A 72,089-nucleotide genomic window follows, 5' to 3' on the forward strand; every position below is an offset into this window, starting at 1 on the left:
GACAACTTTGAGCTGATTATTGGTTGCTTGACTGGCTGAGGAAAATCTCAACATTTGCACTAGCAAACAGCTCAAGAAGTTTGACTCTGCCCTGGGTTATCCTTGATCCAGAGTATAAGGACAACCAAGAATATTATAAGACTAACTTAGGGCTTCCAAGTTCCAAGCCAGGATTCCTCAGCCTAATTGTGCCATGACCTCAAGGATCCGATGGTCGCCAAATCTCTGATATCATAAGGCAATCTCACTTGCCCTAGTCACTTTTCAAACCCATGTAAGAGAATGCTCTATAAATTTAAAATAAAATATCATATAGAATAACTGAAATCCCTAACTCAAGTTAAATTTGGCCACAGTGCTAATGTGGATGCTGTTCCTGATTTCCACCTTTGAAATGTGTTTTGGTTGTTAGACCCTCTTTTCAAATGTTACTTTTGTTATGTTAACTTTTACCCCACAGTCTTGTAGCAAATACATTCATTCCATAGCACCCCCCAAAAACAGCAGAAGAGGAAAAGACATAGAGGTAAATTTGCCTTCCCAAAAGGCAGAAAGTGTTCATCCTGCCTAGGTATAAGAAGTTTGCCCAACAATCTTTCTGGTAAGATCACAGAGAGGAGAAAAAAATTCAAGAATCCAGAATAAGAAAGTCCTTGAAAGAAAGCTATTCCAGGTACTGCTTCTACTCTAACTTCAAAGGCAAAGATTTTCATTTCCACTAGAGTACTATTATGTGGAATAGGAGAGCAAATGAGCAAATATGTACTTAAAATAAGAAGCAAGCACATAATAATTTCACATTCATTTGGTGAAGGGCAATGTCCTGATAACATCTCTGTTTTATCACATTGACCCCAGCTTGGTTTTGTCCATAGCAGAATTCCTCGACCTTGGCACTGGTGACATTTTGGGCCAGATAATCACTGGTCTTATACATTCCAGAACGTTTAGCGGCATCCCTGGTCTCTTCCTGTTATATGCCAGCAGCAGGGCTATCCACTCCACAGCTCAAGACAATGAAAAATGTCCCCAGACATCGCCAGTTGCTTCCTTGGGGGAGCAAAATCACCCTGGTTGAGAACCACTGTCCTGAATCACACTGCCTAGAATAACGTTTGGCACAGTCTCTTCACACAGCTTCTGTATATACTGTTTCCCCTTCCTGGCTTGATCTTCTTCACACGCACACACACACACACACACACACACACACAAACACGCACATTTCCCTTTCAGATTTTTTAAAAATGATTTTTTAAGGGAAATGTTAAAACTTAAAGGCTATATTTCTTTATTTGAATTCAACCAATATTTACTAAGCACCTACTACATGCAGAGCAGTGTGCTATGCATTAAATACGTTCTAAAAATGAATAAGGAAATTTCTCTTCCAAATAGAGTCTGCAAACTATAAAGAGGGATTCAAATTACTGGAACACATTTCAGAGTAAAATAAGCACCTAAGGGGGGAAAGAGGGGCGCCTGGGTGGCTCAGTCGGTTAAGCATCCGACTCTTGATTTCAGCTCAAGTCATGATCTTGTGGTTTGTGGGATCGAGCGCCATGTCGGGCTCTGTGCTGACAGTGCAGAGCCTGCTGGGGATTCTCTCTGTCTCTCTGTCTCCCTCTCTCTCTCTCCCCTTTCTCCACTCACACGTGCTCACACTCTCTCTCTCAAAATAAATACACAAACATGAAAAACTAAGAGGGGAAAGATGGTAAGAAATTAAAAGAAGATATGACACCTAAGCATATTGATTAAATAACCTCCTCAGAGCCGTTTGCAGAGTGCTGTGCCCCAGCCTTGCCCTGCTTCTTGAGGACAGATTGAAAAGATTCTGAATATAAATCTATCTCCCCAAACCACCTTCTCATTTTGGGGAATGTTAGGAGACATAGAAGGGCCATGAATTTCCCTCAAGCAATATTCAATTTCAAGGCACCTAATCAGAGGTGCCCGGTTAATTGTCACTATTCAGTGTTAATACTCTTATTACATCACGTTCCCTGCAGATGACTATTTGCTTTTCACAGAACTTTGGTAATTAACTGAGAGAATTACTAACGTCATTTTGTAGGGAAGAACTAAAGGCCCAGAAAAATTCACTGATTTTTTTTAAGACTGCTGTGAGAATTAACTTTACATTCTTATTTAAAAACTTAGTATTGCCAGCTTACATGTGGATTAAAAGTTACATTCTAATGGGCTTAAGTTAAAACTGACAGTAGCTTGAATCAGAACCTGGTTTGTCTCTGAGCTAAAAAGTCAGCTAACCTTATTATTAAGAGAGCCAGGAGAGAACGGTTTCATGCATAAACCTTGCCTATAAAAATCTGTAGTGATCCAAGCTTTAGTTTCAAAAGAGAGGCTGTGTATCAGAAAATTGATGACTAGGAAAAGATCTTAATTTTTTCTTTCATTTTTCTAATAATTAGAGCAAAGAAGTTAGGTAAGCAAACAAGAAATCTGCTCCTGATCTCTTGTTTTTTCTTAAATTAAGTTTTTTATTTCAATTCCAGCATAGCTAACATACAGTATTATATTAGTTTCAGATATACAGTACAGTGTTTCAACAATCTTATACATCATTATCCAATGCTCATCATGAGAAGTGTACTATTAGCCCTCTTCACCTATTTCACTCATGGCCCTGCCCACCTCCTCTCTGATATGCTTTATTTTAAATAAGTAAACCAGAGGGGCCCGTGGGTGGCTTAGTCGGTTAAGCATCCGACTTTGGCTCAGGTCATGATCTCACAGGTTGTGGGTCCACGCCCTATGTTGGGCTCTGTGCTGACACCTCAGAGCCTGAAGTCTGCTTCGGATTCTGTCTCCCTCTCTCTCTGTCCCTCCCCCTCTCATGCGTGCCTGTGTGTGCTCTCGCGCGCTCTCTCTCTCAAACATAAATAAAAATTAAAAGAAATTTTCTTAACAAGTAAACCAGGAAGGTCAAAAAGGTAAACCACATCATTTCTTTAGCTAACAGACTAAGCAAGATGAACAGAAAAGCAAACAAAAAGTCCTGTTTTGTGGGAATGCCGCAAAAAACTTCCAGAACACGATAATGATCCACGATGGCTTATTATACTGTACTGCAGAGTTGCAAACATAGTAGATTCCAGAAGAGTAATATCCAAGATAGCCACTCAGGCCTAGAGAGAGACAATGCTAAGACTAAGCAATTGTGAATAACAGAAGGATGGCTGATGTTTACATAAACCTCTTAATCTTGTAGCCTGTCTAAATGAATGCTGGCATTAATATTTATTATTAGAAGTTTTAATTAATACTAAAAATTATCAATATTGTAGTTTATTTTATTCTCAATGTTCACCATGTCTATGGGTCACCTGTTGGTTTAGACTGCAAGGCCGTAACTCTCTTGCCACTGTATAGGAAAATTTAATGGTGGGGCAAGCTTACAGGAGAAATGCAGTAACTCCCAAAATATTGACCTTATACCAGGTCACAAAGTGGCAGTGAGTAGAATACTGTGATAGGAAAATCATCAGAAGAGACACAGACTTCATCCATGTAACAACCATGGAAAATGAGATCTGGGGCAGTCAGTTAACCATAGGCTGCTTTGGTATTTTGATACCATCAAAGAAGGTATTTAAAAGATTTTTTTAATTTTTCAAATAATTTTCACTTACAGAAAAGTTGCAAAAATACTACAGAGAGTCCTCACTTCACCTAGTTTGCCTTAATGTTAACATTTCATATAATTATGAATAATTATATGGATAATTAATATTGATACCATGCTATTAAACTACAGACATTATTTGTATCTCATTTGCTTTCTCTCTATTGTTCTTCTTCTGGACCAGGATCCTACATTGCACTTAATTGTCATTCCTTCTTAAAAAGTATTTGTCTTTTTTTTTTTTAATTTTTTTTTAACGTTTTTATTTATTTTTGAGACAGAGAGAGACAAAGCATGAATGGGGAGGGGCAGGGAGAGAGGGAGACACAGAATCGGAAGCAGGCTCCAGGCTCTGAGCCGTCAGCCCAGAGCCCGACGCGGGGCTCAAACTCACGGACCATGAGATCGTGACCTGAGCCGAAGTCGGACGCTTAACCGACTGAGCCACCCAGGCGCCCCAAAAAGTATTTGTCTTAATTAGAGTTTACGTCCTTCGAAAAATAATTTGACCTAACACTCTGGAACATGAAGCTCTAATTTCATAGACTATAGTAGGGTGGAAACTACAGATTTGGGGTCTGAAAATATCAGCATTACATTTGCTTTTAATTCCAGGTCTAGTCACCCCAAGATCAGCAGAGCCATACTATCTCTTTAAAGAGAAAACAATCACTGAGTGGTCTTGTCCCTCTTGTCAATAATCCATTCACCATAAATGTGAGAGTTTATTTCTGGACTTGTAACTCTGTTCCACTGATCTTCAGGTCCACCCTTATGCTAGAGCCACACTGTTTTGATTACTGTAGCTTTATAAAAAGTTTTGAAATGAAGAAGTGTGCCTCTTCCAACTTTGCTCTTCTTTCCCAAGACCACTCAATGCGGGGGAAGGATCACGTTTTCAGCAAATGGTGCTGGGAAATTTAGAGCCTTCTCCCACACTGTCCACTAAAATCTACTCAAAGTGAATTATAAACCTAAATATAAGAGCTTCTCCTTACCTACAGCTGCCTGTGAGGTGACCGGGATGAGAATGTCAAAGTTTGGGGGCAGTGGCCAAAGAGGTACAAGCAGGAACTTCAGTGATTCTGCAGAAATCACTGGATGGGAGAGAAAAACGAAGTAGAGACATGGTGAGAAGCCTAGCTCTGAAAGCAGCAACCTTTCACTGTTTGGACCCCAAGGGTCATCTGCAGACTGGGAAATTCAGACCTAATAAGGGACCTTATTATGTTATAAGGGAATTTGCTTTTTAATGTAAAATAACTACTTATTTCTAATTAATTAATTAAGTAATAAATAAATAAATAAATAAATAAATAAATAAAACAAGAAAAAAGAGAGACAGAGAGAAAAGAATCAGGAAAAACTGTTCAGCTAGATTGTGTATATGAGTAAGTGGAGAGTACATAAAGTAAAACCTGGATTTCATAGTAACCAAGGCATTTTAGAAAACCATAAAAGGTTATCTAACTAAATCCTTTTACTTGAATTTAACTAAATAAAATCTTCCATGTACATTTATTTTTTCTACAACCAAATATATGTGTTTGCATGCATGCATGTGCCTATGTGTGTAGATATTCAGAGTGGAGTAAATATGGAGTTAATATTTTAATTTCATTAAAACTATAGGTATTCCACAAGTATTCTCTGTTGTTGATGGGGAACACAATGCTGATAACAATGAAAAAATATTCATATTATTCTTTTTTTTCCTGGGCCACTCCAAGCATTCTATAGTATCAATTTTATTTTCTCTGGGTTAATTTTTCTGAAAGATTATTTTTTTCCTTAAGCTTTTTTTTTAAAAAAATTAATGTTTATTTATTATTGAGAGACAGAGAGACACAGAGAGTGAGCAGGGGAGGGGCAGAGAGAGGGGGAGACACAGAATCTGAAGCAGGCTCCAGGCTCTGAGCTGTCAGCACAGAGCCCGACGTTGGGCTCGAACTCACAAACTGCAAGATCATGACCTGAGCCGAAGTCGGTCGCCCAACCAACGGAGCCACCCAGGTGCCCCTCCTTAAGCTTTATTGAGATAATTGATATATAATCTTGTGTGAGTGTAACATGTACAATTTGTTTGCACTTTGTGTTTGTACAATGTGTTTGTAATTTGATATATGTGTATATATTGCAAAATGATGATCAGAATAAGGTTAGTTAACACATCCACCCCCTTACATAGTTATCATTTGTATGTGTGTGGTGTGTTTGTGTGGTGAGAATATTTGCCTACTCCCTTAGCAACTCTCAAGTATACAACATAGTATTATTAACTATAGTCACCAAGCTGTACATTACATCCCTCAGACATATTCATCTTATAAGTGAAATTTTGCACCATTTGATGAATGAACATCTCCCTATTTCCCCCATCCCCCAGGCCATGGCAATCACCAGTCTACTCTCTCTTTCTATAAACAGGCAGTGGCTTCTTAAGATTCCACATATAAGTGACACCAGGTAGTATTTATCATTCTGTGACTGATTAATTTCACTTAGGATACTGCCCTCTAGGTTTATCCATGTTATCACAAATAGCAGGATTTCCTAATTTAATTTGTTATGGCTTAAAAATACTCCAATGCATATGCATATCATATATATACACATACTACATTTTCTTTATTCATTTATCATCAACATTTAGGTTGTTTCCATGTCTTGGCGATAATGCTACAATGAACATGAGGGTCCAGATATCTCTTCAGATTTCATTTCCTTTGGATATATACCCAGAAGTGGGGTTGTTGAATCATAAGGAAGTCCTATTTTTAATTTCTTGAGAAACCTTCATACTGTTTTCCATAGTTGCTAAACCAATGTATACTCCCATCAACAGTGCATAAGGGTTCCCTTTTCTCTATCACAATACTCCTAAACATTCATATATTTTTGTACCTTTTCTTGGATATTACATTAAAAAGTCATATGCTTCCATGGTTAAAGGAGTATTGTTTTCAGTTTGACTGGACACATTCCTTCCAGATCTCACTTTTGCTCTTCTCCTTTATTGGGGCATAAAACTAAACCTAATTTTTTTTTTTCTTGACTCTTTCTGATTTAAAAAACCATTACTCTTCTAAGTTTAACAATTTTAAATTGTTATTAGTTGTTTAGATTTTTGAAAGTACTACCAAGCAGTTACCTCATTTTGGTAAGATAAATTAAATGTCAGTAATATTGTTTAAATTTAGAAAAGTCTAAAGGATATCTTTGGCTATGGAACTAAATGCAGTTTCTTTACATTGACTTGATTTGTTTCAATTTATTTTCTTACAAAAAAATCTTCAGTGCTTGGGGCGCCTGGGTGGCTCAGCTGGTGAAGCATCCGACGCTTGATTTCAGCTCAGTTCATGATCTTAACAGTTGGTGAGATTGAGCCCTGTGTTGGGCTCTGCACTGACAGCACAGAGCCTACATGGGATTCTCTCTCTCTTTTTCTCTCTCTGTGCCTTTACCATGCCCCCCCAAATAAATAAATTAAAACAAAACTTAAAAAACTTTTTATGCAAAAGAGAAGCTAAAATAAGACCAGATGATAAAGATCATGATTCAGATAAATCGTACAAGTCCTACTTCATTTAGAAATATTATCAAATCAAAACACATTCTTATTTCTCCTTGGTTCCTAAGACACAATTGGAAAACCAAGGATTGTCTTATTAATTTTATAGAATTCAAACAAATATGCTTGCTTACTAAAAAATATACTTTGCTTCTTAGAACACAATGTAAGAAAGATTTTATTTGTAAGCGTTATATTACCATATATAAAAATAATCATAAAAATTGATACCAGTTTCTATCATCATTTATGGAAAAACCATTTTTGAGTGGATATTATATACAAGACACTGTGTGATAGTGATAAACATAACCAATATGTAAAAATAAACAATAGAATACTGAGAAGCTAGCTGGAAGTGTTATTAAGCTTTTGGCTAGATTTTGCTTGGGGCAACACAGGCCAAGAATGGGAATAATAAACTGTGCTAAGGTATCCCAGCATGTCAGACTAAAGCCTGATGAATGAGATGGAAACACAAGGCATTAGTGAGCAGGTTTTGCTTTCACTGATTTCAGCGTAAGAGATGAAACTTGGAAAAGTAAAACTTTCCCTTAGGCAGGGAAAGAGATGCATGAGTGCTTCTCCAGGGGATGGGCAGCTGCCAGTCTAGAAAACAAGCTAACTAGTGTACCACTCACAGCCAAGAAAGCCAGGAAGCTTTGCCAGGCAGGCAAGGATGATTAATATCCAACCATTTATCCACCCACTGGGACACATTCACACTTCAGACAGCAAAAGCTGAACACAAAAAACATTTTTTCCCTTTGCAGTTTTTTGTGATGGCTTGATTGTTAACTAGCTTGCTTAGTGGTCACAGTGATCAAATTACCCACAGTGTTAACATTTTATTTATCCTCTCACATTCTGGAAATACACAGTTAAATTATTGGTGATTCACTTCCTGCTAAATATTCTGTATTACATACTGAAATTTTTAGAAACTTGTAGTGCCTTTACATGTTTCTTGTTCTAAATCACCTTAGAAAGTTAACAGGAAGCACAGCTCTTTGAGAAACTCAGGGACACCTGTGTATTTCCCAACTCTAATGATAAAACTGGTACCCAAAAAGACAGCAACAAATTCAGGAGGTCAAACAAAGGTGACTGGGGACCTTCATTTATTTGTTATGCTACCCTTCCTGTGTCTTATTTGCTTAATGTTGCTCTATCATTATTAGATCCCCTGCAGTTAGGTAAAAATAAATCATAATTAGCATTAATAAGTTACCTTTTGGGTAATAGGATTCCTGGGTGAGTCTGGCACAGATTAAACCTTCCTTGAGAGTCTAATTTGGGTGTTACTTATCCTTTGGCTACAACTTGCCAATTATTTAACATAATCTTTGATCACTAGTTTTTTTCAACATCTAAAAATATTAAGGTATAGTTAAGAGAGGTCTTTTTGAGATTAGCTCTTATACTTTCTGGACACAGCTAGGGGAGGATAATTAGAAAAAGCCAAGATTATCTTGCTTGGATGATTTAGAACACAAAATGTCTACCTCTATTTCTGTAACATAATTCTTTCACTTAAGTCCATGATATCATAAAGCTTATAAGACTTTGGAAATTATATCTAGACAACTTTATGAATATCTGTATATTAAAACTTCTGCATCCTTTGTAATATCTGGAAATTTTTGGAACAGCATAGTAAGCTTTCAGAATTCCTTGAATCCACTAGTTAATAAATCGCACAAAATATAATGAGATCCACTAAAAAATATACCAGTAGCAGTTAAAAAAGGAACAGTTACAATTTTATGCCTTAAATTGTAAAATATAATAGTCACAACAAGAAACGGAAGGTTCTGGGTTTGCAATAGTGCTCAGCTCCTTCTACTGTTCCCATCTCTGCCAAAATAGAATGAAAAAAGAGGTAAGTGAATAATACATCATTAATATCTTCCAATATTCTGAATTTGGAGGAAAGATAGTTAATAATGAAAAAGGTCAAGGGGCACAATTTTATGAATAGAAGCTCTGACATATCACTTTGTGAACTACAGCAGAGATAAGAGGGCTATCCAGGGCTTCCTATTCCCCAGGACATTGCACTACCAGGGAAGGAGATGAGGGAGGTTATAAAGGGGCCAATGAACAATACCTATATTTTTTCTTAATCAGATTCTGAATCTGTCAAAAAAACAAGGCAAAAGAACCATGGTATGGAGATAAAAAAAATTGTCCCTGCTATTGATAAAACTGCATAGGAGAATGTGGCATGTAGTTGCAAGGTAGTGGGCTTCCTAATACCAACACATTGATTTAGACTCACTTCCCCATGAAGTAACAACCAGAACTGGAAATCTGAAGACCTCCTCCTGTGAAGTCTCACTGTTATAAAAGTTAATAGAGTTCAAGAGCAGATCAGAGCTCATGCTTCTTAGAAGTACTTTGGTTCCCATAAAGAAAGAGTGGCTTAACCATGCATGTCTACTTTCATGGCCCAACCACTAAGCAAAACTCCTTCCAGCTACTCTTATTTCTAAAGGTAGTGGATAAGGTGGTAATCTGGTCTATTTGGGGAAAATGTCCTCTTGGTAAAAGCTAGAAAAGTGAAGACTAAGCTCCCTTTCCAACTAAAGTTATACTTCAGTCTGTACAGAGTGGGTTCTACTAACAAAAAAGTATTCAGGTCTTACAAGAAAGTCCAAAGTCTTAGATGAACCCAGCCTCATACCAGCTCTCCTTCTGGATCCCAGAAATGCCAGGGCTCAGGAAAATGAACAGAAAGAACTGGTAACTGGGGTAGGGAAAGGCAAATTAGTCTCAAATAAGATGGGTATCAAAGGGATATCTCCCATATTTCATCAGAAAAAAACAGTTTGGATAAATATACCCATATCAGAGAAATAAATGAAAAGTAATGGCATGGCAATATTTCAAACATACTATACACACATTTGAAGGAATGAATGAACAAAGAAAAAGAACAAATGAGATGTGCAGAAGAGAGACAAAGAATTCAGCATGGGAGAAAATATCATCAAAGAAATAAAAGCACTACCTAAGCACTACCTAAGAGCTACAGAAACTTAAAAAATTAACATAAAAAGCTCAAAATTATATTATTAAAAAATCAGAATGAGAGAAAACATACTGTAAACTTATGGAAACAAATATAGAAATAAATAATCCCATTACAAATATACTAAGTTAAAAAATAATAAAGAAGAGAATAGACATAGACGAATATGAAAAGATTTGACATAATCATAATGGGTTAAAAAAAAGGCAAGAATAAAGAAATAACCAGTGAGGAGGTGGAATTATTTAAAGTAGACAAAAATGATCCAACATAAAGATAATATCTCTAAGATAATGAATATAAGGAAAAAGGATCTGAAATGTAGGAAGACGTGACTAGGCAGATTAAAAGACATAATACCTCATGGAAAAAACTGATAAAAAACAAGCACATCAAGATAAATTATGGCTAACTATTGAACTGTAAAGATAAAGGAAGGTGGAGGCAATTCAAGACGGGAGCATAGGAAGACCCTGAATTCACCTCCTTCTATGGATACACTAAATTTACAGCTACATATAGAACAATTTTCTCTAAAAAAGACCCGTCAGCTAGATGAAAACCTCCTCTGCAACAAAGGATAAAAAGGCCACATCAAGATAGGTAGGAGAGGCAGAGACACAGTCTTGCCAAAACCCCACCCCCCAGCGCAACACCCCACAAGTGAGAGGGATCTCACAAATGTAGAGCGTATCTTTGAGGGGTTAAGGTTCAAGCACCACATCAGACACTCCAAACCATGGAAACTGCACAGAGAGATAAGCCCCAAAATATCTGGCTTTCAAAACCAATGGGGCTTACATCTAGGAGACATAAAGGGCTATAAAAATCTGAGACTCTGTTCTTAATGGGCTTGCACACAGACTTACTTATCCTGGGACCTAGTACAAAAACAGTAGGCTGAAAAGTACTTAGACCCCATGTGAAGGAGATTATTGGCTAATCTCAAAGCATCTACTAGAGGGGCAGGGGTTTGTTGGAACTCTCTCCAGGGATGGAGGCACTGGTAGGTGTCATTTTTTGCAGTCTCCCTCTGCTTTGTTAGCACTGCATGCCCCAATCTGGGACTCTGCTGAGGCTCCACCCTGCTAAGCCTGGCAGGTGGCAGCACCCTGGCCATGTGTTCCACCATGGCCCTTCCCTGCTAAATCCAGTGGGTAGGTATACCCTGGCCTGGCATTCACCTGTGGTCCCATCAAAGCTGGTAGCTTCATACAGTTTACACAGTGGATATCCTTTGATTGCCTGGTTCTGATGGCCAGAGAAACACATTTCTGGGCCCTATGGGACTAAGACAATCTGAGACACAATTCTTGGCAGGCTACCACCCCAAGGCACTACACAAACAGCAGACTGAATCATACTTCAGTTTTCCTGTAACCACTCCTTCAAGACTGGGGGAGATAGCTGCTTCACCTAATAAATAAAAAATATAGAAAGCCAAGTAAAATGAAGAAACAGAGGAAAGTGTTCCAAATGAAAGAACAAGATAAAACCACAGGAAAAAAACCTTAATGAAATGGAGTAAGTAATATACCTGACAAAGAGCTCAAAGTAATGATCATAAAAATGCTCATCCATCTCAGGAGAAGAATAGATGAACCCAGGGAGAGCTTCAACAAATAAATAAAAAACATAGTAAAGTACCAAATAGAAGTCAAAGATATGAAGACTACAATAGCTGAAATGAAAAATACACTAGAGGGGTTCAACAGGAGACTAGATGAAGCAGAGGAAAGGATCACTAACCTGGAAGACAGGGCAGTGGAACTCACTCAAACAGAGCAGTAAAAAGTAAAAATAATTTTTTAAAAATGAAGGTATCTTAAGGGATCCACAGGACAATGTTAAGCGGAGCAACATTTACATTATAGAGGTCCCAGAAGGAGAAGAGAGAGAAATAAACAGAAAACTTATTTGAAGAAATAATGGCTGAAAACTTGCCTAACCTGGGGAAGGAAACAAACCTCCAGATCCAGGAAGCCCAGAGAGTTCCAAAAAGATGAACCCAATGAGATCTACATTAAGACAAATCATAATTAAAATGCCAAAAGTTGAAGATAAAGAGAGATCTTAAAAGCAGCAAGAAAAAAAAAAAAACAACTTACTATATACAAGGAAACCATCATAAGAATATAAGCACATTTTCTAGCAGAAACTTTGCTGGCTAGAAGGCAATGGTGTGATATATTCAAAGTGCTGAAAGCAAAAAACTTCCAACCAAGAATACTCTACCCAGCAAGTTTTCATTCATAATTGAAGGACAGATAAAGAATTTTCCAGACAAGCAAAAACTAAAAGAGTTCACCACCATCAAATCAGCCTTACAATAAGTGTTAAAGGGATTTTGTTAAGTTGAAAAGAGAGGGCACTAATTACTAACATGAAAACATAAGAAAGTAAAAATCTTACTGGTAAAGGTAAATATATAGTAAAGGCACTGGACTAATAATCATTTAGAGCTAACATGAAAGTTAAAAGACAGAAGTAGTAAAAATAACAATAACTATGACAATTCATTAATGAACATACAAACTAAAGAGATGTAAAATGTGACATCAGAAACATAATAGAGGGTGAATAAAAATATGGAGTTTTATAATGTGTTCAAACTTAACTTGTGATCAACTCAAGATAAATTGGTATATATGTAGGCTGATATACAATGGCCTTGTGGTAATCACAAAGCAAATGACAGTGGTAGATAAATAAAAGATAATGAGAATGAAATCTCAAAAAAGGCATCAAACCACAAGGGAAGAGAACAAGAAAGGATCAGAGAGGAAGTATAAAACAGTCAGAAAACAGTGAACAAAATGGTGATAAGTACATACTTACCTATCATGTAAATGTAATTAAAGTCAAATGTAAATGTATTAAATTCTCTAATCAAAAGTGATAGAGAGTATAAATAAAAACAAACAAAACAAAACAAAACAAAAACAAGAGTGATCTATAATGCCTCCAAGAGACTTACCTGAGGTATAAGGATACACAAATTGAAAGTGAAGAGATGAAAAAATATATTTCATACAAATGGAAAGCAAAGAAATCTGAGGAAGCTATACCAATATCAGATAAAATAGACCTTCAAAGCAAAGATGGGAATTACATAGTGATAAATGGGTCAATCTAGCAAGAAGCTATAACAACTATAAATATTTATGCACCCAACATAGAAGCACCTAAATATATAAAGCAAACATTAACAGAATTAAAGGGAAAAATCAGCAGCAATACAATGACAACAGGGGATTTTAATACCCCACTTAGATCAATCGATAGATCATCCAGACAGAAAATCAGTAAGGAAACATTGGCCTTCAGACACATTAGACCAGATGGATTTAATAGATGTATACAGAACATTCCAACCAAAAGCAGAATAATACACATTCTTCTCAAGTACAAATGGAACATTCTCCAGGATAGATAATGTGAGGCCATAAAAAAGTTTCAATAGATTTAATAATATTGAAATTATATCAAGCATCTTTTCAGACTACAATGGTATGAGACTGGAAAGCAATCACAGGAAAAAAAAAAACCCACAGGAAAAATTACAAACGTGGAGATTAAACAACATGCTACTGAGAAACCAATGGGTCAACCAAGAAATCAAAGAAGAACCCCTAAAATGAATTAAAAGGCAAAAACAACACACCAAATCTATAGGATGCAGCAAAATCAGTTCTAAGAGAGAAGTTTATAGTGATACAGGCCTATCTTCCAAACTGGAAGAATTAATATTGTTAAAATTACCCCAAGCAATCCGTAGATTTAATGCAATCTCTTTCAAAATTCCAATGGCATTTTCAAGGCACCTGGGTGGCTCAGTCAGTTAAGCGTCCCATCTTGGCTCAGGTCATGATCTCGTAGTTTGTGAGTTCGAGCCCCGCGACCAGCTCTGTGCTGATAGCTCAGAGCCTGGAGCCTGCTTCAGATTCTGTGTCTGCCTCTCTCTCTCAGCCCCTCCCATGCTTATGCTCAGTCTCTCTCAAAAATAAAAAATAAAAAACAAAACCATTAAAAATTCAAATGACATTTTTCACAGAAATAGGACAACTTTAAAATTTATGTGGAACCACAAAATATCCTAAACAGCCAAAGCAATCTTGAGAAAGAACAAGACTAGCGGCATCATGCTTCTGGAACTTCAAACTATATTACAAATCTATAGTAATCAAAATAGTATTGTACTGGTATAAAAACAGCCACATAGCTCAATGGAACAAAATAGCCCAGAAATCAACCCATGTGTATATTACCAATTAATTTACAACAAAGGAGGCTAGACTATACAAGGTGGAAACGACAGTCTCTTCAATAAATGGTGTTGGGAAAACTGGACAGCTTCATGCAAAAGAATGAAATTGGACTAGTATCTTACATAATACACAAAAATTAACTCAAAATGGATTAGAGATGTAAATATAAGACCAGAAACCATAAAACTCCTAGAAGAAAATAGCAGCTGTAACCACCTCCATATAAGTTTTGGATATAAATTTTGGATCTGATTCTAAAAGCAATGACAAGAAAAGCAAAAATAAACATATGGAACCATATAAACTAAAAAGCTTCTGCACGAGCGAAGGAAATAATCAGCAAAATAGAAAGGGAACCTACTGAATGAGATGAGATATTTGCAAATCATAGAATTAATAAGGGGTTAATACCCAAAATGTATAATGAACACATACAATAATTTAAAAAACCCTAAACAATCTAATCAAAAATGGGCAGAGGCTCTGAGCAGACATTTTTTTCAAGAAAAGCATACAGATGACCAACAAGTACATGAAAAAAATGTCAGCATCACTGATCATCAGGGAAATGCAAATCAAAACCACACTGTGACATCATTTCGTATCTATCAGAATGGCTATTATCAAAAAGACAAGAAATAACGAGTATCAGTGAGGATGTGGAAAAAATGAAACCTTCATGTACTTTACATGGTGGGAATGTAAACTGGTACAGCCACTATGAAAAACATTAAGTAGTTTCCCCAGAAAACTAAAAACAGAACTATCATTTGAGCCAATAATTCTACTGCTAGGTATTTATCTCTAGAAATGAAAACAGTAATTTGAAAAGATATATGCACCCCTATGTTTATTGCTGTTTTATTCACAGTAGCCAAGATATGGAAAGAACCAAAGTGTTCATCAATGAATGAATTGTGTTAGAAGATGGAAGAGGGTCATAAAAGTATCCGCCAAACTGAAGAGATACTTTCAGATTGAAAAACAAAGCCATGCCACACCATTTACAGAGTTTAATTTAGGGTAACTCACTGGCAGAAGGTGTGAGTAGACGGACAATCTAGGTGCTATTCTCTACACAGTCTGGACCCAAATCCATAGTTTTTATAGGGTGAAGGGGCATAGTAATAAAAATAGTATTGTACTGGTATAAAAACAGCCACATAACTTAATGGAACAAAATAGAGAGCCCAGAAATCAACCCATGTGTATATGACCAATTAATTTACAACAAAGGAGGCTAGACTACACAATGTGGAAAGGACAGTCTCTTCGATAATGAGATCAAAGAATACTTATCTAAAGTGAACACCATCTTTGTGCCAGAGGATCTCTACTAGTTATTGACAGTGACACCCTCTGTATGCCAGTCATCTCTACTAGTTTCTAAAGTGGCACTGTGTGTGAATCATCTCTGTAAGTTATAAAGTGGTGCCACTCTAGGGAAGATCAGAACAAGCCTTCTCACAATCTGGTCAGGGCGTACATTAACTTCCAATGTCAGGGCCTGGAACATGGAGGGCCAAAGATGGAGTCAGTGCCGTCAGCACTCCTACAAATGAATAAAGAAAATGTGGTATATTGAATAAAGAAATGAGTAAAGAAAATGGAATATTACTCAGCCATGAAAAGAAGAAAATATTGCCTTTTGCAATGACATAAATGGGTTTTGAGTATATTATGTTAAGGGAAATGAATCACAGAGAAAGACACCATATGATTTCACTTACATGTAGAATTTAAAAAACAAGACAAAACAAAAACAACTCATAGATGCAGACTGGTAGATGCCAGAGAGGAGGGGGGTTGAGGGTAAATGAAATGTGAGATGGCCAAAAAGTACAAACTTCCAGTCATAAAATAAATAAAAAAGCATCTAGATACAATGTACACATTAGTGACTATAGTCAGTAATATGGTATCACATATTATGCAACTTTATGTGGGGAAACTAGACTTCTTATAGTGATCATTTCACAGCATATACAAATATTGAATCATTATATTTTATACCTGAAACTAATATATTATATGTCAATTATACCTCAATTAAAAAATAAAAAAACTTAAAGGAATACTTTTGACATCCAGGTATAAAAATAAATCATCTAAAAGAGAAAAAAATTCAATCTAGACTAATTTCAGATATTACCCAAGCAACAATCAATGCCAGAAGAAATGGAATAACTTCTAAAAATTTGTAGGAAAGACACTTTGATTCGGTAACCTACCAAAAAAAAAAAATTCTCCTTCTAGCTGGATAGAAATAGGCAAAAACTGAAAACATGCACTAATTCAGGGAAGACAGTAAACATTAAAACAACCTAAATGATAGAAATTTATCTAGATTTATCAAGAAATAAATAATTATCATGTTCTTATATAACATGAATAAAACTGGGTGGTATGGTTTGGAATGATATTGGAAATCTTATTTTCTCCTGCTTTATATTATTTGAGTTTAAAATAAACTCAAATAAATTTGAACTTAAAATAAACATAGATCATATTAATAAAAAGCATTAAGTCTGCATTTTTCATGTACAAATAATGTGATTTCATCTAGGTAAAATTTTAAAACAGTCAAAATTGATTTTTAATTATAGAAATAAGTCAACATTTGACTGGGTCTGAGAGTGAGAGTTACTTGCACAGGGGAACTTTTTGGTGATAGAAATACCTACTCCTTGACTGTGGTCATCTTACACAGGTGCATAAATTTACCAAAACGCACATGCCATTATATTGAAAACAGGTGCATCTTACCATAATTAAATTATATTTCAATAAAATTGACGGATATTGCAATGTGAGAAACTCATGAAAAATAATCTGGGGGCATGGTGATTGTGGGCATAACCTAGTGGCTATGATTATTTTCCTAATAAATGTATCAAATGAACAACAGAATTTTGACACTACAATTTAGGTAAAACGTTAACCCAAAGCTCCAAAATTTAAACGACTGGTACTTGGTGAGATACACCAAGATCCCCATGAAAAATCTTTCCTTAAAGTCATTAGAAAGCTTTCCTTAAAGTCATTTTCCATTTCCAGTCATTTGTATGCATGTCTTGATCTCTCCACAATGATCTCTCCAAAATTTTTAAGTTTTTTATTTCAGTTCAGGTATAGTTAACACACAATGTCATATCAGTTTAAGGTGTAAAACATAGCGATTCAGCAATTCTATACATCATTACTCAGTGCTCATCATAAGTGTATTCTTAATCCCCTTCACCTATTTCACCCATCCCCCCATTTCCTTCCCTCTGATATACTTCACTGTAAATGAGCACACTCAGTTACTTTTTTTTTCAGTAAATACATTTTTTACTCGAAGCATACTGCAGGATATATGTGTTTTTTTTGACTTTTTAAAATTTATTTTCTAGTCATCTCTGTACTTAACATGGGGCTCAAACCCATGACCCCAAGATCAAGAGTCACATGTTCTTCTCACTGAGCCAGCCATGTGCCCCCAGAATACATGGTTCTAAAAGATATATATAAAACATTTTACCCAAGAAAATAGAATACACATTTTCCTCAAGTACACACAGAAGAATCCACTGGTTAAATAACATAAAAAGAGACCTAGCAAATATTATAAATTTAAAAAGACTGAAATCATACCAAGCATCTTATCCAACCACAAGGGTACAAAACTAAAGATCAACAATAAAACAAAACTGGAAAATATACAATGCAAATATTAAATATTTAATATGTAAATATTAAACAACACACTACTGCACAAGCAATGGACCAAATATGAAATCAAATGGCTAATAAAAAAATGCCTTGAAATGAAAGAAAAAGAAAACACAACATTCAAAAACCTATAGGATGTAGCAAAAGCAGATGTTAAGAGTGAAATTTATGCTATAAATGCCTGTATTATGAAAAAAATTAAAATAAACAACTTAACATTAACATTACACCATAACGACCTAGAAAAAGAAGAAACTTAGCTGAAATTTAGTAGACGGAGAAAATAACGAAGAAAAATCAGAAATACATAAAACAGAGACCAGAATAAACAATAACATAACATTGAAAGTAATGACAAGCTTTAAAAAAACAAAATTGGCAATGCTTTAACCACATTAACCAAGAAAAAAAAAGAGAGAAAATTCAAAGACAAAAATGAAAAATGGAAAAGAAAACAAAACACCAGATAACCAAATACATAGTGTGATAACAGATTACTATAAGTGATTATATACAACAAATCAGATAACTTAGAAAAAAACCCAGATAATTCCTAAAAATGCACAAGTCACCACAGTTGAATCCTGGATCGTGAATCCAATAAAAAGGAAATGTTCTTAGAATAATAACAAGAATGAAAGTTGAACTAGGAATGAAGGAAATTAGTAAAACATTTTGTGGATATTTGTTTCTGCACATTGTGATTTTATAATTTGCAGAAACAAATATCCAAAATCATTTACTAATTTCCTTATTAGACTCTGCCTCAGTATGTTGTGATAGAGCAGAACTTGGTAGCTACAATTCAGTCTACAATTCAACTTTATTTTTTCAATTTTGAAATACAATTTCAATGAAATATAAATTTGTCATTATTACATTTAAGAGTTTATTATATATTATATATTTAATACCTGCTCAAAACTTTTTATTCCTAAATCCAAACTATTTTAATACTCCGTAAGTTTTTATGATCCATATGACTTTTACATTCATAAATATTTGTTTTACTTCCTAATCAGTGTTTATAGCTACTGTTTAGATAAATAAGAGAGAGATTAGGTAGACTTTATTTTTTTCCTTGAGTTTTCCAAAATTCATATCCTTTCTAATTCTGGGAGACCGTTGTCAGAGTAGGATTGAATGTGAAACTAATGAAGCTCCGGCCTTAGGCACCCTAACATTTGGGAGCTTCTATGAGTGCAAGAAGTTGCCATAGGGTCACGCCAAGTTTTCCCCTTTGAGATATTCCAGGCAGCCGTATATTGGTGGAGTCCTGGTAGAGTCTGGTGTACTTTCTGAGTTGAGGAGACAGAGCTGAGAGTGCTAGGAAACCAAAGGGGCAAGAGCTCACAGGGCAGGGTAGGTATCAAAGAAGGAAAAGCTACACACACACACACACACACACACACACACACACACATACACAATCTCAGGAGATCTTCACAGAGTCCACCTTGAATATTCAGCAGAGTACTGATCAGCACATGTCTGTAAGGAAACTATACAGCTGGTAAAAGAGCCATCCTAAACGATTAGAGGGGGGAATCAATAATGCTCAAAGAAGGCCACGAATAATTCCTTTCCCCAACAGTGAGACTTGAAAACCTTATTACCATGGAGCATTAGAAATGTTTCATCAGAAGTGTTTTGCCCGAGTAGTGGAGAATAATTAGCCCTAGACTAAATATTTATCTGCTCTAGCCCAACAAATCATAAAAGGATCAAACTGTTTCCAAGAACCATGACTGTATCCCAGAACAAAGTTCAAGATGATTTATAAAAATATAAACATATCTAGAATGCAACAAATTAAAATCCATAATGCTTGGCATCCAATCAAAGATTATAAGGCATGCAAAAAGGCAGAAAAACATGACTCATAATGAGGGAAAAAACAATTAATAAATGGACCCAGAAGTAACACAGATGTAAGGATTAGTAGAAAAAGACATTAGAACAGTTATTATAACTGTAATCCATATGTTCAAAAATTTAAGTGGAAACATGCAAAATACTTGAAAAAATGCCTTCAAACTTCTGCTGTTAAAATCTCCCATGGCTGAGATGGAAACTACTACAATGAATGAGATTAACATCAGATAGACTTTGCGGAATGTTAGTAGATTTGAACATACTGTAATAGAAAGTTCCCATAATGAAACATAGAGAAAAGGAATATTAAAACATGAAAAGAGAATGAATTAATTAGCTGTGGAACAAGTTCAGGTAGCCTTGTATGCTTATAATCAAAGTGTCTGAAAGAGAGGAGGTATAAGGCTGAAAAAAATTTGAGATAATGGCTGGAGGTTTTCCAAACTCCATTAAATTGTAGATCCACTGACACAAGAAGCTCAACAAACCCCAAGCACAATAAACATGAAGAAAACTGCCATGAGTCATAATATAATAAAATGTTCAAAACCAGTGACAAGGAGAAATCTTAAGCACAGCCAGAGAACAAAGACACATTATGTATCGACGAACAAAAATAAGGCTGACCAAAGATGTTTAACTGGAAACAATGCAGGATAGAAGAAAGAGAAACAATATCTAAAAGCACCAATTAAAAAAAACTGTCAATTGCTAGTCTCTTCAACAGATGGTGTTGGGAAAACAAGACAGCAACATGCAGTAGAATGAGCTTCGACCACTATTTTACACCACACACAAAAATAAATTCAAAATGGATGAAAGACCTAAATGTGAGACAGGGAACCATCAAAATCCTAGAAAAACACAGGCCGCAATCTCTTTGACCTTGGCCATAGCAACTTATTATTAGACATGTTGTCGAAGGCAAGGGAAACAGAAGCAAAAATAAACTATTGGGCCTTCAACAAAATAAAAAGCTTCTGCACAGCAAAGGAAGCAATCAACAAAACTAAAGGCAACCTATGGAATCAGAGAAGAAACTTGCCAACGATATATCTGATAAAGGGTTAGAATCCAAAATATATAAAGAACTTACCAAACTCGACACCCAAAAAACAAATAACCAAATTTTAAAAATGGGCAGAACACATAAAAAGACATTTTTTCCAAAGAGTACAGGCAGGTAGCTAACAAGCACATGAAAAGATGCTCAACATCACTCATCATCAGGGAAATACAAATCAAACTACAATGATATATCAACTCACAACTGTCAGAGTGGCTAAAATTAACCACATCAGAAACAACAGGTGTCAGTGAAGATGTGGAGAAAGGAGAACCCTCCTGCGCTGTTTGTGCAAATGCAAACTGGTGCAGCCACTCTGGATAACATTATGGAGGTTCCTCAGAAAGTGTGGTGTACACACACACACACACACACACACACACAGCGACAGACACACACACTGGAATATTACTCAGCCATGACAAAGAATACAGTTGGGGCACCTGAATGGCTCAACTGGTTAAGTATCCAACTCGATTTTGGCTCAGGTCATGATCTCACAGGTTCATGAGATCCAGCCCTGCACTGGGCTCTGTGCTGATAGCCTGGAGCCTGCCTTCGGATTCTCAGCCTCCCTCTAACTCTCTGACCGTCCCCCAATCATGCGTGCACTCTCTCTCTCCCTCCCCCTCTCTCTCTGTCTCTCTCTCTCAAAATAAACTAATAAACATTAAAAAAAAACAGTGAAATCTAGTCATTTACAATGATATGGATAGAGCTAGAGAGTATTATGCTAAGTGAAATAAGTCAGTAAAAGAAAGACAAATACCATATGATTTCACTCATATGTGTAATTTAAGAAACAAAACAAACAAGCCAAGAGGGAAAAAAGGGAAAAAGGCAAACTAAGAAACATACTCTTAACTATAGACAACCAAATGATGGTTATCAGAGGGGAGGTGAGTGGGGGGATGGGTCAAATAGGTTATGGAGACTAAGGAGTGCACTTGTGATCAGCACTGGGTGTCGTATGTAGGTGCTGCATCACTGAATTGTACACCTGAAACTATTATTTCACTGTATGTTAGTTAACTGGAATTAATATAATTGTTAATAAAAGCTTTTTAAAAATTAAAAAAATAAAAATAAAAAAGTCAATCTAAGATGTCTTATCAAATTGAACTCATTAAATTATTATTGTTTATAAGATAAATGATATATCTCCTCTTAATTAAGTAAAATGAACTAAACCTTAGATATGCAGAACATTTTGCATTAAGATGTAGAACATTTTGCATACTGGCCACTTATACTTTTCTGTGGGGCTTGCGAAAAGGAATTTTAGTACAGACAATTTATAGATGCAGGCAGGCATTGGGACATATCTTTATGTGGTGGAATCCCTAGCTACAGGGTTGAATTTAAGAAGCAGAATTTCTTGGGGCACCTGGGTGATGCAGTTGGTTAAACATCCAACTCTTGACTGCAGTTCAGTTCATGATCTCACAGTTCATGAGTTCAAGTCCCACGTCCGGCTCTGCGCTAATTAGTGGTCTGAGTCTGCTTAGGATTCTCTCTTCTCTGCTCCTCCCCCCACCTGTGCTTGCTCTCTCTAAATAAATAACTACAACTTTAAAAAACAAAAAAGCAGAATTTCTTTTGGGAACACTCTCAATCACAAGGCAGGGCTTCAAAAACATCAAGGTGTTTGGCAGATTATTTAAAAACCAAAAGCTGAGCAAAGAAGACAAAGCAGACCTTTCCCCGTTTTAAAAATTCGTATAAAAGTTTTGGCTCAAAGTAAGGTAAATGTGAGATACAATAAGTAAAGCAAAAAGGCACCGATAAAGTAGTAAATGACAATCACAGATTTGGGCTCATTTGGACACAATTTGGGCTCATTTGGACACATATGTGCTTAACATATAATAAAAGTCCAATAAATGTTTGTTGAATGAATAAATGAGTGACTGAACAAACCACGGAAAACAAATTTGTCTGAATATTCTCTCCCAGTAATAGCATTTCTTTATCTTGCTTTTTTTTCAGCTAAAATCCTTGTCATGTTATGTCTTGCATATCTTTTAAAATGTCAATCTCCCATCCAGATGTATATTGAACATAAATACATATTAAATGAACAAATGAAGGAAGGTAGGAAGAAAGGAAGTAATAAAAGATGATAAAACATTTGATATGCGAGTGTTTACAACAAATTATCTATTCAACATTACTGATAAAGAGTAACTTTTTATCATTTCAACAGCATTTTCTTCTAATTGGAGATGCGTTCTAGGATTTAGACAAGACTGAATTTGTGCATTTTGGACTCAATATAATAGAGCTTTACAGTAAGTCTTCATAATCTAGAGAAAAATGTAATTTTTTATGGTTTCCAAACTTTTCCTGCATATCATTTTTAAACTAAACCATTTTACAAGTAAACAACTTAGTTGCCGATAAAAAGAAGCAGTTTTTCTGGAGTCATTTGGATTTAAATAATTTGTCAAAAAAACTGCCAATCTCTTAATTTAAATTTTTTTTTTTAAAGTTTGGCAGTTGTTACCTTTGCTCCAGGATTAAAGCACAAGTCTGACCCCAAAGGTCCTGTTCTTTCCTGCCACAATCTCACATGTGGGGCCATCCATGTGGGGATGGAAGGGCCTTCCATCCACATGTGCCACTGGGCATCTAAAACAGCAATTCAATTCATGCCCCAAGAACAACTTTTAGCTTGAGCTTTACAGTAAAGTTTTTTCAAGAGAAGACTAGTCATTCGAAAATAGTTTTATCTATTCCCATTGGATATGCCTTACAAATGTTGTGAAGGGTTCTGCTAAGTTCTAAGTGAGAGAAAAGAGTAATAGAAAAAAGAAACATAACATTGCATGGTGACAGATGGTTGCGGTAGGTACACTTCTGGTGAGCACAGAATAACATAGAGAGATGTTGAATCACTAGGTTGTGCATCTGAAATTAGTGTAACGTCGTGTGTCAACTATAGTCGGATTAAAAAAAAATTAAAATGGATTTTAAAAAAGGAAAAAAGCAACAGTGGATATAAACACAATGGATATGTTTTGTTTTTAATCTTTGTCCCCGTCTCTGTTTGAATTGAACTTATCTCTGTTTTAAATTGGACAGTTTCCGGTGCCTGGGTGACTCAGTTGATTAAGCGCCCAACTCTTGGTTTCGGCTCAGGTCATGATCTGACCGTTCCTGAGAGTGAGCCCCACATCCAGCTCTGCGCTGGTAGTGCAGGACCAACTTGAGATTCTTTCTTTCCTTCTCTCTCTGACCCTCCTGTGCACACTCTCTCTCTCTGAAAATAAATAAATAAGCTTTTTTTTTAAAAAAAAAGAATTTAAATTGGACAGTTTAATGTCTTTAAAAATCAAATTTTATTTCCCTAAATCCCAACATGATATTTGCTTGGTTTCTAAGTTTTTTTTCTTTAAAACTGTGGGACATTATTTGATGTAAAATGTATGATTTAAATATTTTGACTTCTGTATTCAAATAGCATTTACTCCATATTTTGAGAGCTTTTACTAAAGTCCGTTTTTTTTTTTCCTGTTAACTCTAAGTGGCCATAGAATTTTACATCGGTAGTTTTGATAAGACGATTTCACCTTCTATGTTTTTTTAAGATTTAAAAAGAATGTTCATTTATTGATTTTGAGAGAGAGCAAGCAAGAAGGGGAAGGGCAGAGAGACAGAGAGAGGGAGAGAGAGAATCCCAAGCAGGCTCTGCACTGGCAGGACAGAGCCCGATGCGGGGCTGATCTCACCAAGTGTGAGACCATGACCTGAATGGAAATCAAGAGTCAAGAATGCTTAACTAACTAAGCTGGCCAGGTGCCTCTCACTTCCTCTACTTAAAAAAAAAAAACCAAAAAACAAAAATCTCCAATACACATTGGTGCCATGAGAGAGAACAATGAACAATACATTTTTATTTTAACTATTCATAAATATTGCTTTTAAGGAAAATAATGCATTTTAAAATATTACATAAGAGTTAACTTCTATTACTATTCCATTTCTTTACTCACTGCTTAAAACCTGTTTCAAAGTACTAAAACCTTAGTGAAATTTTTAAACATTCTTATTACTTAATTTTACTAGTCAATTACTGAATGTGTTGCTTTTTTAAAGAATAAATCAACATAAGATTTTCTAAGTTTCCAATTTGAAAACCAAAAAAAAAAAAAAATCTAAATTCATATGGGTAGTAGACCTTTCAAACAGTGTAAAAATAGATTTTGCTCTTTAATCTTGACGTTTTATAATTGTCTTGTGGCTTCTAATGTGGAGGCATAACATAGAGAAATAGAAACTATGTGTCAAACGTATGAAGAATTGCTAGAAGTTATTTTGTTAAAGGCCAGTATAAATTTCTAGGACCTGTTAATAAAATAGGTACAGCTGTTATGTGAATTCACACATTGCTTTAAGTTTTATATTACTCAGAAATTCTTTAGCTACATTATTACCATTTCAAATGAATTCTTATTTAAAAGAGGTACAGGCAAAGCTTTACTTTTTCTGTACATTAAAGGTGGTCTTGATTCTATCTTGAGGTATATTTATGATAAAAATTTGAATGATTTTTCTCATTTCATCTATTTTTCAAAAAAAAAAAAAAAAAGCTTAATGAATCTCCTCAGACATTTCAGAGAAACTTATCAGCATCTATCTCCTAGATAGGGTCTAGTACCAATCTTGGTCATCTTCACAACTGTTACTATCCACCTTGTTCAAATCACTTGTGCACAGATTCACACTATTAGGTTTAGAAGGACCAGAGCAAATGAACACATTTTAGGTCACGTAGTTAACTTGTATCTGTGTATCTCCAGGCTTCTGAGCGCTCAGCTATTTTGGGGTCATTATTACTTTGTATGGAGGCGTATTTCTTGGCCAGAAGTTACTAAACCACATATTGTCATCTTTAATGAACCTGTTGTTAGTCATTCACCACCCCTTTTTCACTTGCCATTTATGTTACCAGAACAAGTATGCTTTGTAAGACTCATCCAAATTTTATTTTTGGAAGTGCTTTAAAAAGGAAAATTCTTGGCTGAAGAGTCATTGGAGTAAGGATATATTTTAATCTTTATATGTGGGGAACATCTATATTGGACTCTGTAAGCTTTTTAGATGATATCACTGAAATTTCAATATTAACACATTTTGCAACTAATCTAGCATTCTGAATGTATATATGGCTTAAAATAGATGTTTGCAAGAAAAATAGAGGTGAGATACATAAATGTTGGCTAGCTAAAATACAGATAGGAAAGTTTTCATAAGGAAACAGCTTGTCATGAAAATCTTAAGGTTTGATTATTCACTGTCTTATCTCATCTTTCATTGTTGTAAATGTTAGTGTTTTCTATCTGTAGTATTTTTCACCAACACTGGGTTTCACATAAGAAGATTATTTTCGAAGACTCTCATATTGCTAATTGGGTTATAGCCAACTCTAATGAATATCAATTCCAAGTTATGAGCACCGTGTGGTGGTGAAGAAGGCTGTGGTGTCCGAATACTTGGTTTTTCTTGGGCCTCATCACATGCTAACTTTATGATGTAGAGCAACTTGCTTAGTTTCTCTGTACCTCCATGGCTTCATTTCCATTTTTTTCAAGTTTTTATTTAAATTCCAGTTAGTTAACATGCAGTACAATATTAGTTTAAGGTGTAGAATTTAATGATTCATCACTTACATATTACAAGTGCTCATTTCAACAGATGCCCTCCTTAATACCCAGCACCCATTTAGCTCATCCCCCTGCCCACCTTGTGGCCAGCAACACTGTTAGTTCTCCATTGTTAAGAGTTTGTTTTATGGTTTGCCTCATCCCCTCCCCTCTGGCTCTTTTTCTTCCCCCTATATTCATCTGTCCTGTTTCTCAAATTCCACATATAAGTGACATCATATGGTATGTCTTTCTCTGACTTACTTCACTTGGCACAATACCCTCTAGCTCCATCCGTGTTGCTGCAAATGGCAAGATTTCATTCCTTTTGATGGCTGATATATATATATATATATATATATATATATATATATATATATATATATATATCTCCATTCATCAATCGATGGACATTTGTACTCTTTCCATTTTCCATAATTTGGCTATTGTGGATAATGCTGCTATAAACATTGGGGTGCATGTATCCCTTTGAATCAGTCTTTTGTATCCTTGGGTAAATACCTAGCAACTGGTGGATCATAGGGTAGTTCTATTTTTAACTTTTTGAGGAAACTCCATACTGTTCTCCAGAGTGGCTGCACCACCAACCAACAATGCAATTCCCACCAACAATGTAAGAGGGTTCCCCATTCTCTGCACCCTCACGAACATCTATTGTTTCTTGTGTGGTTAATTTTAGCCATTATGAGAGGTGTGAGGTGATATCTCATTGTAGTTTTGGTTTGCATTTCCCTGATGACACGTGATGTTGAGCATTTTTCATGTATCTGTTAGTCATCTGCATTTCTTTAGAAAAATGTCTATTCATGTCTTCTGTCCATTTTTAACTGGATTATTTGCTTTTGGGGTGTTGAGTTTGGTAAGTTCCTTATATATTTTTGATACTAACCCTTTATTACATATTTCATTTTCAAATATCTTCTTCCATTCCAAAGGTTTAGTCTTGTTGATTGTTTCCTTTGCTGTGCAGAAGCTTTTTATCTTGATGAGGTCCCAATAGTTCATTTTTTGTTTTTGTTCTTCTTGCCTCAGTAGATGTATCTAGTAAGAAGCTGCTATGGCTGATGTCAAAGAGGTTACTGTCTGTGCACAGCTTCATTTCCAAACTGTAATAATAGTACCCTAAAACATAGGCCATTTTGAGGTTAAATGAGACAATGCTCTGATTTGCAAGAGTAAACATCCATATATCACTATTATTACTGACAGTCTTGCAAATAATTTCAGTAGTCTCTGCTCCTACTCTTCTCTACCTGCAATCTATTATTCCCACAGCATATGTTTAAAAATTAAAACAAATAATGTCACCACTGTTCATGAACTCTTCAGGAGCTTTCTGTACATTTGGAATAAATTCCGACCCCCTCACCAAGACTTAAAAGGTCATGGTGATCTGTCTCCAAACTGTTTTTCTGGCCCGGTTTCTTAATGCTTAGTGTTCTGGCCACATCCTTTTTGCTTCTCTAGCACACCAAAGCTTTCTTGACACAGCACTTTGCATCAGCCCTTCTCTTTTCTTAAAGCACAGCATGTGTGCATGGCTATTTTCCTTTAGGCCTCAGCTGTGATGTTAGCAAAATCTTCCTTAGCCATCGTATTGCTGTGGGGTCTTTTCTCCATAGAATTCAACAATAGCTAAAATTACCTTATTTATCCATTTACCATTTGTTCTCTTTTCCTCTCAGTATACTAAAAGGCACATAGGTATAGGGACATTTTCCATCTTATTTTCTATTATCTCCAATGCCACAACTGTCTTGATAAATATTTGCTTAATGACTATATAATTATAGCTTGGTTCAAAGGTGATCCAATTTATTATAATTTGGCCAAAACTCCCATCAGGATAAAAATCTGTATGGCAAGAGGAGATGGTTCTAAGCTAGAGTGTTTTATTTTATTTAAATTTTATACTTCCTATCTATCAGGGCTATGCAAACCGTGAGAGGTTTGTGACTGTCTTTTTAAACCACATGTGATCACGTTAAGTCTCAAGAACCAAGTTTCAAGTTGAGAATTATGTGAAATATATGTAAAGGCTACAAGATGACAGAATTTTTATGAAGAATAGCCTAGATACCATCCAAAAGAAAAAAAACCTGACTTCTGACAAGTTCCCCTAAACAAAACTTTCCACCCTTCTATATTCCTCTCATCCAGAACCCATACTCTGAGTCATTGTACTCAAGAGACTTTGCAGACTTGCGGCTCCTTCCTCTGTTTTTTTTTCTAATCTTGAACAGCACCTTTATCAGTTGTGATATTAACATGAAACAGATGACACATTCGAAATCAGAAAATGTGAGGAAAGATTAGTAGGGGAATTAATTTCCTAAAGAGATGTGGCAGGAGGACTGGTGCAACTATTTGGAGACTTCCCAACCCCTAGATCTCACAGTGACCAAAATTCAGAGTTAAGTGTCTGAGGACGGTCAGACCACAGCTGGCTTTCGGGGAATTTGGCCAACTGGTTGCACACTAGCAAGCAGGGAGCCACACAATAACCGGCCCTTCTCACTTCTCCCAACCTGCACACATCTCCTGCTGGTGCCTCCCAACGGCCCACAGAGGCCATTCATACATGTTCTCTCTCCCCGCCCTCCTCCAACAGGGAGGATGCAGACAAGGGAGAGTATGTTTGAAGTTACAAAAAGAAGACAGGCAGCACCTCTCCCATTCTGTCCTATTGTTTATGACCCACCTGTAACAAATCTGAAAGGATTAAACCCAAATCTGCCACTTTGCTATGGAAGTCCTTTCTGAGAACTCTGTGTGCTCTGAATATCCACATTCTACTCCTCAGACTGTCAGTGTTTCCTCCTCACAGTTTTGTCCTTTCTACTGGAACATACGCTAACCTCAACCTGGAGAGAGTGGAGTGGCAAAAAGTGCAGTACACCTTAAAGGGCTTCCACATTTTCTCTTCCAAACTCTTCAGGGAAGTGACCTACTCCTCTTGCTCCTCTTCTGTTATCACCTCCTCTCCACGTGGCCATACCAACATTTTCCCACTAAATCTTCAAATATCCACTACAATCATTTTAAGTTCAGCCTACTTCTAAACAAATCACCTTATCTTTCCTCAATTTTCCATCCTTTTTTCTCTGTCTCCTAAGGCATTGTAATCTGTAGAGTTGGCCCCTTGGCAATCTTTCTACGTGCTGTTTTAATTTTGTCCTAATTCTGGATAGTATTAGGTCTTCTTGCTATTCCTCGCTATTCAATCCCTAATTTATTTAATGCCATGGCTTGAGATATTTTTATTTATTATTTTGCACACTGGCAACGCCTCTGATTCCATTTTTATCCAACTAAATAAGTATTTCCTCCCACTTGATCCACATTCAAGCCTGTTACTTATCTTGGTTTATACTTTATCCTTCTAATATTGTGGGAGAAAAAAATAATCTATTTATTCTACCAAATCAATTGGTAGCCAAGTCCTTTTACATTGCCTTCTGTACTATCTCTACTATCAATTTACATCACCACCGCCTACAAGATTTAAGCCTTAATAATTTTTGGCTAGAGTGTTGAAGCCCTCTCATGTGTTTCCATCCCTTCAGATTCTTCCTCAACCAAACTACCCTTCTCACCACTGGCCAAAACCATCTTATAAAATCACAGAACTTATAAGGTAATTTCCCTGAGGAGAAATTTTCAATGGAGCTTCCATTGCATTCTGAATAACTAACTCCTACACCAATGCATGTAAGAAACTTCCCAGAGAGCCTATAATAACCTAGTTAATGTTTTATTTTTTTATTTGGCATTAAATATTCCAAAAAATAAAACTTAATATGTCAGTTAAAATGCATATATAAAAATTTTACTAAGTCACTGAGAAAAAAAATTTCTTTTGAAATTATTTAGCATGATATTTTAGTTGTTTTCATGATTCATTTTCTGATTTTTCATTAGATGTGGACAAGGGAGGAAAGCACTGAAATCTGCACGACTTTATGACATTTTCCAATTAAAATATTTTCACTATCATTGATAATTAGTTTTGTCTCATTCTTTTATTCCACATCTATTGAATTTCATGGCAAGATGCAGACTTCCTTCCACTAAACTAAGGATTTTAACTGTAGAATTAGGTCTTACTTTTTTTGTATTATGGATGATATTCTTTAAAAGTGTAATAGGGAATGACTATAATTTTGATATTAATTATATATAATAAAAGTATCTTTATAAGAGCTCTACAGAAAAGAATCTAGGTACTTCATGCAAAATTAATTGTACTTTTAGAAAAAAATTTTAATTTTTTCAAAATGAAACATTAGAGTATAGCAACAATAAAATGTAGTGGGAGATTATATGAAAAGACATTTGAAACAATGTACGTTAAGGGGAAGGGACTAGACATTGCATCCAGGGTAGCCCAGGGAGTCACTAGTCAGAAGCAGGCACAACAGTTTCTGAAAGGAACTCTAGGAGATTGGCCCCCACAGGGTCAGGAAGCCAAGGAGAAGCAAACACATATTCTGTAGATGTTGGCAGTGAAAACACCACCCCCTTCTATGGGTGACTTTACCCCCCTACAGCATCTGGGGCATACAAATTTATTGGCTCTCTTCATTCTTACAGTCTCTCCTCCAGGTACACTCAGAGCCTGCCAACTGAAAGACAAGGAGACTGGCTTCAACAGCACTAGCCTGGCTGTTGCAGGACTATCCTGGGGTACAAGAAGAGCTTTTCCCAGAACACCTGAGGTTGCTGCTCAAAGCAATGTCTCAGAAACCATCCAAGAGCCCCTCTACCCCTCTGACAGATGTCACGCTGAAACCATTCATGGTAACTGTGCAGACTGAGCACAGCAATGGCCAGCCCCATGTCGACCACCAAGATCACCCTGTTAGTGTTGGAGCCTGCCAACTCATCGACTTGCTGTATGTATTCTTCCTGCTTCTCTCAACAGAACAAGAGCCAGGCAAGCTGCCTGAAGAAGCAGGTGGAGAACTATGAGCTGAAGACCCTGTGACAGAGGGTCAGCCAGTCCAATAGCCAGGTGCACAAGCTTCAGGAGAAGCCGCAGTTTCTTAAGCGAGTACCCTACCTAAGCAGCCTACTGCTGCCAACTGGGAGCCCCCCAAGATCAACCTAGTGGTGGAGCCACTGTCCTGGGTGCTGGGTATCTGGCTGTCAGATCCACCAGGACTTACCTGATGCTACAACCCTTCTAGTAACTAGAAGAGGTGAACATCTTGCATATGGGCCAGCCCATGTAGAACTTCTGGTTTAACATTTTCCACCCTGACACATAAACCATGCGTAAAGAATGTGGCTTCATCCACCAGAAGCCCAAAACCAACAAGGTGGCCTTAGCACCCAGAACTCAGGTATTGTGGAGGTGGAGGGTAATGTGAACCAGTGGGAACTGTGCATGATGTCCCATTCCAGCACCAGTCCATCCTTGCCAACGAGCCCCCCCATGGGGCAGATTACCTGAAAATTCAGGTTGTACTCTGAAGGTAAATTGAACAGGCAACCACAACCCAGCCCATGACTCAGCATCTTCATATTACCTACAAGAAGGTTCCCTCCTTATGCAAAGTAAGACTTTGACCTGGGTGGGGCCTGGCCACCTATGTGTCATGACACGTCAGCTTCTCAGTAGATGCTCCACAGCAGGTGTGGGTGTGACCACAGTTCTCTGTGGGTTCAATAGTGTTGCCACTTGTACCTTTAATGCCATAGAAAAAAACAAAGGCCTAAAAAAAATTAAAAAAGAAAAAAGGAAGAAGGGACTCCACACAGATAAAAATGATTTTTATTAGCAAAATGAAATTTACAATGGATAAAACTAATTACTTACATGCTTATTGCTACAAATATTATTTGAGGTTTCTATGATTTAATACTGCTATACAGGTGAAGCAAGAATTGAAGCAAGAATTTGGCTAATAGCCATGTTCATTAGTATTTCTGAGTAATACAATCCTTGAAAAATTAAACCTTTTCACTTTCACATAATTGTTCTTAGAATTATTTTATGAATCAAAATATACACTAATTCAATATAGGATCATGATATTAAATTATATTTTTAGCAACTGTAAGAGCAGAATAACACTAACATACCTTGAACTAGTTACACTGTCATCAAGACATAATGTAAATCATCTTCAAAAATAAAGAGTCTGTTTAATGTCAAGATAACATAAAAATGAAGTGATTATTAATCTAAAATAGACATTCAGACATGAATGTCTAAAAGTATCTGGTGAGGACTAAAATATCTGATGGAATGATTGCTAGGAAATATATTTTGACCTAATTATTATTATGTTATCTGATCATTTCAGCCTACCTGCTAGAGCATGCTCCATTAGCTAATTAGACTAGCTGAAATAAAAGACTAACTATGATCTTGATTAAAACATTCAAAAAGGTTTTTAATATAAAAAATACAAAATTAAAAATTTAGCCATGTTCAGCCAGCTGAAAATAACTGAGTGTCAACTGGCCAAAACCTATTGCCAAGTATACATTTTTGCAGTTTTTAGAGTATTAATAGTAGGTTTTAGTGTGTTATTAACTTCCAAGCTCAACAATAAGCACTCATCAGTATTCTCCTAACCTTTTCGAAATGAACTGCGTAGGACTTACTGTGAACTTCAGTGTTAATGTGGCCATCTAGTAACAGTGGCCAAATTTTAACAACATGGTCTCTCCCTTATACAGTATATCATTGACAATAATGCTTTAAGTTTTTAGAACATTTTAGATCCTTTATTTTCTTTTTACAATAAATGAATTTGTGAAATAGGGAGATCAGATATCTTTATCCTAACTAAAGAAAGAAAATAATTTATAAGAAAGTTAACTGACTTACTAAAATGTATACAAATATACAGAACAAAAAAACAGAACCTAGGCTCCTGGACATCCTATGTTTTTTGCAATGATCAACAAAACCTGAATGTCTCCAAAACATTTTATCATCATTGTTATCTCCAGAAACTGATCCACTGATAGGCTCAAGACAACCCACACTTCTATTTCTGTTACCACGGCAATTTCCTAATTAATATTAGGTAGCTCATCTTTCCATTCTTTCTTTTTTTCAACAGAAACCACTCAGACTGTATCATCTCCCTCTTACTTCCCCAAAGGAGGAAAAGAATGATCATCAATGGCAAGAGGCAATTGTGGAAGCAACTTGAAGCCAGCTTCATGCTCAGGAGAGAACACCATGCCTCCTCATCATAGTCCTTTCTTTCAAAAAGGTATCTTTCAAAGATATCCGAACAGCATGGCCCTGACCTTTTTCTCTAACAGTCCATCCATAGCATTTCAGCAATATCACTTTTCCCACAAGGGATACTGGCTAGATCCTTCTGTTACTCTGGAATGGAGGTTACAGCAACTCTTATATATTCATCTAGAGCCTAGGAAATCCTAGATTGCTCAGAAAAGGTTGTATTATCTCACATAAGTAAGATGACGGCTGAAAATATTTATTAGAGATTTAGGGCCAAATAATGCTTGATTGCCTCCTTACTTTCTCTGTTAATAAATATGTCTTAAAGAATATCACTATGGCAAATGTTAAAAAACAGGTTGTTCATAGGCCCAACCAAAAAGGATACAGTGACACAGGCCTACGCCAAGAAATAGGAAAAAGCTCAAATAAACAATTTGATCTTATACCTAAGGAACTACAAAAAGAAGAACAAACAAAACCTAAGGTGACTAGAAGGAAGCAGATAATTAATATCAGAGCAGAAATACATGACATGGAGCTTTAAAAAAATAGAAAAAAAAACAATGAAACCAAAGCTTGTTCTTTTTCTTTTTCTAATTTTAGAGAGAAAGTAAGCATGAGCTGGAGAAAGGGGCAGAGGGAGAAGGAGGGAGGGTGCGAGGAGGGAGGAAGGGAGAGAGAGAGAGAGAGAGAGAGAGAGAGAGAGAGAGAGAATATCTCAAGCAGGCTCCATGCTCAGCATGAAGCTTGACACAGGGCTGAATCCCATAACCCTAGGATCATGACTTGAGCTGAAATCAAGAGTTGGATGCTCGACCAACTGAGCCACCCAGGTGCCCCAAGAGCTTGTTCTTTGAAAATATAAAATTGATAAATCCTTAGCCAGACTCATCAAGGAAAAAAAAAAAAAGAAAGAAAGAAAGAAAGAACTAAAATAAATAAAATCAGAAATGAAAGAGAAGTAACAACTGGCACCACAGAAATACAAAGAATTATAAGAGAATACTACAAAAAAAGTTATATGTCAACAAATTAGACAATATAGAAACAATAGATAAATTCTTAGAAACAGATAACTCCTAAAACTAAACTAGGAAGAAATAGAAAATCTGAACAGACTGATTACTAAGAATGAAACTAAATCAGTAATCAAAACTACCAAAAATATAAGTCCAGGATCAGATAAATTTACAGGTCAATTCTATCAAACATGTAAAGATAAACTAATACCTATTCTACTCAAAGTATTAAAAAAAAAAAAAAAAAACAGAAGAGAAAGGAAAACTGCCAAATACATTCTTTAAGGCCAGCCTTACCCCAATACCCAAACCAGACAAAGACACCACAGGAAAAAAGAAAATTACTGGTCAATATCCTTGATGAATATAGATACAAAAATACTAAACAAAATATTAGCAACTCACATTCAATAATACATTAAGGGGATCATTTATCATGATCAAGTAAGATTTATTCTAGGGATGCAAAGATGGTTCAACATTTGCAAATCATCAATATGATACATCACAATAACAAAACAAAGGATAAAAATCATATGATCATCTCAATGAATGCAGAAAAAGCATTTAAGAAGATTCAACATCCATTCACATAAAAACTCTCAACAAAGTGGATTTAGAGGGAACATACCTCAACATAATGAAGGCCACTTCTGGGGGAGCCTGGGTGGCTCAGTCGGTTGAGCGTCCGACTTCGGCTCAGGTCATGATCTCACAGCTTGTGAGTTCGAGCCCCGCATCGGTCTCTGTGCTGACAGCTCAGAGCCTGGAGCCTGCTTCTGCTTCTGTGTCTCCCTCTCTCTCTGCCCCTAACCCACTCACATTCTGTCTCTGTCTCTCTCAAAAATAAATAAACATTAAAAATTTTTTTAAATAAATAAATAAAGGCCACTTCTGAAACATCCAAAGCTGACATCATATTCAATGTTGAAAAACCGAAAACTTTCCCTCCTAGATCAGGAAAAAGACAAGAATGTCCATTCTTGGGAAAAGATATTTGCAAATGACATATCAGACAAAGGGCTAGTATCCAAAATTTATAAAGAGCTCACCAAACTCCATACCCGAAAAACAAATAACCCAGTGAAGAAATGGGGAGAAAACATGAATAGACACTTCTCTAAAGAAGACATTCGGATGGCCAACAGGCACATGAAAAGATGCTCAACATCGCTCCTCATCAGGGAAATACAAATCAAAACCACACTCAGATATCACCTCACGCCAGTCAGAGTGGCCAAAATGAACAAATCAGGAGACTATAGATGCTGGAGAGGATGTGGAGAAACGGGAACCCTCTTGCACTGTTGGTGGGAATGCAAATTGGTCCAGCCACTCTGGAAAACAGTGTGGAGGTTCCTCAAAAAATTAAAAATAGACCTACCCTATGACCCAGAAATGGCACTGCTAGGAATTTACCCAAGGGATACAGGAGTACTGATGCATAGGGGCACTTGTACCCCAATGTTTACAGCAGCACTCTCAACAATAGCCAAATTATGGAAAGAGCCTAAATGTCCATCAACTGATGAATAGATAAAGAAATTGTGGTTATATACACAATGGAGTACTACATGGCAACGAGAAAGAATGAAATATGGCCCTTTGTAGCAACGTGGATGGAACTGGAGAGTGTTAGGCTAAGTGAAATAAGCCATACAGAGAAAGACAGATACCATATGTTTTCACTCTTATGTGGATCCTGAGAAACTTAACAGAAACCCATGGGGGATGGGAAGGAAAAAAAAAAAAGAGGTTGGAGTGGAAGAGAGCCAAAGCATAAGAGACTGTTAAAAACTGAGAACAAACTGAGGGTTGATGGGGGGTGGGAGGGCGGGGAGGGTGGGTGATGGGTATTGAGGAGGGCACCTTTTGGGATGAGCACTGGGTGTTGTATGGAAACTAATCTGACAATAAACTTCATATATTGAAAAAAAAAAAAAAGAAAGAAAGAATGTCCATTCCTGTCACTTGTATTCAACATAGTACTGGATGTCCCTGCCATAGGAATCAGGCAAGAATAATAAAGAAAAGGCATCCATATTGGTAAGGAAAACAATGAACTACCACTATTTTCAGATGACATGACAGTGTACATAGAAAACCTTGAAGACTCCACCAAAAACTAGTAGAATAAATGAATTCAGTTAAATTGTAGTATATAAAATTAATACAATAGTAGCATTTCTATACACTAATAACCAAGTAGCAGAAAGAGAAATTAAGAAAACGATTCCATTTACTATTGTACCAGAAAGAATAAAATACCTTGGAATAAGCTTACTCAAAGAGATGAAAGACCTACACTATGCAAACTAGAAAACACTGGTGAAAGAAAGTGAAGATGGCACAAATGGAAAGAAATTCCATGTTCGTGGATTGGAAGAATTAATATTGTTAAAATGTCCATACTACCCAAAGCAATCTACAGATTTAATGCAATCTCTATAAAAAGACCAATAGTATTTTTCAGAGCTAGAACAAATACTACAATGGAACAATGAAAGACTCCAGACAGCCAAAGCAATTTTGAGAAAGAGAAAGAAAGATGGAGGTATCACAATGCCAGATTTCAAGATATATTACGATGCTGTTGTAATCAATAGAGTATGGTACATAAATCAGAGAAACAGAAAAGAGAGCCCAGAAATAAACCCACACTTATAGGGTCAATTAATCTATGATAATGGAGGCAAGAATATACAATGAGGATAAGACAGTTTCTTCAACAAATGGTCCTGGGAAAACTGAACTGCTATGTTCAAAAGAATGAAACTGGTCCACTTTCTTGTACCATATACAAAGCTAAATTCAAAATGGGTTAAAGACCCAAATGTGAGACCTGAAACCATAAAAATCCTAGAAGAGAATACAGGCAGTAATTTCCTTGATATCAGCCATTGAAACATTTTTAAAATATGTCTCCTGGGTAAGGAAAATAAAAGCAAAAGGAAACTATTGGGACTACATCACAATAAAAAAACAAAACAAAACAAAAAAAAACTTTTGCACAAGGGAAACTGTCAACAAAACAAAAGGCAAACTACTGTATGGGAGAAGATATTTGCAAATGATATATCTGACAAGGGGTTAATATCCAAAATATATCAAGAACTTACAACTCAACACCAAAAAATAAACAATCTGATTTTAAAAATGGACAAAGAACCTCAATAGACATTTTTCTAAAGATGTATAAATGGCCAACAGACACATGCAAAGTTGCCCAACATTATTAATCATCAGGAAAATGCAAATCAAAGCCATGATGAGATATCACCTCACACTTGCTAGAATGGCTAAAATCAAAAAGAGAGGAAATAAGAGTTTGCGAGAATGTGGAGTAAAAGGAGCCCTCACACACTGTTGGTGGGAATTTAAATCAGTACAGGTACTGTGGAAAATAGTACAGAGGTTCCCTAAAAAAGGTAAAAATACAAATACCATATGATCCATCAATTCTATGACTGGATATTTGCTGAAAGAAAACAGAAACACTAATTTGAAAAGGTATATGCATAGTTAGGTACATAATTATTTTTTGCATATTTATTGAATAATTATTTACAATAGCCAAGATATGGAAGCAACCTAAGTGTACACTGATAGACAAATAGATAAGGAAGATATGATACACACACACACACACACACACTCACACACACACACACCAGAATATTATGCAGCCATAAAAAAGGATGAGATTGTGCCATTTGAGACAACATGGATAGACCTAGAGAGTATTATGCTATGTGAAATAATTCAGACTGAGAAAGAAAAATACCATATGCTTTCAATCATATATGGGATCTAAAAACAAAACAAATGGATAAACAAACAAAAGCAGAACCAAACCTGTAAATACAGAGAACAAACTGGTTGTTGTCAGGGGGGATTGGGGTGGGGGATGGTCAAAATGGGTGACGGGAAGTAGGAGATACAGGCCTCCAGCTATGGAATGAATAAGTCATGGGAATAAAAAGGTACAACATAGGGAATATAGTCAATGATATTATAATAGTGTGGTATAGTGATCGATGGTAGGTACACTTGTGGCAAGCAAAAAATAAAAAATAAAGGATACAGAATAATTTCAGGGAACCCATTATTAGGAAGAATATCCAGGATCCGGGTAAGTAGTGAAACATCAATCTGTCACTCCCTTTGTCTTTCTTTATCCTGCTGGAACCTCACATTCTCTTTTGCTCTTTCTTTAAGTATATGCACTTCATTGTTTTCTGAAGATCCACTTCTCCACTCACCTTACTGCACATGGCTAATTATGACTTTCATAAAATGGTAACATTAATTCTTGGTCTGTAATGATATCTGGCTTAGACTTTCCAGGTAAGTCACCCAGTTTTCATGTCTCAGTTTCACTTACTAATAGAAAATCTGATTAATACAACTTGTGTTGAGCTTGCCTCACAGCCCCACTCCCTTCAGCCATATCCGGAGTTGTGTGCCTATGTGATATATCAGACTTACTCTTCTGGGTTTAAGAAGAGCTGGTTGCCTCTTATGAGAACTTAACCCAGTATCTCGAGTATATTAGATTTTGAAATAAACAAAGATGTGTAAAGGGTTAGAATACTGTTGCTAAGGGTCTAGAAAAAAATAAGTCCAATAAAATATTTTCAGCTGTAAATTGGTACTATTTCCTTGAAGAAAAAGCACATCATTAGCATTAAAAATAATCACATATATTGACTCAGTAATTCACTTCTAATAATTTTCATTAAGGAAAAAGGCAGGGGTGAGCAGCAATATTTATATATGATGCTAATATTATAAATACTGAATGATATTTATAATAATTAAAAGCTGGAAAGAACCTAAAAATGCAAGGACAGAGAAACTGTTAAAAATATTCCAATACAGGGGTGCCTGGGTGGCTCAGTCGGTTAAGCGGCCGACTTCGGCTCAGGTCATGATCTCGCGGCCTGTGAGTTCGAGCCCCACGTCGGGCTCTGTGCTGACAGCTCAGAGCCTGGAGCCTGTTTCGGATTCTGTGTCTCCCTCTCTCTGACCCTCCCCCGTTCATGCTCTGTCTCTGTCTCAAAAATAAATAAACGTTAAAAAAAGAAAATATTCCAATACATGGAATACTATGCGACTAAAACAATAATATAAAGGAGTATTTCATGATAGATGAAATGCTAAAAATATATTTAAGATAAATAGAGGACAAATTTGTACATATGCTGGAGTAAATAAATGAATAAATGTATTCTCAGGAGAATGCCAGATACAGAGTAAGCAACTAATAAGTATTAGATCTTATCCCAGTTGGGTTTGAAAATGTATGTGAATGAAGAGATGTGCACGCATGGATATATATGTAGAGTTAGGAAAATTTTGTATACCTCCAAAATCACCAATACCTTCAATTAGCCATTGCAATATGAAAAATCCTCAATTCCGATGTAGCTCTGCCTTGCTTGGTTTACTAATCCTCTCAACCCTTTTGCCCAGACTTTTCCTTAGCTTAACCAGGTTGGTAGTACAAGACTGACAGTGATATTATAAACTCTGAGAAATGCAATTCCAAAAATTGTAATGAAGACGTGGAAAGTAAAAGAAACAAATCTGGTAACTGGAATACAGAATTTCTCGAAGTAATTCTTAAGTATACTTAACAGAATATCATTAACGACAATGGAAAGGGAATAATATCTCCAGTGAATTTAAAGAATGTAGGATAGATTATTTGGCACACATATGAATTTAATATGAATTTGGCACACATATGAATTTAATATATGTGTGAGTGTTTTAATATTAAGAACAGAGTGCTTCCTTTTTCAAAAAAAAATTTGTATGTAATATTAACATTTAGGAAAGATGAGCAGTGCTACGTTTGTGCTTTAGGCTTACATAATGCCTGGGACACCATCATGTGTCTTCAATGATAATAGTGCATTCCCTTGAAAAGCACAGAATTCCATGATGTCATATTCTATAAAAGATGTTAAAGCCAAGCTTGTCCCAGACTTTCACAGTGGAAAGTGTAATTCTACTGGCAGTTATAGGGTAAGTTGACATCACAAAACTATATACGTCGCCAAGTTTATTACATGAAAGAAAGAAATACAAACTTACTCTACGTCATTTAGGAATAGGCAATACAAAGGGGGCCTAGGTGGCTCAGTCGACTTTGGCCTAGGTCATGATCTTGCCGTTCCTGAGTTTGACCCCTGCGTCAGGCTCCGTACTGACAGCTCAGAGCCTGAAGCCTGTTTCAGATTCTCTGTCTCCCTCTCTCTCTCTCTCTGCCCCTCCCCTGCTCATGCTCTCTCTTTCTCTCTCAAAAATAAATAAATGTTAATTTTTTTTTTAAAGAATAGGGAAAACAAGAAAAAGCTAAATGTCATTGATGAAATTTCGACTTGAAGATTGCACAGCATGTAAATATGAGATGAAGCAAATTATGAGCTCAAGAATGGGGAAGTACAATATAAAAAACTGCCAGTAAACACTAATGTCACCTAAAATAAAAAATACAGAGAGATCTTCAGCCATATTTTAAAACTTGATTTAAATTTTCAGATGTATTCTTTGTGTAATGTGTGTGTGCGTGTGTGTGTGAACATAGTCCTCACTTTTTGTGGTAGTGCGAGACCATAAAAAAGATCATGCATGCTGAAACCATGCAAAGTGATCTTTATAATCAGTGGGCAAGGTTGCAATTGTTCTGCGATATCTAACTTGCTCTGGACAACCTTTTCGAATATGTTTGTCCAGCAAGCAGCTTTCGAAGATAGACACAATCTACTGGAAGAGATTTATTTACTATCCAATATGATAGAAATAAGTTCTCCCACTGGAGCAGTTGTACTTACATGGTGTCATATGGAAGGCCCCTCTCTCAGATCAGGCTTCCTAAACTCAAGGTTCTGTAAAACACTCCACTGCGCGCACAGGCATCACTTGGGCCTCATCTCTTTGCCCTGTGGAAACCGGGGCTTAGAGAAGTGACACCCAAGTGTTATCTGGCTGCTACTATTGTTGTAAGTGATACATTGTCTTTGTCACCTACCCAGGAGTCTCCTGTCTTCTGCTGGTATTTATTAAACCGTGGCAAGCTAAATTTTCAATGGAGGTCATGAATAGGTCAACGATTCTATCACTTTCATTATTCAAAATTATTAAAATTTAGAAAGCAATTACTAAGAAAGAGCTTTATATATAAAAAAGGAGGAGAAATTTTTCGTATTATTTTCAGATAACAGAATCACCCAATTGTAGCAGCAACAAATATTAATTGTGATTTTAATTATAATTCAAAATATTATATTTTTAACTAGTAATTAAAAAAACAGAATAGCCTTTTCCCCTCCCCAAATCAGTTGAAAATGAACAGTAATCAGAATCAGACCCAGCCAGATACTAAAACTTAATAAAAGCTAAAATAAAATAAACTCACTGCACTATATAGACCACTTTGCATTTGAATTGGAAGGCATTCCTAAACTTATTATTATAATTTCAAATTCTTACATAAATTGGGACTTTTAAAAAATGTTAACTTATTTTTGTATTCTTATTTGTAGTTAATGATATTGATAATAGTTTATTTTAAGGTATCTTAAAAATCACAAAATGCACAAAAATAGAATTAGAAATCAAGCATGATTCTACCATGCAAAGAAATATTTATCTTTTTTTACTCATTACAAAATCAATACAGTTGGACTATAGAAAAATGTCAAAAGACAAACTTAACCAATAAACAAAATAAACAAAATCCCTCACAAACATATCTCTTGGAGATAGCTATTATTAACACTCTCATAAACTTATTTCCACACATTTTTCTATGCATAGATAGTAATGGCAATATTCTGCTTAGTAACTTGAAGTTTTCACTTAAACACACATCATAAACATCTATCAGTGCTAATGGATATTTATCTATAATACCATTTTTAACAGGATGAAAGGTGTTGTATTTTATTAATGTACTATAATTTATTTAACACCTACTTATATATATTAATGGGTTTTCCCCCCTCAATATCTTAATACAATAAATAAAGCTACAGTAACTCTTTTCAGAACCAGCAGGTATACCGCCTGAGTTTTATCATCTAGACTCCTGACTTTAAAACTTGTTTCAAGGACTAATCATTTTGCTTCTGCAATACATTTTGATTGTTTTACATCCAGCTGTTGGATCCTGTTCGGGGTCTTAAATGTGCCTGAGCAGCCACTGCCCCCTCAAAATTCACCCTGCAACAAAAGAAGGAAGCGAGACTGACTCCAGTCCGACGACAGACTACATTCTCCAAAGAAACCCCTGATCAATAACATCTTAACAATGGTGGGAATCTGGATGGCATGGATGAATGTCCTGTGGCCTGATTTCATCTGCTCTTGGCCGAAAGAGGGGCTAAGAATGAGAAAAGTGGCCTCTGACATCTGAGAACTGCTCTGTACTGCCAACTAGGCCTTGGTTTTTTCCTGTTGAACACAAACGATTCTATAGAACATCAACATCATAAAAGGCCACATATGACTATATGACCATGATGGTTCAAGACCAAAACAAGAACATTAATCATGCCTAAATATAATCATGCCTAAATATAGATGAAAACCTGAACATTGTCCAAATGACAAAAATGACCCAAACAGCCCCCTATCCTGCCAAATGAGTGACTCCTTTAACAATTCTAGCCCTGGCCTCATTCCAGCATTCCCTCCATCTAGATAAGATTTGCATAACCCATCATGGCATTACACTACTTCCTGACTACATCCAATCTGGAGCCAAGCTCTGCTTCCTTAAATCTTCTTGAAAACCACCAATATCAGGACAGTCAGCCCAAACCCTGTAAATCTTTTTAATAGTTTCCCACTGAGATGCCTCATTGTTCCCCACGATGTGGGCTCTTCCTCCTTACAATTATTCATAAACCCAAATTATTCAACCACAGGCATGGCTGGAGAGCAATGACACTTTTAAAACACTTAGAAGAATTTCTGGCACAAGGTAAGTGCTTAAAAAATGTGAGCTGTTATCATTATTGGAAGCAGCTTGTTGTAAGGAAACATCAACGGATTTAGAAATCAGACCTCACACTGCACTATCTTGGCCAAATCCCAGATTTCTCTAAACCTATTTCTTCACCTGTAATGTGAATTATAGTAACATTTTCCTGCAGAAGGTTGACTATTATTAGATGAAGACCTCATATAATATTAATTTCCTTCCTATATCTTCCCATTTATTCTACAAAATTCATACTCTATTTCTAAGACAATAAGTGAATTCTCAATGGGATAATCCAATCATTTTTAGTTCTCTCTTAGATACCCACGATAAGCAGAAACAAAGGCATAAATAAACCTTTTAAATAGGGGGATCATTTATGCACAACCAGTTTTTTTTTTTTAATATTTTTCTTCAAACAGGCTGCTGCAAACACGGTAACAGAAGATAAAGGAATGAAAGAGTGAAGGTATAGCTTTGCTCCTTGGCCAAGACAGAAGAGACCAAAACCAAATGGAAACATTACTTACAGACTAGATGGCAATTTATATACAGCCATTCCTACACATATTTAAAACATGGTTTAAGCTTAAAAATTCAACTTATACATAAGTTTAATAACAACTTATCGTGTAAAAAAAGCTACACATGAAGATAAACACTCTTTATTAAGCCAATGCACTAACCAAGGACATTCGGCATGAAAAGATAGTATAACCTTTTCCCTGCCTTTTAAGCAGAGGTCTACTATAGGAAAAAACAGAAAAGAAAAGAAAAGAAAAGAAAAGAAAAGAAAAGAGAAAAGAAAAGAAAAAGGCTTTTTTTTTCTCTACCAAGAATTGAATAGGAGAGTAAGAGGGGATGGAAAAAGACAAGGACAATAGGCCAAATTTAAATCAAATATAAAAATAGAAATGTACATACTGAAAACTAAAATCAGTGACTGTATTCCATGAACAATTTAATTCTCCTGCTTTGGATATATTTAGGTTAATTGAAGCATGTTGCTCTAAGAGACTGATGGTCTTCTCTAATGGGAAGAAACACTAAGATTAAAGGGTTAACATGTAAAAAAAATAAGAGGGAAGAAAATTGTGTCCAGTGGAAATCAACTTTCAGTACATTAGAAAACATTTAGTCAGTTCGCTTAATTTTGACTTTTGTTTTTCCTTTTGGTACTTAGAAGAATACTTATTGGAACTTTAACCTCATAATTTAAATTATGTAAATTTCTGATGAAAGCAAGAGAGTAAAATATCAATTTATGGATTTACTAACATTATGGATTTACTAACATGATGGATTAATCAGGAAATCACTTTGGAAATAGTAAATAGTATATAAATAAATATAACTCAGGAGCAATTTTATTGGAATTTATTGATATAATTTCACTCATCTGCATTTCTGATTTCTGGAAAACATTTTGGTACTTATATTTTAATATACTTAAATATATATTTCATTTGTATGTAAATACAAGTGTACATTCCAACATTAAGCATCTCATACAACATATTGAGATCAATTTAAATTTCATCATTTATTCACATAATTTTTAAGTGTAGATTTTGTGTTTTCTCTTATATATGCCCATAATTGTTAAATTATTCTCTTTCTTAAAAGTGATTATTGAATTTACAGCTGCTTACTGCTCTAATTTACTGATTTTCCTACGCATAATGAAAAGAATGCAAATATCCTATTGGATTTACTACATGTAGATGGATTTGAATCAAAAAGAATTGGTAAAACTTAGGTATTCGTTGTAACTCTAATTGTAGTTTGGGAGGGCTGGAAATAGTTAAATCTTTAGAAAGCTCACTAAGGAGTGAGTACATGGGAAAAGCATAATTAAGCTTTAATGTGTGTGTTAATGAATCTCAGTAGCCAGACCAGGTGTGCAAAAAGTCAAGTTTTAGGTTTCGTGTAATGACATTATTTCTGACTCTGACTCCATTCCTTCAATCTAATGGAAAATAAAAATAACTTCAGTTTTTCTGTGTTTCTCCTTCTTTCTCCTGGAATTGATCAGGAAATTGATTAGGAATTTAGGGCTGACCTGCAGCTCGACTAGACCTGACAGGCTTCTTCCTGACTCTACGCCCCTTTCTCTCCTTTTTACTAGAGCGTTTACTTTAGAAAATTTATCATTTAAACTTTTTTCTCTGCCCCTTGGAGATGTAAACCTTTTAAAAAGCTTCCTGCCAGTTTTACACTCCAGGAACGTCCTCTCAAGGACCTGAGCGCCACCCGTTCATCTTTTTTAAGTCGAGGATGATAACACCCCTATCTGCCACTCTGTGACAGAGTTAAGAGCTTACCTTCAGTGAGAGCCAATTAGCAAGCACAGATGATCTAATCGTAGAGAAAAGCATCTACAAACTTGGAATAACTCAGCGTGCTCAACACATCCCACTGATCACCTCCCCACTAGTGTTCTCCAGTATGTTTCCACTAGCTCATCCCAGCACTTAAAAACCTCCCCACTCTATTCTTATAGACGATCAGGCACCAAAACTTTCCATTCATTCTTGAAAATTGTCCCATTACATTTGCTCACGAGCTCACCTACACATGGCTAAATCATTTTAATATTCTTCTCACTGGAATGCCCCTGGATCAGTTCTGCATTCAACTGAAACCAATCTGGTCAACTTACACAAAAGTGGCATTTGTTAAAAGGGTCAATGAAAATATCACTGGGAGAGCCCCAAACGGTGGTTGGGGTTAAATAGCCAAAAGGTACACCATAATGTTGCAAGAATTACCAATATTCTTGCCTCTATTAGGCACAGACACTACTACCCCCTTGCTTTGCCAACTGCACTGACCTGCCATATTGTTACCTTGGCTTTCTCTGGAAGTAGGAAGTAGCTCCTGCTGCTGCTGCTGCTGCTGCTGCTGCTGCTAATACTACTGACTGTCACCCCTGTCAGACTGAATCCAGTGTGGACCTGAATTCCTCAGGGAATAGAATATAGAATATATGCACATTCTTCGGCTGCAGACGACCCTCGGACAATGAGTATTTGGCATTCAATAGTGAGAAATGAGCTCTGCCATATAAGCTGAAAAATCCCAAAATTAGGAGAAGTGTTTTAGATGCTAAACTCTAAGCGACAGAAACACACATAAGGTCCCTTTCTTATCAATCTTACATAAAAATCTAATATTACTGACTCCATTATCTTGCTATGACCTTGCTTCCAAAAATCCACTGGTTGTAGCAATATGGATGAACCCAGAGGATATTATGCTATATGAAATCAGTTACACACAGAAGGACACATACTACATGACATCATTTATGTGAGGAATCTAAAATAGTCAAACCCATAAAGGCAAAGAGTAGGATAGCAGCTGCCAGAGGCAGGATAGGAAACGAGAAATGTTAGTCAAAGGGCACAAAGTTTCAGTTATACAAGATGAGTAAATCCAAGAGATTTATTGTACAGCATAGAGCCTATAGATAACAATAATATATTTGATACTTAAAATTTTGCTAAGAGGGTAGACCGTTTTTATGACGTACAAAAAAAGAAATAATAATAATAATAAATAAAGAGGATGAGAGGAAGTTTTTGAAGGTGATGGATATGTTTACAGCATAGATGTAGTGTCATGGGTATATACTTATCTGCAAAATCAAGTTCTCTACAAAAATATGTACAGCTTTTTATATGTCAACCTTACTTCAATTGAAGTATTTTTTTAAAAAAAAAACCTGGTTCTCAGTAACCAGGTGAGACTGATATCCTAAATGGATCCCCTAAGATCCACACTGTAACCACTCAACCTCCCCTGCCCTATCACTCAGTGTATATCCTCACCTTCTATTGTTCCCAGGACACAAATTCTAAGCCAACCCTAGGCACCCTCTGCCTAGAATGCCCTTTCCTTAATTTATCTGTACAGATCAGGGGTGGTAAACACTTTTCACCTCTAATTGTATCTGTGATGAAACACAGGGTCTTCCTGCAACACTATACTGAGAATGATTAATACTGCTTCCAAGTTCAGGAGGAAAATGACTGATAGCTAAAGGAGAAGGAAGTCACCCGTTCATACAAGATCTCTGTCCATCCTGGCCCAAATATCCTCAACTTTCAAAAGTCCGGACAAGTACAACCTCTTCTATTAAGCCCGGTTCATCTATTATAGCTCACTATGACCAATCTAATTTAAAACCTTAGCACTAATTTTTTTCACATTCATTTTGATACTTCTCTCTTTTCAGTCTCATGAGCATATCATATCTGCATGTATCTTGTTCCCTAGATAGTAAGCTCCTGAAGGTTAGGATTTTTTCTTTCTTTCTTTTGCACATCAGTACGTTAATCTATACTGGCTTCAGTAGATAGTCAAAAAGTTTGTTGAAGGAGAAAACGCCACTGTAAACCTATCTCAGGTTTTGTCTTCTTCTTTAAGATGTTGGGATCTCATATTCTCCACAGTGACTCCTATGATATTTATGTTCCTGATGTACCCAAGGCTGGCTTCTCAAGTTCCTAACACATCCCTGGCAATGATGCCAGTAGATAAATTGGCTCAGTATCTCAAGTAAATTCCCTAAGGCTCCCTGAAGCCCAAGCAGCTGCTACAAATGTGTTGTACTTGATTCCCTCGGCTAGCTCATTATGCTCACCTCGGTCACCTGTTCTCACACTGCTTTGGCAAATGCACCTGTTGTGACAAATGTCCTCTCTCTTCAGTGAGACAGTGATTCAGCAAATATCTTAATCAGGCATTTCCTTTTCTAAAGCTTTGAATGCACTTGTTCTTTTCATTATTCCTGTGTGCTGAGGAAAATAATGTCTCAGATCCTAGAGAAGGGAAAATGCTTTATTAAAGAGTCTAGTGTGAGAAAACTACGGTAACATTTTTTGAGTGTAAAGGTTTTGAATTTTGAGTATGCAAGTGTACTAGTGTGTGTATGTATATAACCATTTTCCACGAAACATTATTAATTTTGGAGAAAGTCAAAATTACCTTCATTACTAGCTTTAACTTGTAATAAGTAAACTGAAAAAAAATCTGTATTCAAGTAGGAAGCTGTTCAACTGTCTTGCAATTTCTCCAAAGAGCAAATGTATCTTAAGCATCTTCTAACATCCTCATTCATTTCTTCACTAAATTTCAAGCTTACTGGATATTTTCAATATCACAAAACTTCCAAATGCCTAATCTAGCAATTATTCAAAATCTACCTTTCCAATATTATCACCACCCAGCCAAATGCACACCCTGAAACCCTGTCACAGTCCATCCTTCAGTAACTTCAACACTCCCAGCTCTTTACAGAATCCCCAAATTAGTTCTTGTTTCTGCATTCTGCAATAAGTCCCTAAACTCGCTTTTTGGCCAATTTTCTGCTACATCATCATTAACCAGCTCATATACCCTCCTTTTCAGTTAAGCTTGCCTCAGATTCTCAAGGCCAATTAAAAGTGGTCCACTAACTTTCCACGGAACTGTTTTCTATTACAACTGACTAGTTTCTGAGAGTCTCCAGCCTGGAGATTGTGAGTTACAAGAAGGCAGATCCTACCCCATTCTTTATGTCCTTGATGCCTGGCATAATATATGATACATACGATGACTTCAATAAATATAGGAAGAATAACTGTATGTTCACAACCACTTTTGATAGATTTTGTTTGTTTGTTCTAAAAACAAAAAACCTAGGATAGAGATTTGCATTTTCAGCATTATGGTATTTTTTTCAATAACACTACCATACAAAAAAATTCAGAATGCTGCATAAAATATAAAAAGCATCATTTAAACCCGTTACTAGACTGACAAGAGCATTAGAAATCCATAATAACAGTGAAGACAAAGGAGATAACTAGTGATTTTGTTTCTGTCTGTAGGGAGTTTGTAGGGAGTTGTTTATGTCAGAGGTAAGGAGGGGTGGGCCTTGGGGTGTTAACTCCACCCAAGTCAGTGAGTCCAACAAGAGACTGCTATGTAATGCGGAAAGCTTAAAGCAGTACACGTTCAGCGTGATAGTGAACTTGAAATAAACTTGGCAGGGAAGAGCAGCAAGGGATCTTCCCCTTCTATCCTTCATGACTGAGTCTAGGAACAAATATTTTCTCTTCCCATAATTTGACCCTCCTCAAATATATGCTCCCAAATCACAGTACTTGGATTGTTCAAAAATTCTCGAAGGGAAATCCTAATTATAAAGTAACTGTTGGTAAACAGCATTCATAGGTACCTGGCAGAAGCAACTGCAAATACTTTTTGGATTAACGGAGTTCTCAGGAAATCATCAGTAAGAAAGTTTCTAGGAACATAAATCATAACACAAAATCACAATCCACCAATAATGTGCCATAATCTCCAAAGAAACAACAGTAAGAAACAAACTATACAAAGTTTTTAGATATGAAATTATTTGCTATGGAATATACAATAAAAACATTAACAGGTTTTTAAAAACAGAGAAACTGAAAACTATGATCAAGAAAAAATTTTTAAGAACAAATATAACTTTGAATAATGAAATAATTTCAATAATTGAAATTTTATAATGAGTTAAAAAGCAGGTTAGACATAGCTAAAAAAATACAGTTAGAGAAATTAAAGATTGACTTGTAAAAATCATTCATAATGCAGGGACACTTGGGTGGCTCAGTAGGTTGAGCTTATGATTCTTGATTTTGGCTCAGGTCATGATCTCAGGGTCATGAGATTGAGTCCCATGTCAGATTCTGCACTGAGCATGGAGCGTGCTTAAGATTCTCCCTGTCTCCCTCTTCCTCTCTCCCCCACTCATGCTCTTTCTCTAAAATAAGAAAATTGCTGTAAACAAAATATTAACCACATTGCAGCCATGAAATGCAGAGATAAAAATGTAAGGCTGTTTTACTTTTGTAATAGTTTCTTTCTTTCTTTCTTTATTTATTGAGACAAGGAGAGCACAAATGGGGGAAGGACAGAGAAAGAGGGAGTGAGAGAATCCCAAGCAGGCTCTGGGCTGTCATCAGAGAGCCCAACACAGGGCTCGATCTCCCGAACTGTGAGATCACAAGCTGAGCCAAAATCAAGAGTCTGATGCTAAACCAACTAAACTACTCACATACTCCATAAAGGGTGTTTTCAAAGGTTATCTAAAAACATTAAAATACTATATTTCATTTTCATGAGTAGAAAAAAATAACAAAATAATGATAATGGGGGTAAATGTACCCCCAAATACTGTGTAGATTCAGTGACATTCCAGTAAAAATACAGAGAGATTTTGGATGTTGAGTAGGCAGAGTCTAATGTGTTTAAGAAAACATCCAAGAAGGACCAAAACATACCTGGGAAATAATAAGGAAGGAGACTTACCACACTAGCTATTAAGACCTGTTAAACATTTGTATGTTTAAATGGTAACATAATTAAGACAGTGTCAATAAGCACAAAAACAGGGAAACAGGCAATGAAACAGAATGAAGAATTCAAATTATAGTGAAAATGCATAAGATGTAGTTCCACGCATTTAACACGGTGAATGTCTCAAATATGATGTTGCGCGTAAATCACAACATGAAAGAAATATCCTTGTTCTCTTCATATAAAATTCAAAATGATATAAAAATAAGCGATATGTATTTTAGGAATACATTTGCATGTGACAAAACAGTAAGGAAATATAAAAGAATATGAGAAGCAAAATCAGGAGAATGTTACTCCTGAGGAAATTAAAAAAGACTGAAATAAGAAGTCAATTCTATGAAGTTGGTCATATTCTCTTGCTTATATTGTATAGTGGGATTAGAAATGTTTGTGTTGTGTACTTTTTATTCCTCCGTTCACATGTGTTAGAAATATTGCTTTCTCTCCTTATAACCAATATTGAGATTTGATTTTGAATAGCTGGGATTCATTAATTAATTCAACAAACACTTACTGAGAACATTCTGCATTCAAAGCACTGTTTCTGGTGCTGGGATACAGCAGTAAACAAACCAGATTTTCATCTGGTTTTTAAACCTGACATTCTAGTTTTAGAAATAAAACAGTGAACAGAATTCTTTTCTTTTACTAATGAAGAAACTGAGAAGTGGAAAGTCCAAATGACTTTTTAAAGTTCCAACAGGAGGATAAATCCAGATTGAAGCATCAACTGGCTGGACAGCCAGTACAGTGTTCTTTTCGTTACAAATTCAGCTATCTTTATGCAAGAGAAATGTTACCTGATAGAGAGATACAGAGAAGAATCAAAGCTGGAGAGATGGAGAAGAAGAGATACACTCTCCTAAATGGTAGACTTAAACAAAAGCAAAAAGAGTACACTAAGGGTATGTTCCTGCAAGCATTTATCTGTTGGAAGACAGTATGCACTCTTTCATTACTGAATAGTCCTCATAAAAGGTCATCTTCTGACAAACACAATCATTAACATCTCATTTTCATTTTAAATGGTGACAGACCCTAAAATATGCCTTTCAGTACCTTTAATTAAATGGTAGTAATGTAACATCAACGATTAATCAATAGTAAGTCAACAATAGCAAAGTGCTTAAATGGATGAATGTATAATTTTTTTTTTTTTAGTAGTGAACTAGTGCCAATAGCAATACTCTGTTATTTTCTTTAATGCTGTCAGGGCTAAGTGAAAATTGATCAAAGCAAGGAAATCTTTGTTAATTTGGAAAGGACCAGATCTGGGCGACACCCTATATTAAAGACAGGATGTGGATTATGTGTTTATGCATCTTTAAAATAAAATGTGTAAAACTTAAATAAGTACTTACAATTCTGTAGAGACCACAATTCTGTAGAGAATATGGGTGAACATGAAGAAAACCTCCTATGTCCTAAGGTTTCACTCCACCTTTTTTTTTTCTAGGAATGTCAATGCTACTTACAACAATACAGTAACTCATTAATTAAAGGATTTAATGCAATATTCCCAAGGTTAGTTTGATTAGTTATTCCAGAGAGCAATCAATTAAGAACTACTGACTATTTTCCCTTGAGAAGAATAATCATTCGATAATTGCAGATTTTTTGAACCAGCAAGAACACAAAGTTATAACAACAGTTATAAAAGACTATATCATATAATATATATTTTTCAGAATAGGGACGGGAGACAAGGAAACAGGAGAGAATTGAAGGCAGTGTCAGGGAGAACATAACCAAAATCACATTCCAAATAGTTAATCCATATGGCTTTCTCTGAGAATGTCTTGAACTTCAATTTTTACAGAACTATGAAAGTATATTATGCAAGCTAAAAATTATGTATATTATTAAGAGAATTTAAAAGAATTGATTCAAAAGTTCTTAAGGCACCTGGGTGGCTCAGTCAGTTAAGCGTCCAACTTCGGCTCAGGTCATGATCTCACGGTCTGTGAGTTCGAGCCCTGCGTCGGGCTCTGTGCTGACAGCTCAGAGCCTGGAGCCTATTTCAGATTCTGTGTCTCCATCTTTCTCTGACCCTCCCCCGTTTATGCTCTCTCTCTCTCTCTCTCTGTCTCAGAAATAAATAAACGTTAAAAAAATTTTTTTTTTAAGTTCTTGAACCTGTCACAGTTTCAAATTATTCAGCCACTCAGGAAAAAAAGCTTCTCATTTAAAAAAAAACTATTATTTTCTTTTTTGTTGTAAATAAAATGGTGTTTGGTTTGTCAAATCATCTCCTTTTCAGAGACAAACTCATTCTCATAAAGATTCATAGAGATAAATAATATGGTGTGATGTGACCCAGAATTTAAAATTACTGAATGAAGAAAGTACAGGATATGGTTTTAGCTTATTTAATATCTCTAATAAATAAACCTATCAGTCCTAGAATAGACTAAGGAATATGGCATTTTAAAGAGCATACCGTGTTAATGGCATCATCACTTATGCTCTGAATCAAAATGACAGGATTACCAACAAACTATACAAGTACTTTTTGATCTGGAAATACAATTCATAGGCTCATAGCTTGACTAGTCAGGAGTGGTTATAATACTTATTTGTACTTTATTTAACTCTGTGCCATCTGTATTGCTAGCTAGAGACACAAGTATTTCAATCACTTAATATCATCACATCATATCCTTGAGGGATTTGAGGTTTTCATATGCTAGTTGAATCTACTTACTCATTGATACTTAGTTCTATCTGATTAAAATCTCAATATATTCCTATATATCAGAGATTCATTTTTTCTATAATATCCTACATGTTTTATAGAAAGATGAACGAGACATTGACACTGGCCCTGTGATTCTGTCATCCCATTCAGTGAGACAGACAAGAACATGTAAATAATGATGACACCTGTGTAAAGTGTTTTACTCTAAGTACTTTGAGAAATATTACATTATCCTGCTGTACATTACCCCACACCATGGTTACTCCTTTTCCCTTACTAATTTCTTCCAGAGAGATTTATTAGCCAAAAACTGATTATTAAGCTAAAAACCAATTAATTAGACCAACTGCAGACAAGGATTGCTTTGCTACAATGAAATGTAAGCAGACATGTGCTGGAGCTGCCTGTTTCCTTTTCTCCTTCCTCCTACCTGGAATGTGAGTGTGATGCCTGGTTTGGGGCCATTTTAGTGGCAACCATAGGACAAAGCCCCATATTAAAAATGGCAGAACATATGTTGATTTCCCATGTCAATGCTTAATGACCACCTTGAATCTCTGGTTGTGTGATGTACAAAAAACTTTTAACTATTTCAGCCACTGTTGTAGTCTGTTCTACTGCACTGAATTCAATCCTAAGTGATGCAACAGAGAAGGGTAAGTAAGCTAGTGCTGCTCGTGACATTAGGGGAAGGTTTCTTACCTGAAAACCTTGGCAAGACCTTGAAAGACGTGTAAGAGCTCAGAAACACAGAAGGAAAGGAAATTTGAACCAAGTGGGGGGAACAGCAGTCTGTATTCAAAGTACAGAGTGACTGCAGGGATCCAGTTTAGGCACATAAACACAAAAAGAGGCTGGAGTTTGATACTCAAGGGTCTTGTGATTTTAGGCACAGGAGTCTGGACTTTACTACCGTGTAGTACTGTTGTCATCGTCACTTCTCAACCATTTGCTTTAAGGTTCTGGATTAACATTTGCCAATGTACAAAATTCAAGCAAGATTTAGAAAGTGAAGTAAGCTAGAAGCTATTATTCTTAGCAGGTCATAGAGATCAGTGGCTTACCAAATTTTTACATAAGCTCACACTGGATGATTACAACAGCCAATAATGATTTTTGTGGCTTCCTACAAAAAGAGAGGCTTCTCCAGTGTCGCCACTCGTTTGGAGAAGTCACTCATAACTATTTCTGCTGTGGTTTTCCAGAGCTTTAACCCCCTTCCCATTTTTCCAAATTAATGTGAGGCTTACTCTTATAACGAGCACTTTATTGGTCTCATGTGAGAGCAAATGCACACTGGTATAACTGGTAAGCAGCGAGAAGCAAATTTTTCTTCTTCTTTTTTCTTTTTTTTTTTTTTTTTGTAAAATTTATTTATTTATTTTGAGAAAGAGAGAAAGCATGGGAGGGGCAGAGAGAAAGGAAAAGAGAGAATCCCAAGCAGGCTCTGCACTGTCAATGCAGAGCCTGACACGGGGCTTGAACCCACAAACCCTGAGATAACAACATGAGCCGAGGTCCAGAGTCAGATGCTTAACCAACTGAGCCACCCAGGTGCCCCTAATTGAAGGTTTTTAATCAAGTAATAGCATAATCAGATTTGCATCTAGAGAGACACTGTCATGGGAATGTGAAATAAAGAGGGGAGAAGAGATAAAAGTAAACTAAAAGAGTCACTAAATATATGCTTAGAAAACGTACAAGAAAATGGACTACATTTCTATTTGGAGTGGTTACAATCTACTACATCGTCTCTACATTATTTCTTGAAATTCATATTTTTCTAGACATTTGCCACTGAGAGCATGGTGATAGTTTCCCAGCAAATTTTAAAGCTGAATTACCTCTCCAAAGCCTCCTGAGAGAATACTGCTACTTAAGGATCGCTACTCTACTATGCTACGAACCCCTAGGATCCTCTAAGATCAGTATGTGCCCTGACTTCTGCGCCACTGAAAAGGTTCCCACACATCAGAAGAAAAGAAAAGAAAAGAAAACAATTCTTCAACTCAATCACTAATACTTGAGGAATAACATCTGTCAGCCGATAGTGATGAAACATAAGATTGCCCCTAGGAGATTCAGCACTCTGACTTTGAGCTGTATTTTTAAGTTATGACTAGCAAGTGATTTTTTTTTTTTTGTACCAGGCTTTGTTGAATACAAAAAGATAGACTTCCAGGCGTGTTGAGTTTCTGAAATAGACGTAAATAGAAACCCCATGAAACCCATCAGAATGAAATTGAAAACTTTACATTTGTGATAATTTTGGCCTCAGAGTGCCTTCCATTCATTCATGTAGTTATTTTTTGCAAAAAAAATGACTGGCACCAACTATGTACCGAGGCTACAATTAGACACTAAGGATACAGAGGTAAATAATCATCACCATTTATGTGTCAGACAATAAGACAAGTAAAATACAATACAGACAATGTTCTGCTAGGCCTCTAACAGTCTCTACCACCAACACTTCTGCTTTAAAATCTACATTTCTAAATGTCTGCCAGCTAACATCAACAGTATAAATCCAGCGCCACCTCAGGTACATAGAGTCCTGGTGATCCACCACAACTGACATAAAGATGCCGCATAAAACACCCCATTTGACCTTGGAGTCAGGCGTACCTGACCCATGTTGTTTCATACCTGATCCTCCAAGGGCTCTATCTTTTCTAGTTAAAAAACACTTCTATTTACTTCCCCCATACAGCACATAAAAGTGCATCTGTCCTCAGATGCACTCCTGCCTAAATTACGTGCCATTAGAGGCCTCTCCTGTGCTATTACACTGCCACTGCCACTCAGTTAGCTACTGACTCTCCTGTAAGCAAATGGTGCATAGCGCACAGGCCTCCCTTCCCTGATCCCAACGCCCTTAAATACACACCATTAGCAGGGAAGTTTCCTCCGCTAGGTCGATGTCTCTTGTTTTTCTATCTGTATAAATGTTGAGTGTTCACTCCGTGGACACAACTGGTGCCCTGCTCAGAGGGTACTCTGTGAGATTCCCAAGATTCCCAGTTTCCTCTCACTTGTGCTCAATACACTTCCTCAGACCCTTCAGCTCAGTGTCTAATAGTCTTCTTCAGCTTTTCTACCCAGCGTCTGTGGCCGAGGAGAACCCTCTTTCTCAATTCTTCACAGGACCCCAAACATTGTCACTGACAACATTTACAAATATTAACTCCTGTAAAGAGCTGGCAAACCCATTTCTAGAAAGAAAATCCACCCAGAACTTCACCAGGTCTCCAGTCTTTAGAAATTAAAAATCACTGAATATGTTATCCAATCGAATCCCCATCATAGTTCTTAACACACTAGCATTTAAAACTACATTAGAATTATTTTTTAAATTAGTTTTTAGTCTCTAGGGAAGATGGCGGCACAGGAGGACGCTGGGCTCACCGCGTCCTGCTGATCACTCAGATTCCACCCACACCTGCCTAAATAACCCAGAAAACAGCCAGAAGACTAGCAGAACACAGTTTCCAGAGCCAAGTGCAGACAAGAGGCCCACGGAAGAGGGGAGGAAGGGCGGAGAGGCGGTGCACGGTGCACGCTCCACGGACTGGCGGGAGGGAGCCGGGGCGGAGGGGCGGCCCGCCGGCCAAGCAGAGCCCCCGTGTCTGGCTTGCAAAAGTGGAGGGGCCGGAGGGAGTGTGTTCCGACAGCAAGCGGGACTTGACATCTGGAAGGTTATAAGCTAACAGCTCTGCTCAGAGAACGGGAGGGCTGGAGAACAACGGGAGGGAGACTTGTTGAGCCCCGGAAGACAGAGCTCAGCTTGGTGGGGAACAAAGGCGCTCGCCAGCGCCATCTCCCCCGCCCATCCCCCAGCCAAAATCCCAAAGGGAACCGGTTCCTGTCAGGGAACTTGCTTGCACCCCACAAACACCCAACGCTGTGCTTCTGCAGATCCATTCCTCCGGCAGTGGGTCTGACTCCCGGTGCTGCAGGGCCCCTCCTGAAGCAGATCACCGAAGCAGATCACTGAAGGAAAAGTGAACTGAGGCTGCCCCTCCCGCCCCCGTGCACCTTGCTGATCCACCCCAGCTAATAGGCCAGATCCCCAGCACTACAAGCCTGGCAGTATGCAAGTAGCCCACACGGGCCACGCCACCCCACAGTGAATCCCGCCCCTAGGAGAGGGGAAGAAAAGGCACACACCAGTCTGACTGTGCCCCCAGCAGTGGGCTGGGGGCAGACATCAGGTCTGACTGCGGCCCCACCCACCAACGCAAGTTATTCAAGACAGCACAGGGGAAGTGCCCTGCAGTTCCGCACCACTCCAGGGATTATCCAAAATGACGACACAGAAGAATTCCCCTCAAAAGAATCTCCAGGAAATAACAACAGCTAACGAACTGATCAAAAAGGATTTAAACAATATAACAGAAAGTGAATTTAGAATAATGGTCATAAAATTAATCACTGGGCTTGAAAACAGTATAGAGGACAGCAGAGAATCTATTGCTACAGAGATCAAGGGACTAAGGAACAGTCAGGAGGAGCTAAAAAATGCTATCAATGAACTGCAAAATAAAATGGAGACAACCACGGCTCAGAATGAAGAGGCATTAGAGAGAATAGGTGAACTAGAAGATAAAATTACGGAAAAAGAGGAAGCTGAGAAAAAGAGAAATAAAAAAATCCAGGAGGATGAGGAGAAAATTAGAGAACTAAGTGATGCACTAAAGAGAAATAATATACGCAAAATTGGTATTTCAGAGGAGGAAGAGAGAGGGAAAGGTGCTGAAGGTATATTTGAGGAAATAATACCTGAGAACTTCCCTGATCTGGGGAAGGAAAAAGGCATTGAAATCCAAGAGGCACAGAGAACTCCCTTCAGATGTAACTTGAATCGATCTTCTGCACAACATATCATAGTGAAACTGGCAAAATACAAGTATAAAGAGAAAATTCTGAAAGCAGCTAGGGATAAACGTGCTGTAACATATAAAGGGAGACTGATAAGACTCATGACGGATCTCTGTACTGAAACTTGGCAGGCCAGAAAGGAATGGCAGGAAATCTTCAATGTGATGAACAGAAAAAATATGCAGCCGAGAATCCTTTATCCAGCAAGTCTGTCATTTAGAATAGAAGGAGAGATAAAGGTCTTCCCAAACAAACAAAAACTGAAGGAATTCGTCACCACTAAACCAGCCCTACAAGAGATCCTAAGGGGGATCCTGTGAGACAAAGTACCAGAGACATCGCTACAAGCAGGAAACCTACAGACATCACAATGACTCTAAACCCATATCTTTCTATAATAACACTGAACGTAAATGGACTAAATGTGCCAACCAAAAGACATAGGGTATCAGAATGGATAAAAAAAACAAGACCCATCTATTTGCTGTCTAAAAGAGACTCATTTTAGACCTGAGGGCACCTTCAGATTGAAAGTGAGGGGATGGAGAACTATTTATCATGCCACTGGAAGTCAAAAGAAAGCTGGAGTAGCCATACTTATATCAGACAAACTAGACTTTAAATTAAAGGCTGTAACAAGAGATGAAGAAGGGCATTATATAATAATTACAGGGTCTATCCATCAGGAAGAGCTAACAATTATAAATGTCTATGCGCCGAATACGGGAGCCCCCAAATATATAAAACAACTACTCACAAACATAAGCAACCTTATTGATGAGAATGTGATAATTGCAGAGGACTTTAACACCCCACTCACAGCAATGGATAGATCATCTAGACACACGGTCAATAAAGAAACAAGGGCCCTGAATGATACATTGGATCAGATGGACTTGACAGATATATTTAGAACTCTGCATCCCAAAGCAACAGAATATACTTTCTTCTCGAGTGCACAGGGAACATTCTCCAAGATAGATCACACACTGGGTCACAAAACAGCCCTTCATAAGTTCACAAGAATTGAGATCATACCATGCATACTTTCAGACCACAATGCTATGAAGCTTGAAATCAACCACAGGAAAAAGTCTGGAAAACCTCCAAAAGCATGGAGGTTAAAGAACACCCTACTAAAGAATGAGTGGGTCAACCAGGCAATTAGAGAAGAAATTAAAAAATATATGGAAACAAACGAAAATGAAAATACAGCAATCCAAACGCTTTGGGATGCAGCGAAGGCAGTCCTGAGAGGAAAATACATTGCAATCCAGGCCTATCTCAAGAAACAAGAAAAATCCCAAATACAAAATCTAACAGTTTTTAGTCTCTAGCTCACAATATTTGAGGCCATGTTTAATTCAGTTACTGTTGCTCCTACATTTTGCTCACTGACTTGCACAAACTGGAGGTTGAAAAATATTTGCTGAATCAAAGAATAGATACCTAGACGGATCAACCAATTAGGTACCTTTTAGCGTCTAGAGATCTCGTTCCATCAGCCTTCCTATTCAACCTCTTCATACATCAAAATCCAAAGCCCTCTATTTGTATGAATCCTGACTCTGCCCCTTACAGCTATGTGAGTTTGGGAACTTAAAACTTAGCAACAGTTTGCTCACTTGCAGAGTGACAGCACCAATTCAAAGGGTTGTTATAAGGTTTAAATTAGACAATACATGTTAGACATTACATGTAAAATGGTTATTATAGACTTTGGCATCTATACCTATTTCATATTATTGTAATTAATGTGCTATATTTGCCAACTTAATTTGAGTATAAATGGCCCCGTTTGTTTAGAGAATACTTCTAAAGGGAGATTTTCTCACATCTCTGTACTCCTTAACCAACAAAGGTTGACATATCTAATGCTAATATGAAATAATCTTATGATGGGTTCTTTAGAAATTAAAAAGCCTATTCCACTTCCTCTCCCTTTTCCAGAAAGTATTTGTTACCAGGAGCTAAAGGAAGCAGAGAAAATCAAAGCATGACAAGTAAGTAAAAGGTAGAAAATATTCTATGTAAGATTGAGGCTTTATCTTTGTAGGACTTGGCACTCTATTGTATATTTAATTGAAGATTATTTCAAAGACTGTCTAATGAATACAAAGTTAATTCATTTTTCCTGTGATGAGAAATATAAATTAACTCATGAAATATAACCTGAACCATTTTCTCTTTTCATTTCAAGGACATTTTAGACACCTTTGTAATTGAATCTTTTATTATAATTTCATATTGGTAAAGTACAAAGGATTTTCTATGTTGTGTATGTCAATATGTGACTATTCAGGCACAAAGATAAAACTGATAATAATCAATGATAACATATCTTAACAGATAATACCAGTGTATCTTTAATGTGGTAAACTTTAACCACATTATACAATTAACTCTTTATATCACAACTTTAGTGAGATCCCGGGGAAATAATATTATCCTCCATATTAAACAATATTGATGTTTAACTGATTATCAGTGTTCATCAGAACACTCCTAGAAAAAAATTTTTTTACATCTGTAAATAACAGTGCATATTTTATTATTTTTCACATAGAAATAAATTTAAGAGGAGGTAATCACATTGGTAAATTTACTCTGTTCTATTAAGTTTGGTAATTAAACTCAAGTTGGTCATTCTAGTGGCAGGATATAAAACTGGGTAAGCCTCACAAACAAGCATAGAAATGCTGGAATATTTACTTATATTTTGTGATAAGAACACTTAACCTAAGATCTATCCTCTTACCAAAATTTTAATTATACAATACACTAGTGTTGACCAAAATAATAATAGTGATAAATAAAGAGGGTTGGAGGAAACTATTGGAAAGAAACATACGTTCATGGCATGAATTATGGTGATGGTTTCACAGGTATACATTTCTCTCCAAACTCATCAAGTTGTGTGCATTAAGTATATACAGCTGTTTGTATGTCAATCATACCTCAATAAAGTGATTAAAAAAAATAAATGCTAGAATATTTACGTCTTAAAGCTTCTTATTAGAGGCCCTCATTCCAGAATTTCATTAAGCTCTTAAGGAATATTGTTGTACTTGGAACTAAGAGAAGAGATTTGTTATTTTCTAGGGTCTTCTAAAAAATTATATAGTTATAAATAATAATATGTTTTCTATAATGTAGATTGCCCACATGAAAAGTACTGAGCTCAAAATATTTAGCCACATGCAACTACTTAATTAAAAAAATAAACAGCAGCTTACTATTTGAGTATGAGAATGATTCATTCCTCAAGAAAAGGTAATTTTTACTCTTTAGAGATTTCCAAACTTTCCTTTTCACTTTTAAAACACTATATCCTTCTAGACAACTTTCAAATGAAGTATTAAGGGAAAAAATGACTAATGAAATTAAGATATCCCAATTACCTTGTAACTTTTCCTTTTAATCACTTAAATGCAAATCAAATGGTTTTTAGAAATAGTAGTGACACTCCGCCAAAATGTAATTGGCTATAAGCACCGATTAAATTTATCTTTTTGTGCCTCATATTTAATTATTTTACTTTGACACCTTCTCCTCGCTGGGATTACTCAGTGGGGTCATAGCTATCTATATTTTGCATTTAGATCTGTCATTTAAAAACACACCTCCTTCTTTAATTTATATAGCCAATGAGAACACTTGAGTCCTGATATTCTAGAATACATATTTTTTTGGAATCAAAACAAAAATACATGGATTGAAGAAATCACTGGTCACAGTATTAGGGTCAGAATTAAGGAAGTACTTTTGTTTGTCACATTTCTCCCCTGGAGTTATTATTTGCTTTAGTCTACTCACACATCATTAAACTATAGTTATGGCGAATGTGAAAGCTCCAGGGATAGATGTGAGTGTAGGGAGTGGGAAGAGGGAGACAAACATTAAGATGTACAATGAGGGGCACCTGGATGGCTCAGTCAGTTAAGTGTCTGACTTCGGCTCAGCTCATGATCTCACGGTCTGTGGGTTCGAGCCCTGCGTCAGACTCTGTACTGACAGCACAGAGCCTGGAGCCTGCTTCTGATTCTGTGTCTCCCTCTCTTTCTGCCCCTCTCCACTCACGCTCTGTCTCCCTCTCTCTCAAAAATACATAAACATTAAAAAAATTTTTTTAATAAAAAGATGTACAATGAAACCTGGAAAACTTGGGGATAAAGAGTAAAAACGTTTTCTTCTATATCAGACATGTTGAGCTCTGTGACAAAGAAGAAATCACGGTAGATCTAAATGTTCACTTTTCAACCAAGAATTTGGTTGTCAAGACCTTACCAATTTAACCTTCTGGGAAGAAATGTAATGTCACTCAGACTTGAGGCAGAGTAAGTGTAAGGTAATGTGAAGTAAATAGGTTGACATACTGTCATGAAAAGTTGTACTTTTCTCTAGGCTTGCTAAAGGTCAGAGACAGAGAACATGTGTTTCTTTCTTTTCCCAAACACATAGCAAACCTAAGAAACTGTGTGCCAAAGATACAGTTCAGTTTAAAAATACAAACTGTTTCAATTAGAATTAGTGTAAATTGAAAATACTTTAAATAGTCTGTAATAGGAAATTGCTACTTCTGCTGGAAGTCAATGCAGTCATAAAAATTCATAATCAGGAAAAACACAGATATAAATATTCATAAAATAATATTAAGTAAATATGCTTAATAAAAAGGCTATATTTAAGTAATTAAGATTGATAAGATCTAGATAGAAATAAAAATAAAACAGTTTATATGTTAGTAGAATTAGCAGGACTTCCCCCCTAAGCTTCTTTTATATATATTTTTACTGTTCACACAAACTTTTACACAACAAAATAAAATAAGGAGAGTACAGGGAAAGCATCTCATTTTTTATCAATTATAATAGTAAAAGAGAGCTAGAAAATTATGAGCATATAAACTGAGCATATTCTAAATATACATAGAGGCCAGAAATTTCACTTCTAGACATATACCCAATATAAATGTGTATAAAGTTTCGTCAAAAGATGTTCTCAACTATTCTTGGTAGCACCATTCATAACTTCAAATCAGAAACTATTCAAATACCCATCAGTGGTAGAATGGATAGATAAACTGGATATTCCCCCAGCTGAATGTTACACAGCAGTGAGAATGAACCTTCTACAATCATGTGCCATAATATAGACGAATCTCAGAAATGCTATTTTGGAAAGAGAAAAATGTACTGTCTTGTGTCTGGCTTTGCTCACCCAATATTATGTTTGAGAGATTCCATCTGTATAACGTAATTGAAAGTCCACAATAAATCCTTTCAGACCAAATGTACAGTTCAGGACATGGAAAAAATCTGCTAGAGAGAACTAAGAATTTCAATGGGCTATTAGGAGCCAACATGTACATCAAAGTTGAAATTTGCACAATGACATAAATTCATTTTACCTAAAAAGTCTTTAATTTCCTTTGTTACAAAACCTATGTGCATACACATGCAAGTATGCCTACTGTATGCGTATACATTAGACACGTATACATATATGTGTGTATATAATATGTATATAAAGATATATACAGATCTTGCTCATTTTACAATAGAGGTATGTCCCAACAAACCCATTGTAAGTTAAAAATGTTATAAGTTGAGGGGCGCCTGGGTGGCTCAGTGGGTTAAGCGTCGGACTTCAGCTCAGGTCATGATCTCACAGTTTGTTAGTTCAAGCCCCACATTGGGCTCTGTGCTGACAAGTTCAGAGCCCGGAGCCCACTTTGGATTCTGTGTCTCCCTCTCTCTCTGTCCCACCCTGCTAATGCCCTGTTTCTCTCTCCTTCAAAAATAAATAAACATTAAACATTTTTTAAAATATATAAGTTGAAAATGCATTTATTACACCTAACCTACCTTAAATGTGCTCTGAACCCTTACATTAGCCTACAGTTGGGCAAAATCATTTAAAACAAATCCTATTTTATAAGAAACTATTGACTATCTCATGTAATTTATTGCATACTGTACTGATGGTGAAAAACAGAATGGCGGTAAACCCTCATGATCACATGGCTAGCTGGAAGCTGCGGCTGCTGCCCAGCACCCCAAGAGAGTATTCTCTGGCATATCACTAGCCCAGGAAAAGATAAAAATTCCAAGTATTGTTTCTAGAGAATGAGTATCAGTTCCACACCACAAAGTTGAAAAGTCATAAGTCAAACCATCCTAAGTTGGTCTAGGGACCATCTGTCGTCTAAAACATCTCTGTGGCAAAAGCAGCTGTGTGTCCACCAATGTACTGTCCTCCCTTTCCAGAGTAAGACCTACTGCTGAGAAGTGGCCACTCAGCCATGTACTACATTTACTAGTCCCTTAACCTTTCTCTTCTCGGGTGAGATAAAATGACTCCTTCTAGCCAATGGAACGTGAGCATAAAGGATACCCTGGTTAAGAACAAGTGTACGTTCTTCACACTGCCCCCTTCCTTCCATTTGCCAGCAGGATCCAGAAAAGCCAGAATAAAATTCCAAGGTACTAGATGATGGATAAGTCCTAAGATGGACAAAGCACAAAGTCTCTGAATGTAGCACATCTCTGAATGCAGAAGGTTGCCCATCTACCAGAATCACTTGCATTGAATGAACTGTTACATGAGCCAAAAGTAACCTTCTTTGAAGTCTGAAATTTTCAGGTTTATCTAATAGCAAACTAGTTTAGTATAGAGTTTTTGTTTTTGGTTTTTGTTTTGTTTTGTTTTGTTTTTTAATTCTGGCTTGATCCAGTTTTGAGAGTGTGACTAGAGGCTGGTCTGTTTTCCTTTTTGAAGAGCGGGTAAGATCACACTCCAACCATTTCTCTTATCGGGCTCTCACACATCAGGCTACTAAGCTCCTGCCTTCATCAGCCTGAAGCCAGGTACAAGACAGCTAGGAACAGTCTTTATTTCCCTAGAGCCCATGAAATTATCCAAATTAGCCAATCTACAAGGAGACCAGGAAACAGATAATTCCACTCTTGTTGTACATAAGGTGCCCTCTAGAGTTCCAGCTTGCTGTTATCCTGTCCCCAGGTGCAACTCTCTGTGTGACCCTGCCTAGCAGCCTTCTCTTATTCGGAGCTGTAAGTAACAGAGCATTCTGCTTTCATCTATCCAAGCATTGTGTCCCACCACTAAAAGAATCTTAAATCCTATAAAACACGAATTCAGGGCTATTTTAATTAAAGTACACCCCAAGCTTCTTTCCGTAAAATGTAGTCATTTAGCATTCAAAGATTTAATACTTGCGGGTTTTTTTTTCTCAAAGAATACCAAAGATTCATTATGCATAGTAGTTTGTACATTTGCCGAGACACAAATTTGAATAACTTCAAGGATGGTTGAGTACACATGCTATTTAACTAGCAATTGGGTTTATCGAGTTGCCCAGCATCTGCATTTCAATGTGGCTTTGTTCTTACTTCATAATTATCTTCGCAGAAAATATAGTAAAGTGCCAAAATCTGTACTTCTTTGTGAAAAACAATCATTGAGTGAAAGATAAACTTCAATGAAATCTGAGAGGGTTAACAGGGCACAAGAAACAAATGTGTCTGCACAGAAACGTGATTCAAGAATAAGTTGAGAGACTGTATAAATGCATTAATTCTCTTGAATTTCATGTTTTTCAAAGATATCAACCATATCTCTGCAAAATGACAAAACCTAATCATATAAATGCATATGTACTGCATATAAATCTATGTAGTTCATTTTTTTCTTATCTTTCTTGGTTTTGTCTTTGTCAATCTACTCCATTTTTTCCTTCCATAGTACTAATATGAGAAGTGTGAATTATTTAAGGATGTAAGATGATTATGAGCAATTAGCAGCTTGAATTTAGAAAGAAAACAACAATCTTGGTATCTCTTCATCCTACTTACCTCCTCCTTCTCCATTTGTGCAAAAGAGAATATATCTGGGACTATTTAACTCGAAATTGTGCAACTTGGTATTGAGTGAATATGATTAGGAAATGTGCATTGCTTTCTGTTTCCTAGAGGTTTTGGAGATTTAAAAAGGAACGAAGAGTAAAATATACATGCTACCATAAACACATTTATTGTCTAAAAAATATCCATTTATATAACACATCAATTTAGGTAAATCATCTATTTAAAAAATTTCTAAACAATGACTAAGCTGAACTATTCAATTGTAGATTTAAATAACCAGCTAAGAGGAACAAGGTAGCATAGTGGTTAAGGTCACAGACTCTGGAGTCAAATTGTCTGTGTTTAAATTCCAGTTCCTGTCTCTGTTGCTGGGTGATTTTGGATGGATCACTTCACCTGCTCGTACTTCGGTCTGATCTTCAATAAAACAGATATAATAAAAGCAACTACGTTATAGTGCTGTGAAGATTAAATGAATAAAGATGTGTAAAGTACTTCGAAGTGTGCCCAGTACTGATGAAATGCTGCATATCACTATTACCTGGTGTGATACAAATAGTGGAAGTGAGGAGGTCCTATACCTGGAGTTAACTCTCTACATAATCTTAAAGAAGGTATTTACTTCTCTGGGTCTCCCAGTCTACATCTCTAAATGAGATCTGGCCTGTATAGTTTCTAAGGTCTTCCCTGGCCTAAGTTTTTGGAAATCAAATAATACTTTATAAAAATCACTTGACTATCACCTCAGTTTTTACTCTCCTAATCGCATTCTCATGAATACCTTAAAGGGCTGCGTGAAGAACCTTAAGTATTGTGGCTAGTTGGTTGAATGTGAGTTCTGAATGAGCCAACTTCTGAGATCTTTCCAGTTTCAAATTATATTTCTTTTGCTATAAACATAAAACAATAGGGAAATGGTGAGTTTGAGAAATTCCAATCCATAAGAGATACTGTATCACACTTAATGGATCATCAGAGGAACCAAGGCAGAATAAGTTAGCACTGATGCAGGCCACATTGTAACTGACTCTTTCATGTCAATCAATTTAACTTTTTAAGCAGTATATTTATGACATGTCCTTTACAATATCCAAAATCGGAAGTTCCATTGTAAGGCTAGCTCACTACTTTAGTACTATCTGCTATATATAATAAATTTCAGCCTAACACCTGAGTTTATGCACTTACATTACTGTACCATATTAAAGTAAATTTGTATTAAGAAAAAAAAAGGAAGATCATTTAGCAGCAGTTTCAAATAAAAGGTGAGCTTTGTATAAGGTTTTCAATAGTAGCAATAATAAAAAGTACTTTTCTCTTTCAATATTACCTTCATCCAACAGTGTGGCCATGGCCAAAAGATGTCTATGGAAATTAACTTGAGGTATAATACAATTTGGAAAATAATTATTAGTCAATTACCAACTTTTAAATGTGATTTTTTTAAATCTTCACTTGCTGAAGTCTATAACTGCTGTCATTTTGCCACAGATTGCACCACATTTAATCAGTTTTAAACTAAGACACAGATGGCCCTTGTTCCATAAAATCCCTGGTTTCTTTCTCCTTCACTGACCACATAGTCAATATGCACGAATCACAAAGCTGAGACTTAACATTTTCTTCAATTAGCCCAAAGCAGTAATAAATCAAAGATTCATTTCTGGAGAAGGCAGACCTCACAGATACAATGCTGTGAAGATCAGAAAGACATCTGTTTCATGAAAGAATGTTGCTAATGGTGATCAGTTACGCATTAATGCACAATTTCCACTCATCTTTCATGGGTCAAAATCTTAGGTTTACTCCTATTTTTTGTTACTGAAGTACAGGCTGCTTTAATTAGATGGATACGAAATAATCAAGATTTATTCAGATCAGATATAATCAATGCATACTTTTTCTACTTCAGCTTCCTGATAGATCTCAAGCAGTGGGCAGCAAACAAGACCCAACTTCAGCACATGCTGACCATACTACAAACATAGACAATGTTTTTCCTTTCTAGTTGGAAAGTATTTTTTTGAGAGACATACTGGCCTTATTTAGAATATATTTCAATTGGCTTTCTGGGAGATAGAAACTATGGCACAGCTTAAAAAAATTGTGAAATTAAGGATTGTTATTGAGGTTTCCTTGAAGGAAAATAAAGACAAAAATGAGTGAAATTTGAAGCTGGGAGGGGAAAGAGTAGGAAAAGGGTAGGAGAAGAGTCAAAACAGCAAGAGATGGGGGGTGAAGAAAAGCAGAAAACACTCTCCTATGCATGATGGCACTAAACATGGATGATAGTGCAAAACCAGGTAGGACATCATAACCTCTCCATGACACTCCAGTCAGATTCATAGAGTGGATGTTTACTATGCGTGTAAATAAAACATTACAGGCATACTACCGGGTATGCATGAACTTATCACGGTTGAGAGGTACAGAGATCTATCATGGGTAAGCATAACAGAAATTTTCTTGAAGAAAGTACCATCTAGAGATCTGAAATATGAAAAGAAAATATCCACATGGAGAAGAGATAAAGAGTGTTAAGGCAAAGATAATGGTTTATGCAAAAGTTCAGGTGAACAAGAGAATGTTCCATATTCAAGGACCTAAAATGACTTCTGAAGTACTAGATTATAGAATAGGAGATATAGTATGTTGAGAAATAAAACAGAGGAATAAATGAATCAGACATTAAAAGGCCCTCCAGTTTATCCTAAAGAGTTTAGACTTGGTCCCGAGGAAAATAGAGTACATTAAACGAGTTTAACTAAGAGAGTAATAATACCACAGTATCAGACCCAGTAAAACAGATCCTTGTCCATGGCTTCCTCTGGCTGTGCCTCTACCCACACAGCAAGGAGTACAAAAGGCCAAGGACACGAACCCACCTGGCACCCATGCCCATCCTTCTAGATCATGTTCTGTGTATACATTTACATAGAATTCCATGCCTAGATGATTCCAAGCTGCTTCTTTGGCCTGTGTGACCTCTGTCCCAAGTCTGTCCCATAAGGGCAGATCACATCCATGGGCTTACCTCTACACCTGAGGAAAGGCCCCTGAGCAGCTGTTAAGGGGAGGCTGTGGACAGTGATCAAATATATAGGTTGGAATGTCTCCATATAAATGCATGCAATGCACTTAGATGTCTGTGCCCTGGTAGTAATGGAGGGAGCATGAAGGTAGAGAAGGGGAAGGACTATTGACCTCCATTTGCACTCCTGTCTGAGCACCAGAGATTTGGGGACTGGGCCGGATGCTCATATTTGTGCTTTACAAGATCACTTTGTCTATTCTGCAGAGAATGGAATGGCTGCACAAAGAAATGGTAAAAGCATAGTATTTAATGATCTGTTGAATATTCCTGGAAAGAGTCGATACAGTATAGCCCAGGTAGTAATAGTGGAAATGGAGATAATTTGGTAGAACTTGGTGTTTGATTGCTGTGGGGGCTGAGTTGAGAAAGAAGTCAAAGCTAGTACCCAGATTTTCAGTTTTCACAATTGGGTTGATGGTAGTAGCTTTAACTAAAAAAACCAGAGGAAGAACGATTTATACACAGATGATGTTGACTTCAGTTTGGGGCATAATGAATTTAAAGTGTTTGTGGGAATCAAGATGGAGAAACCCAATAAGGCACTGGATTTTGTGATCTAAAGAGCTACCTGCTAGAGAAATACACGTGGGACTTATTAGCAAATGATAATAACTGAAGTCCTTGGAGTAGATGAAATCATCTGAAAAGTGGTAGAGGAGAAGAGAGTGTGGACAGATCAGTGAGTAAAACCAACATTTCAGGGATAAGAAGAGAATTCCACTATAAAATGTGTCCACAGACATAGTTAGTGTGTTGCAAAGAAGGTTAATGACAGAGAGTAAATAAAATGAATAACATAAATTAACTCATAAAATGAATCCATAAAGTTAAATTCAGATTATGCTTGAATAGCTAACACCACCTACTAATCCTGAGAGTGTTGCCTGCAGAGATTTTTCAGCAACTTTTAAAAAGTATTTAATACATGAAATACATGAGCCAGTTTAAGTGACCCACTTCCCACCAATGATATTCTTTAAATGGTTGTTTTAAAAATCATAAAAATGTACCATATTTAGTAATTATAACTGAAACTATTGATTATACTCTTATGTACTATTTCCATTTAATTGTACTAAATTAATTTATTTACTCTTCATTGACTACTATATGCCAGACACCATACTAAGAACATTTCACTCACAATCTCATTTAATCCCCATGTAAAATGAATAAAGCAGCTACTATTATCCCCTTTTTACAAATAAACAAACTAGATTTTAGGGAAATTAAATAACTTGGTCATGAGCACAGACTTCATAAGTGACAGAGCTGGCTTTGTATCCAGCTGATTTGTATCCAGTCTGATTTGTATCAAATGTCTTAACCTTATAAATTTATGTTGGTATCAGGAGAGAAAAAGATAAAGATACTCTTAGCAGTTAATTGAAATTTAAGTCGCCTTTCTTGACTCACTATAATTTATAATAATAATTAATAATAAATAATAATAATAATAAGTAATAAATAATTTTAGGACATCCGCACTTTCCTATGTGCTCCCCATTGGGAAAAAAAACTGAATCAACTTTGAATTAGCTATTTGTTTTTGCTACATAATAAGTGACTAGACTGTAATCAGGTTTTTTGTAATTATTTTTCACATTTATTTTTGAGAGAGAGAGAGAGAGAGAGAGAGCGTGAGCGGGGGAGAGGCAGAGAGAGAAGGAGACACAGAATCCGAAGCAGGCTCCAGGCTCTGGACAAGCTGTCAGCACAGAACCCTATGCAGGGCTTGAACCCACAAACCGCAAGATCACGACCTGAGCCAAAGTCAGATGCTCAACCATCTGAGCCACCCAGGCGCCCCAAGAATATAATCAGTTTTAATTGAAGCATTTAAATATTAACTTAACTTGGTATAATATCCAAACAATTCTTGGCACTTGTACTATTCAAGTAATATAGAAAAAAATCGCATTAACCAAAAAGAATTGAGAAAAACACAATTTGAAAATGTGAAAATTCCTAACTAGAGAATATTTAAAACTCAGTTTATTAATTAAATCATATCTAACACAAAATTATGACTAATTCTAAAGAAAATCATAGGGAGATAAGTTCT

The 72,089-nt window shown here is 36.3% G+C and overlaps 2 pseudogenes; one reads left to right on the forward strand and one right to left on the reverse strand.

Annotated features, from left to right (window-relative positions):
* The first annotated feature begins 31,186 nt into the window (after positions 1–31,186).
* On the forward strand, positions 31,187–32,414 carry LOC109247172 (peroxynitrite isomerase THAP4-like; annotated as a pseudogene).
* Positions 32,415–33,924: 1,510 nt separating this feature from the next.
* On the reverse strand, positions 33,925–34,118 carry LOC128776626 (small nucleolar RNA U3; annotated as a pseudogene).
* Positions 34,119–72,089: the final 37,971 nt, after the last annotated feature.

Source organism: Panthera pardus, unplaced genomic scaffold, assembly GCF_024362965.1.
Source record: "Panthera pardus isolate Hobbes unplaced genomic scaffold, ASM2436296v1 HiC_scaffold_1, whole genome shotgun sequence".
NCBI classification, from domain to species: Eukaryota; Metazoa; Chordata; class Mammalia; order Carnivora; family Felidae; genus Panthera; species Panthera pardus.